At 48.3% G+C, this 69,981-nt stretch overlaps 3 protein-coding genes across 6 annotated transcripts; 1 reads left to right on the forward strand and 2 right to left on the reverse strand.

The window, feature by feature from the left end:
• Positions 1-724: 724 nt before the first annotated feature.
• On the forward strand, positions 725-4,683 carry MED9 (mediator complex subunit 9). The gene is made up of 2 exons (XM_083372470.1): positions 725-1,119; positions 2,686-4,683. Exons 1-2 carry the CDS (start codon positions 833-835, stop codon positions 2,900-2,902), a joined length of 504 nt encoding a protein of 167 aa, XP_083228596.1. The 5' UTR covers positions 725-832; the 3' UTR covers positions 2,903-4,683.
• A 1,394-nt stretch (positions 4,684-6,077) lies between these two features.
• On the reverse strand, positions 6,078-8,553 carry RASD1 (ras related dexamethasone induced 1; the record flags this gene model as incomplete). Its single annotated transcript, XM_083372474.1, has 2 exons — positions 6,078-7,378; positions 8,268-8,553. 2 exons carry the CDS (start codon positions 8,551-8,553, stop codon positions 6,828-6,830), a joined length of 837 nt encoding a protein of 278 aa, XP_083228600.1. The 3' UTR covers positions 6,078-6,827.
• Positions 8,554-25,919: 17,366 nt separating this feature from the next.
• PEMT (phosphatidylethanolamine N-methyltransferase) lies at positions 25,920-53,131 on the reverse strand. Of its 4 annotated transcripts, XR_014493728.1 has the most exons (8): positions 52,978-53,131; positions 51,727-51,834; positions 45,705-45,820; positions 40,865-41,010; positions 35,806-35,917; positions 29,514-29,588; positions 26,392-27,475; positions 25,920-26,110 (listed from the first exon to the last, which is right to left on the reverse strand). XR_014493728.1 is itself a non-coding variant. In XM_083373168.1 (7 exons), exons 1-7 carry the CDS (start codon positions 53,029-53,031, stop codon positions 27,427-27,429), a joined length of 660 nt encoding a protein of 219 aa, XP_083229294.1. In that variant the 5' UTR covers positions 53,032-53,131; the 3' UTR covers positions 25,920-27,426. The 4 variants fall into 4 exon arrangements, 3 of the variants coding, with proteins under 3 accessions (XP_083229294.1, XP_083229295.1, XP_083229296.1); XM_083373168.1 differs by having other exon boundaries at positions 25,920-27,475; XM_083373169.1 differs by lacking the exon at positions 29,514-29,588 and having other exon boundaries at positions 25,920-27,088.
• Between the last annotated feature and the right edge of the window lie 16,850 nt (positions 53,132-69,981).

A 69,981-nucleotide genomic window follows, 5' to 3' on the forward strand; every position in this document is an offset into this window, starting at 1 on the left:
AGGAGGAGGAGGAAAGGAGAAGAAGAAGAGAGGAAGAAGAGAATGAGGAGGAGGGAAGGAGAACAAGAAGAAGGGAAGAGGAGGAGGAGGAAAGGAGAAGAAGAGAGGAAGAAGAGAATGAGGAGGAGGGAAGGAGAAGGGAAGGAGAAGAAAAGAAAAGAAGAAGTGAAGAAGAGAAGAAGGGAAGAGGAGGAGGAGGGGAAAGGAGAAGAAAAGAAGAAGGGAAGAAGAGAAGAAGGGGAGGAGAAGGGAAGAAGGGAAGAAGGAGAAGGAGAAAGGAGAAGAGAGGAAGAAGAGAATGAGGAGGAGGGAAGGAGAAGGGAAGGAGAAAAGAAAAGAAGAAGTGAAGAAGAGAAGGGGAGGAGGAGGAGGAGGAGGAGGAGGAAAGGAGAAGAGAGGAAGAAGAGAATGAGGAGGAGGGAAGGAGAAGAAAAGAAAAGAAGAAGTGAAGAAGTGAAGAAGAGAAGAAGGGGAGGAGGAGGAGAAGGGAAGAAGGAGAAGGAGAAAGGAAAGAGGGAGGAAAGAGGAGGAGAAGAAAGGAAGGAGGAGGAGGAGCAGGAGGAGGAGCGGGCCGTCGGAGCGCTCCCAGTCCGGCCGCTGCAGGGAAGGCGGCGCAGCGGAGCCGGAGGAGGAGCCGCAACCGGCTGACGTGCAAAAGGGCCGCGGAGGCGCCGCAGCCTTGCCCCCTTGCAGCGCGTCCGGCGTGCATTTGCCGCGACCGGTGCGGGCAGGGCCTCCCGCGCAGGGCGATCCCCGGGAGCGAGCGAGCGCGCAGCGGCCCCGGCCAGGCGCAAAGGCGCCAAGGCGCTGGGAGCGCAGCCGGGCGGAGCGCATGGCCACGCCGGGAGCCGCGGCGCCCGGAGGTCCGCGGGCAGCCCTGGAGGACCCCGGCCCGCCGCCCCCGCCGCCCCCCGGCGGAGCCCAGCCCGCGGGGACCCCCCAGCCCCCGGGAGAGCCGCTGGCCGCCGCCCCCGCGCCGCCTCCCGCGCCCCAGCCTTGCGCGGCGCCCGAGCCCAAGTTCCTGCCGCCCCAGGCGCAGCCCGCGCCCCCCGCCGCCCCGCCCGGCCCGGCCCTGGAGGACCATTCGTTCCTGCCCCTGGTGCACGACGTTATCAAATGGTAAAGGCCCCCGCCGAGCCTCCGGGGACAGGGGCAGTCTACCCGGGAGGGCAGGGATGGAGGAAAGGGCCAGTCCCAGGCTAGGAAGTCTCCCAACGCACCCCGGATTTCAAACAGGAGATGAGGGTCTCCAGCGAGATTGGTGCTTCCCCCCCCCCTTAGATTTCTACCCCTTTGGGATTCGAATCCGATGCGCCCCCCGATTTGGCATCTCTGGCCCAGCTGATGGGGAGCGTCCTGGTGCACCGCTGGCGGGGCCCCAGTTCTTGCCACATCTGGGCAACTAGAGGGGTTCAGAGCTAAACTTAGCCCTGTTCTGAGCTTGCAAAAGCTTTCCCTCGCCATCTTTTCTTGTTTTCATTATTACATTTATAATAATGTTTTTATATGCCACCTATTGCACACACTATCCATGCTGGCTGGGGAATTCTGGGAGTCGAAGTCTGCCCATCTTCCAAGTGGCTGAGGCTGAGCCGCTCAGCGGTGGCCCACAGAGGTCGAACATCTCAGTAACCGAGAACATCCCAAACTGTAAATCAGGACATCAGAACAATGCTAAGGCAAGGCTGGAATAATGAGATGGAGGTGGGCCGCTGAATAGCTCCAGGGCCCAAAGCTAGGATGATCTTGAGGTTGCTCCTAACTGCTGGTGGGAGGGGGGCTGTTGCACATCTGGATGAGGAGGGGCCCTTTGGCCAAGGCCTGTTTTGATCCTCTCAGCTGCCCTCAGCAAAAGGAATCTGGAGCCGTTTCCTCCCTGAGACGCAGAATATTGGTTTTTTTCCTGATGCTTGCTTTGCAAAAGCCTATTTATTAGCCTCTTTGGTTGCCAGCCAGCCACTAATGGAAAATCCCAAATAGAATGTTTTCTTCCAACTACGTGGGAGTTCTTTTCAGGGCAGGAACACAATTCTCTGTTTTCAAAACACGAGGTTTATTTCTGCAATTAGCCACTCTTTCTCTCTGCCTTCCTCCCCAAGGTTGGTTGGTTTATTTATATTTCATACTTCTTAACCAACCATCTCTCCGTGATTTCTTGGGCCATCAGCGTAGGGGCGGCGGGGGTGGGTGGGTTTGAGTAGGAATAATGGGCCACCTTGATTCAGAGAACTTTTTTGGGAGGGTGGGAACCGGTTGGAATTTCTAAACATACCCATTTGGAAAATGATTAAAATGAGGTTTTCCGATGAAAGTCATAGAGAGCCCCAAGGATAGCAAAGTTTGCCTTGCAGCAAGATGGGCGGCAAACCAATTTAATCAACGAATAAATAATAAAGTCCTGTTCGAAGTGACTTGCACGGAATAAAAGGGAAATCAAAGCGAAAGAGAATTAAAATCCAGGATGCTAGATATAGGACTTTTATTTTTAAAAATGCAAGCGTGCAGCCAAGAGCTCACTTCTTTTAAAAAAAAAACCAGAAAAGGTATTTTAAAAAGCATTAAAATTATTTTCCAAAGATGGGACCACTGCACGTTTCCCTTGCGCTTCCTTTCTTGTGTATAAATAGCATTGGCTGTTAGCAGAAGGAATTTATTTTTATTCTCCTTCCCATTTCTTTGTTTTAGCATGGATAAGGACAGCCAGGATGTCCACCAGCTGCTGAACGAGCTGAGGACTAAATTTGTGGAGACCCACAAACTGATCAAAAGCATGCAGGGCATCAGCCGGAGCCCCGAACAGCAGCACCAGCAGCTCCAGCAGCTCCGAGAACAAGTGAAAACCAAGAACAAACTACTGCAGAAATATAAAACTCTGTGCATGTTTGAAGTCCCCAAGGAGTAAAGGGGACATCGCTCTGCAAACAGGACAGTTCCTCTGAAGCGGCGTTTGCCAGACATGGGCACTTTAAGAGGCGTGGACTTCAACTCCCCAGCCCGGCTGGGGAATTCTGGGAGTTGAAGTCCACGCCTCTGAAAGTGACCAAGTTTGAAAAATATTGTGCTAATGTAAGTGGATCTGGTGTGCAATTTGTGAGCCCAATAAGGTGTGATTGTGGAAAACTCACTTGGTTTGTGTGTGTGTGTGTGTGTGTGTGTGTGTGTGTGGAGGGGTTATACCTGTGGGCTGTTTTCTGTGCACCTGGGTGGTAAAGCTATGCGAAAGTGTACCACTTCATCAGAAGGGTGGGTGGGTTCATCTTGCCTATTCCCAGAATTAAAAGTGAGAGAAATTAAAATCCTAGATGTTGCAAAGCCTGGGGTGAATTTTCAGGTTAGCTTTCTACTTGCTAATAAATTGATTCCTTGTCTTCCTGGCTGGGCTTTTCACCCCTTCAGCCCCCCCCCCCCTTCTGTGGAATGAAGTGGTACATTCCAGGTGGAATTGTGCCATAGGGTCTTCGTGTATGGTTGATCTCAGAATTGTTAAAGGGGAAGGGTCCGCTTTGATAAGTGGTAGGGACTATCTGAATCCCGTTTTTCAGCCCCCAGGAAATAATTTTTCTTATGCAGTGAAGCAGCAAGGGAGAAAATGGAAGCAGCATTTAAAATCTTCAGCAAATTAAAAAATAGCTTCATGACTTATGTCTGAGTTTTATTAAACTTATGTGACATCAATCATCAGTTTCCATGGAAGATGTCATTGATGGAGAAAGTCTCCATTTATCCATGTGCGAATGTTGTTTCGATTATTTTTAGCTTGCTTGTTGGGAGCAAATACTCCTTACTCCCTTAATAGCTTTGCTAAAAAAAATAAATGGAGGGGGAGAGATGGTGGTGGATTATATTAATATTCTGGGGTTGCCTGTGCACCCCCCCTCCCCCTCTGACATGGCCTGTAATGCTTAACACTCTCGATTTATTTTACTTACGGTACGTCCTTCTTTGTCAGATTTGCCGGCTGTGTAACCTTTTCGCTTCAAAAATAGCCCCCTTTAAACATGCAGCGTGGATATGTGTGTGGTTTCCCCCCCACAAAATCACTGCTTCATCTCAACTTTGATAGGATGAAAAGATAAAAATCTGATCTCTTGTCTGTTTAAGGCTGATCTGGGATTATCTTAATCTTCTTGCTCACCCTTCTTTTCAATCCTGATCCTTAGCCATGTCATTTTTTTTCCTTCTTATTTTTTTCAAATCATGTTATTTTTTCTTCTTTGTTTTTCTTCTTCCTTTATTGTGTGTAAGAATGTTGATTCTTTCCCTCCTGATACATTAGGACAGTTAGTATTAATTAAAGCGACACTGAGTGACGTTATTGCTTCTGTAATTAAAGTTATTTCTGGTCTGTGAAAGTCAATAATAAAATAACTTGCAATTTCAAAGAATTGAACACAGTTTGGGCATTACGTGTTTTTGAAACTTGGCGACTTTAAGATGGGTGATCTTCCTTCCTTCCTTCCTTCCTTCCTTCCTTCCTTCCTTCCTTCCTTCCTTCCTTCCTTCCTTCCTTCCTTCCTTCCTTCCTTTCCTTTCCTTTCCTTTCCTTTCCTTTCCTTTCCTTTCTCTTTCCTGCCCATCTCACTATCCAAAGCCACTCTTTGGAGGGGAATCTTTGCAACTGCCCTCGAAAAGAAATTCTTAAGAGAGCCAAAGGTGGCATCTCTGGAGCTGCTGCTTGCCCGGCTTCAGGTGTGTGAATCAGCGTCTTGGCCTCATTCCAACATCCCGTGAGATGAAAGTTTATTGTTTTTTTTTCTACTCCAGACCACAAGTGCGATAAAAGGCAATGAAGGGGAGGGTTGGGCTGAGCGCACCCAAGGGGTCACCAAGGTCTGGATTCCTGCCGTTCATCTTTGGTTTATTTAATGCTCCCTGGCACAGTAGGGCAGCCTTGTTGACTTTGCAATGCCTGGAAAATTTCCACTGGGCACAGCATGCCCTTGGTATTTACCACCGTGTGGCAGACTGATGCCAGAGGAGACGCATGGAAACTGGGAAGAGGATAATTATCTCACCCCCTTTCATTTAACTTCATGCCATTTTCCATTCTTCCAATGACTTCATCTCTCTTCTCTGAACTGTCTTCCATCAGTTATTTTAAGAGCCCACCAACCTCTACCTTATTATTATTAATAGTTGTAGTAATGGTTATAGTTACTGCACATCATCTCCAATGCCCCTATTAGAAATGCAGACGTTTGTTTATCCCATCAGCATTCACAGCTTGGAAAACTGAGGCCAGGCATTAGGAGGGCAGTTATAATGTCTGGGTTTGTAGACCATCTTTTCTCCAGAGCTCAGCCAGCCCAGCCCGTCTGCTATTTTCTCCCATTGCAAGGGTCTGGGGAGGAAGGCAAGTCTTAAAGATAGAAGGGGGATTTGAACCCTGGTCTCCTGGAAGTTACCTTTGCAGGCGGTCTTAGTTCTTGAGAAGCAGGATCTGAAAGTGATTTAGATGAGGACCAGGATGGGAAAAGAGGGCAGTCAAGAATCAGTCAAGTTCCTCAAGTCTTTTGAGAAGAAACATAAAGACTGGTAGAACTGTGATCTGCTTGGAAAGCGGGTCATTTGTTGAGAAGATGAGTCCTGTGTGGAAAAACGCAGAGGAACCTCTTCATGGGATTCACGCTGGCTGGAAATTCTGTGAATTGAAGCCCACACAACTTCAGGTTGTTAAATTTGGGTGTCGTGGTCTCATATATGTCTTTCAAGAGGTCTCCCTTGGCTTCTGTGAGGACTTCCTTTTACCTCTACAGCTTCGTAAGATTGGCCAGGCTGAATAAAAGGCTGGCTCATAGTCCCCCAGGGGTCTCCAAGGCTAAGGGTGGCTTTGGACATGGGTCTCCACAATCCTAGTTCAGCACTGCTGGTTACACCTTCTTAACATCTCCAGCTTCAGTCGGGCATCTTCAAGACACCAGCCACAGTTGCTGTGGTGGGACCTCAGGAAACCTGCTGCATAGACCTGTCACCCAACCCCGAAAACTCAACACTGTCTAACAGATACCTGTGCCAATATACCCCTCCCAATCTCCCTCACCCCATCAAAGACGTCAGTACCAAAGTTGTTTTTTTTCAAGTTTTATTTCATAGAAAAAACCTCACCCAAATATATCAAAGAACAGTGTCAACCATTGTAAAAACAAGATGTCAATCTTGACAATCAACCTGATAAATCTACATATGTATATAAAGTGCCTGTTGGCTTTAATGCAATGCGGTTGTAGGTTGGTTTGCTTGTTTGTCAACAAACGTCCGTGAAAAAGGAGGAGGGCTGTAAACAGGATCGCTTTCCCAGCAGCTTCCCCACCAGTCTCCCCTCCTTCTGTGCGCCCACACAATGGGGGTGAAAGGAAAGAAGAGGACAAGACGTGGACTATTTTCAGCAGCAGTAGCAGCAAATTAAAACTTTTCAACATGCTCAGAGGCAGCACACCAAAAGCATCACGGACACAGCCATGAGAAAGTTCAGCTACCGGCTGCTTCCCGTGCAACCAAATCCCCCCTCCCATTTCCCCCCAGTCTTTTGACCACAAACATAGTCGGAGGGCCTTCACAGAAGGTCTCCTTCCCACCACTGAGTCTGCAATGTCTTTTCTCCAGTCTCGGGTCCTGGCTGGACGGTCCAGCCTCGCCTCCAACTCCTGCTGAAAGGAAAATAGCCAAGGGGACTTGATGGCAGAAAATTCCCCGTGGAGATTGAGGAGGCCCCATGTTCCACAGCCCGAGGCTTGCGTGCCCCCCAGACGGGCTGGCAGAGTTTGGCTGCCCAAGAGCTTCTTGGTCCCCCTTGGTCAGGAAGGTCCAAAGACCAGAGAGAAGAGCCTTTAGCTGATCACACAGCGTTCTTTGTCCTTAGCCTGTCCGCCACGGATGGCCTTCTCCCGGATGTACATGAGGTCACTGTGGACACTGGGCCTGCGAGCAAAGGGGGCCACGATGCCGTAGGCATCCCCGGTCCCTTCCCCAGAGCTGTCCTTCAGGAGTTTTCTCCCCTTGAGAGTCTTCTTGTGCAACAGGTCACAGTACTGCAAGGAGACTTTGCGGTGCAAATCTGGGCTCATTTCGTTGGGCAGTTTGGCCATGGTGAAGAGCGCCTGGAACATCTGGTCCAAACTGCTGTTCTTCTTGGCAGAGATCTCAAAATAGGGACACTTTTTTGAGTCCTGGCACAAGAGTTGCTCGATTTCTCGGGGTTCCACTTCCCGGTAGAAGTCCCGGTCACCTTTGTTCCCGCAAATAACCAGAGGAACCTCAATGTTCTCCTTGGTCTTATTTTTCAGGCAAGACTTGGTTTCCAGGATCTGCTGCTTCAGACGCTGGACTTCCTCAAAGGAGTCCCTGTTGTCCAGGCTGAAGACAAGGATGAAGACGTCTCCTGCAGGAGAAGGAGAAGAGAGGAAGAGGGTTAGGAGCTAAGGTTCAAAACTTCACTACTGGATGCATGCAGTGCTAGGGAAAGAACAGCAATAAACAAGAGGAATACAATATGTATTCCAGAACTAAATGTAACTTTCCTGGCAATGCTTAAAATAATGGATGCAAGGAGTGGAGAGAGAATCAGAACATATATGTGTGTGTGTGTGTGTGTGTGTTTGTATGTATATGTATGTGTGTATATATATATATATATATGTGTGTGTGTGTGTGTGTGTGTGTGTGTGTGTGTGTTCTACCTATTATAAATATATATTATAAATTAAATCCTAACCTCAATTTTATATAGGTAGAAAAGATTATATATATATATATATATATATATAAGTGCCTTTTGTTTTCCTTCTTTACAACTCCGGAATTACCCGATTGCCAAAGGCGCTTCAGTGAAGCTCCTTATCAATAGGTTGTAAAGCCGAGACTGAAAGCTCAGATTCATAAAGTTTCGACTTGCAAGATTTTGAGGGACTGTGGCTGCCGGAGCGGGGATCTCGACTTATCTCTCCCCCATTAAACTTGCTGCAGCCGTTTCAAAGAGAGACGGAGCACAGAACAGAACCGGGAAATATCCGGTGTAATCTTTTATTTTTATCTGTAGTGAATAGATTTTCCTTCCTCTACTTCCCCTCGTCCCGTCCCTGACTCCAACCAGACTCCCCCTCTTCCATCTCTTTCTCTCTCCCTCTCTCCCTCTCTCCCTCTCTCCCTCCCTCCCTCTCTCTCTCTCTCTCTCTCTCTCTCCCTCTCTCTCCCTCTCCCAAAGGACAGCGCCTTCCCCGGACTGCCTCCGGCCCTCGATCCCCGCGCAGAGACAGAGATGCGCGTCTCACCGGTTAGGATGGAGAGGCGCCGCATGGCCGGGAAGGGGTGGTTGCCGGACGTGTCCAGGATGTCCAGCTGGTAGACCTCCCCGCGGATGCTGTAGAGCTTGCGGTGGAAGTCCTCGATGGTGGGCGTGTACTGGTCCTCGAAGCGGCCGCTGAGGAAGCGCGAGACGATGGCCGTCTTGCCCACCTTGGACGAGCCAAGCACCACCATCCGGTAGCAGTTCTTGGCCGGGATCTTGAACTCCACCTCGCCGGGACCCATCTTCTTGATCATCTCCGCCAGGCGCATCGGAAGGATCGGCGCAGCAGGGCAGGCGCAAGAGCGCGCGCTAAGAGCTGGCGAGGCGGAGGCTGCGGAGGGGATGCGCGCAAGCGAGGCGGGTCAGCTCGACTCTGCCAGTCCCGGGCGCCGCGCCCACCTTTATAGCGGCCGCGGAGCCGCCGCCCCCTCGGAGGCGGCGCAGAACAGCCAGCGGGGGCCGGCTTGCGCCGCTTGCCCGCCCTGCTCGGAGCGCAGAGCTGGCCGACCAGTCGCTCCTTGGGCGCTCGCCGGCGCTGGGGTCTCCGGGGGCGGGCAGGACCTAGCCCGATCCCTTGGGACTCTTTGTGGGGAGCTGGGCCGGCTGCGAGCGCCTCAAAAGTTTGCCATTTTGGGGCGACGCCCCAGAGCGCGCGATCTTTCGGCGCTCAATAAGGCAGCCTCCTCTGCCTCACTCGCCCACCCCCACCCCCCCATGGCCCACGGGCGGCGAGTGGGAGTTGTAGTCCCGCTGTTGGGAGGGCGCCAAGTTGGGGGGGAAAGGTGCTTGGAGAGAAACGGGGTGAGCCTCCGCGGTCTGAATGGAGCGCAAGAGGGGGGTTGGGGAGCGGGAGGGGGGCGAGTGGCTGCAGCCTCGATCCTCTTCCAAAGAAGCGCCTTTTGGTCCTCACTCTCTCACTCATCCGAATCCTTGGTCGAAGCGAGAAGGACTCGATCCGCCGCGCGCTTTCAAGCCAGGAGAGGCGTGGAAACAACAAGAAAGACCACGGAAGAAATGGGACTAGAGGAGGGTCTTCGCTCCGAACTGGGTGGGGGTCTTCCATTTAAAGGGGGGGAGAATGGAGAAAAGGAGACAGTGAGGCAAGCATATCTTTTTCTGAAAGTCGGGTGGCTTGCAGGAAACCGCATCTAAGGTCACTTTCTCCCGCTCCAAGATCCAAACCATCTGGGTTCCTTGGAGGTGGGAGGACGAGTCTCCAGAAGGAAGAAATATAGAGAGGGGGGGGTCTTATCGGGAGAAACCTCAGTCCTTGCAGGAGGAACGTGGTTTCTTTCTCTCTGCAGGAGCCGCAACAGATCCAAGGTTTCATTACCAAGGAATGTTGACTTCCCTCTCCGCAGGATAATAGCTTTTGGGACTCTTGGCCTCTAGAAAGTTCTATTGGGATTTCTTTCCTGGGTTGGGGGGGTGAGAGGGGGAAGGCTGGTCTTGCCACACTCAGAAGAAAAGCAAAGGGTGTCCGGGGCCTGCCTGCAGTGTATGGTCCGAGAGTTTCTGATTTTGAATTCCCAGGAATAGATGATCAATAGACTGTTTATTATAAACTGTCTGCATCAGTGCACAGATAAAATGAAAGCCAGTTTGGTTTAGTGGTTAAGGGGCAGGCTGGAAACTAGGAGATTAAGAGTTCTAGTTCTGCCTTAGGCAATGAAAGCCAGCTGGGTGACCTTGGGCCAGTCCCTCTCTCTCAGCCGAACCCACCTCACAGGGATGTTGTGGGGAAAATAGGAAAGGGAAGGAGTATTAAGTATGTTCGCCAATTTGAGTTACTTACAAAAATAATAAATTGTTAAAAAAATCTTCTAAAAAAATACGCGATTGAATCCTGATCTTTGTCATTTACAGTTAAAGGCACTATTTACAAATGTGTTCACTGAATTCTTAGCAAATCTACCATGCAAATGTCTCTACTCTTATCCCCGGCTAGCTGTTGCTCAATTATCTTATTTTTTGCAAGATAAAGACACCCACATAAGTGCTCCCTGCAAATGCATCACGTGGTCAATTCATTTCCAAATGCACACACTGACGCAACCTTCTGGGGTTCCCTGCCTCATCTCCCCACTGTTTGTGGCCAAGAACTGGCGCCCCCAAACAGCTCAGACTCTCCTGCCTTGGCAAGTTCCAGAGAGCCAGGGTGCCTTGGCACAGTCCTCCTCCTCCTCCTCCTCGCCATAGCAATAAACGGGGTTTCTTGCCTTTGAGGGAGGGAAATAGTGAGCCATGCCTCTGAATTGGCAGCAGTGGAGAATAAAGTTAATTTTTAAGCCGTGATAGAGAGGATCTCTTCCATGCCGCCCTATGAAATGGGATTGCATCAGGAGAGAGCTGGCCAGGAGTGAGATACAGAAAGTGGGGATTTCTTTAAAGCAGGAGTGTCCAACCTTGGTAACTTTAAGCCCTAAACTTAATCTCCAAGGTCCCTCCCAACTCGGTTGTCCTGTTATGCTGTCTACTTGTCTATGTGACTCAAGATGCAAACCTTAAAAATCATTTTTATGCTCATGTGAACGAAAGGCTTGAGAAGCAGTGGTCCAGTATTTGAGGGGATGCCCCAAAGAAGGGGGGGGGGGGTCAGCCCATTCTCCAAAGCACCAGAAGGCCGGACAAGAAGCAACGGGTGGAAAGTAATCAAAGAGAGAATCAACCTAGAACTAAGGAGAAATTTCCTGACGGTGAGAACAATCGATCTGTGGAACCACTTCTCTTCAGAAGTTGTGGGTGGAGGTCTTCAAGAAGAGATTGGACAGACGTTTTTCCAGAATGGTGTAAGGTCACCTGCTTAAGTAGGGGGTTGGACTAGAAGACCTCCAAGGTCTCTTGCAACCCTTGTTATTCTATTAAACCAGATGGCATCGCGGCAGAATGACTCCTCCAGCCATTTTCCTCTCCTGCCACTACGGGGCGCCAGAGCGCCCTGCAGGCTTTCTCCAGAAGTTTTATAAACTTTTTTTTTGCAAGTTTTGGGGAGCAGGGAACTTTGATGCAGCCCTTTCATGACCCTTCCCCAGCTGGAGGTGATTTTACGCATCCCTTGCTGGCCCCAAAGTTTGGGCTTTGCATGCATCTGGGAGAGAAAAAGGACCGAAAATAGCCACACCCTTATCCGGAGAGAAAGAGAGGTATTGATGTGCACCCCGTCCAGCAAATAAGAAACACGGCAGTGTGGGAAATAGGCAGCTGTCTTCGGAACAGCAAAGGCCAGGAATGGAGGAACACGGCAAGGTGCAGAAATGACAGGGGCCCTTTGACCTCGGGTGAAAATTGATGGAAAATTAATTTTCTCCAGCCAGAATTTTAGACCCAGGAGCTTTGTTTTCTTCAGGCAATTCAAACAGGGAAGGTAGTTTATGAGCTAACTATAAAAGCCACCCAGAGGATACCCCCCCCACCCAATCCATAAACAACTTGTGGGTAGCAATTGTTAGCAGCAACAACCATGGAGAACCGTTATTCCTTTAGGCACAAATTAAGCCATTGATTACTATTCTATCCTTAAATGACCTGGACTGTTGATATATCACTATGTTGGTGTGTACGGCTGTGTTTTTGTGCATTTGTGTGTGTTAAAAATAACCAGCTCCTCTGAGAATAGCTGGCATCTGGCAACGTTTGTTCTCGTCCATGAGACTGCTCCATCAATAATTTTAATTTAATTTTAATTTAATAACATTTATATACCGCCCTTCTCCCTGAGGACTCAGGGCGGTTCACAGGGCAGAATAAAATAGTGAATACAAACATTAAAAAAGATTAAACAAGTTGCCCTAATTAAAACAGTATAAATACAACACTAAAAACCCCCAGAAAAGTTAAAAAACAAAAATAAAATAACCCCAACACTCCCCCTCAGGCTAGGCCGGCTTGTACAAACAGAAATGTCTTAAGATCGCGACGAAAGGAGCGAAGATCGGGCGCCATCCGGAGCTCAACCGGTAGCTGATTCCACAGCTCCGGAGCGCCCACAGAGAAGGATCTCCCCCTGGGGGCCACCAATCGACATTCTCTGATCGGTGGCACCCTGAGGAGGCCCTCTCTGTGGGAACGCACAGGGCGCAGGGAGCTTGATGCCGGCAGCAGATGTTCCCTGAGGTACTCCGGCCCCATGCCATGGAGTGCTTTAAATACCGTTACCAGTACCTTGAATCTCACCCGGAAGACAACTGGCAACCAATGCAGCTCACGGAGCAGAGGCGTAACGTGGGAGTATCGGGAGACTCCCAACACCACTCTCGCGGCTGCATTCTGTACCAGTTGGAGCTTCCGAGTAGTCCTCAAGGGCAGCCCCATGTAGAGAGCGTTGCAGTAGTCCAGACGAGAGGACACGAGCGCATGAGTGACCGTGCACAAATCGTCCCGGCTAAGATAGGGCCGCAACTGACGCACCAGGCGAACCTGTGCGAAGGCCCCCCTAGTCACGGCTCCTATATGGTCTTCCAAAGTGAGCCGTGAATCTAGGAGGACCCCCAAGTTGCGAGCCCTATCTACGGGGGGTAATAGTTCACCCCCCATAACTAGAGGTGGAATGTCCGAATAAACCCGGGACGAAGGTATGCAAAGCCACTCAGTCTTGTCGGGGTTGAGCTGGAGTCTGTTCCTCCCCATCCAGACCCGAACCGCCTCCAGGCAACGGGACATCACGTTGAGGGCATCACTGGGGTGGTTTGGGGTCGAAAAGAAAAGTTGGGTATCATCAGCGTACTGATGGTACCCAACTCCAAAGCCACGAATGATCTCACCCAGCGGCTTCATGTAGATGTTGAACAGGAGAGGCGAGAGGACCGACCCCTGAGGAACTCCACAAATGAGAGACCTCGCGGTCGACCTCTGCCCCCCTGCCAACACCGACTGCGAACGTCCCAAGAGATAGGAGGAGAACCACTGTAAAACTGTGCCTCCCACTCCCAATCCCCTGAGACGCCGCAGCAAGATACCATGGTCGATGGTATCGAAAGCCGCCGAGAGGTCTAATAGGACTAGGACAGAGGAATGCCCCCTGTCCCGAGCCCTCCAGAGATCATTCAATAGTCGGAGAAGATTGAGGAGAGGGGAGCTCTGACAAGCTTTGGGGTGCTGAATAAGCAGAAGGGAAGCAGGAGCCACAGAAGGTTCTGGAAGAAACCAGAACAAGCCTTCAAAGAACCTCATGTCCGTAATTATCCATTAAGTTCACCTTGGGGACCCTGAAGGGGGTTGTGTTTGGCACACTCAGGGTAAGGGGTCCCCAAGAAAAGAAGTTCAAGCAGTGGAGATGGAGATGGATGGAGTCCATGGGTCTTCCTAGGCCCTGGACTGATGGGTTAACTTTGCCCCTTGATTACTTGACATGAATTCCAGACCCTCTGAAGGTGCAGTCTCTGATTCCCATAACTCAAACCATTTTTTTTAAAAAAAATTGACTCTCAGATGGCCGGATGGAGTCTTAGAAAATCATCTAGGCTTTCTTTAAAAACTTGGCATCTGCCACAGGGTCACGTTGTGCTGTCCAGGGTCCTGAAGTCCATCCACTTCTGTCCCTCTAAATCAGAGTTGTCCAAGTTTGGCGACTTTAAGACTTGTGGACCTCAATTCCCAGAATTGTGCTGGCTGGGGAATTCTGGGAGTGGAAGTCCATAGGTCTTAAAGTTGTCAAGCTTTGACACCTTTGCTCTAGGTGACCCTGTGAACTTCTAAAATTCAGTTTCCCAGGCTCCCCCTCCCTCCGAAGGCAGCGTGTTTTATTTATTTATTTATTTATTTATTTATTTATTTATTTATTTATTTATTTATTTATTTATTTGATTTGTATACCGCCCTTCTCCCTAAGGACTCAGGGCGGTGAACAGTGACATAAATGTCAAAATGCACAAATACAGAAAATTGAAAATAAATTAAGCCCTACTGCCCAAATGTAGAAGATAAATTAAAACCACAATTAAAATTAAACCCCTCAGACCAGACCGGTTAAATATTGCCTTTTTTCTAACTAGCTGGGGAAGTCATCCTTTCTTCTCAACAGGAGAGAAAGCAATATTTTTCTCACATAGGCCGAAGACTATAACTTCTAAGGTCAATTATCACTTTTCCTGGCTCTGGGGGTTTTAGGAGATTATTCTTTATTGGATCTCTTCCCACCAAGATCACCCCCGCCCCCTTTGCCCGACTTTCTTGTTTCTCCACACCTGCCATGGGAGCCTCTGATTCATTCAGTCCACAATATTTCCATTTCCATTTCCATTTAGCATGTTCAGAATTATGCCTTAGATTGGCATCGAGAATAAAAAGCCTTTCCAGTCAGCTGAGCCCCAGGGGGTCTGCTTTTGTACAAATCAACAATGTATCCTATATTATTTTCTGATGTTCCTGGTGGCGCTTTGTTCTTTCGACACCATCAGGGATTTGCCACAACAAGAAAATAAGCATTTTCTGGCAGTTCAGAAGATATCTTTCTCAGAAATTATCTGGCCGGTTTTCCTGTCTAACTGAAAGATCTTTGTCACTTGTTCCTTTTAAGAAGAGCCCGAAGCGCAGAAATCCAACAGGTAATGTTTTCCCTGGCAATTTCATTTGAAATCCAGTCTGGAATAAAAAGGTATAAATCAGATACAATCTGGTCCCTTGGTTAAACAAAGAAGAGAGTTTCTAAGAATTGCGTATGGTAAAACAGGTGTCATTATTTGGCGTGTTTTGTTCGGAAAATGTGCTTCTCAGAAAGTTAAAAAAATAAAAAACATATATTAAAAAAAGGTAAAGAAAACGTCTCTCTCTGTCTTTTACAGATTGTGTTCCTTCAGCACAATTAACCAGGTTGGTGAAAGACCTAACAGCCAGAATTGCAAAATAAACAAAGGTGGGAAAACACTAATAATCTTGCTTTTAATTTCCTTTTTTTTTTTCCTAGCCTAGCATGTTGTGGCAATCCAGCTCACTGGTTAGGCTGTGACTCAGAGCATTATACAAACCGAGAGAGCGATTAAATCCACCTCGAAAGTGTTGAATGAACCAAGTCCACACCTTAGAATTATATTTTTTCCCCTGCTGAATTAAATAGGTGGTAGCAATCAAATAAGAGAATGGGGTTTCTTTCTGCAGCATCAAGTTAAATTAAGGAATTTGGTGCCATCCTGGCCAGCAGTTTTGAAGGAAACTGGACAAATTCAGTGATGCTGTTCCTGATGGTTTTTGGAGTCCATATCTGAGGAGAATGTTGGTTTATGATGATCCACATCCATGGTAGCTAAAATGGCATTATTTATTTTATTTTTATTTTAATTCCATTTATATCCCGCCCTTCTCCGAAGACTCAGGGCGGCTTACAAGCTTAGCAGTAGCCTTCATTCTATGTATATGCCTGCTTATTAGGGCTTTCACACACACACCCCCAAGCGGCATTATTACAAAGTCAGCATTGAGAATGTCAATGGGTTTCAGTCTTGTGGGGAAGTCTGTGGTGTCTCTTACACGGCTGGGAGTCCTAAGGACACAAAATCTGTAGGTTATTCGTCCATCTTAAAGTCCATATGAATGAACATTTCTCAATGAAATTGAATCTACTCATGTATTTAGCAGACGCATTGAAGATTAATCTTCAATGGCCATTGAAGATTATGATGATGTTGAGCACTGGAACTTGTATCTTCTCATTTCTCCCAGGGATATGACCTTCCAGCCTATTTTCTTTTTGATAGAAATATCTGGAAAAGAATGACCCTCTTCCATCTCATTGTCCAAAAAGGGGCCAGCCAACCTATCAAAGCATCTTGACTTTGGCCTCAAGGGGACTTCAGATGAAATGATCGGTGGTAGCAAATGCATACAGTACAAAGTCAACACAACCACTTTGCTAACACTTCAGATCTAATTCTGGGTCAAGTGTACAGCCTGTGAATTCCTGAACTGCAGTAGCATTTTTCTTTCTTTCTTTCTTTCTTTCTTTCTTTCTTTCTTTCATTCTTTCTTTCTCTCCTCCCAGCCTTGATGAAGTACCTTTGTAGCCTCCTGAAGCTGAAGTCAAGGAAAACTGAGAAAAGAGAGAAACATGACTTGTAAATATTTCTCCTTCACAAGTCACAAACAAAGGCAGCCTTGTCAAATGCTTGCTGACGTTTTCACAGAGCCAGTTGCTACAAGCTGAGGAGTTCACAGCATCTTCTGAAATATGAGTTATTCCTTTGAGGTAGTCAACAAAGTGGACCAAAACAATGACACACCTGCCTTGAAGCTGCTTTTTGACACAAGCACTCTAATGCAGCGGTCTCCAAGCTTGGCAAGTTTAAGACTCTTGGACAAGTTGAAGTCCACAAGTCTTAAACCTGCCCAGGTTTGAGGCTCCTACTTTAATGGTAGGACAACCAGCTCCACCAGTCATTTTAACCCGCTGGGTTGGACAAGAAGAGCAGGGATCATGCAAAAGAGGCAGCATTAGTGTTTCATATAGTGGGCAACCAGGTGGATGAAAACGAGAATTTTCTTCTCTGGGCACTTTCTACTTTATTTCTGCATTCCTCTGAACTGGCATTCAGAGGTAGACTGCCTATGGATATGGAGGATTCATACAGCCCGAACAGTGCTAGCGGTAGGTAAATTTATTGTGCAGTTGCCCTGTTCTGCACAAAGAATTTTACAAGGTTCCAGAGTCCGTGGCATTCTCTCACTTTCTCCTGGGGTTTACCCACAAGCGTTCTCTTCCAACTATTTTTTTTCTTCTACAAATACGGAGACTGGGAGAGCCTTTGGGAAGCTCTCAGAAAGGGCTGGGTTTGCATCTGGCCAAGAAAAGAGCTGAAGAAAGGCAGACAACACCCGATGGGGTTTTTTCCGTGTTTTAACTGCCCAATGAAATTAGCGCCCGATTCTCTTCTCATTAGGCGAGCCATTATGCCCCAGCTCTAACCCGCTCAATCTGCAGAGTTTGGGCGTGTCACATGGGCAGGAATCAATAGCCTTGAGTTTTTCATTTCCTTGCCAAGAAGAGTAAACAGGATGAGGCCCCCTCATTAACACCTGCTGAGCAAGGAGACTGGCAAAGAGTTCAACGTCCTCTTAAACCATTGAGAAGGCCAAACCAGGACACGGGTGTTTCCTCTAACTTGGTCCCTTATGCGGACTTCAACGCCCAGAATTCCCCAGCTGCCAACAGGTAGTCCTCGTTGAGCAGCTGCCTCATTTAGTGACCGCTAACACTGCAACCAGTTCTCACACTTACAACCTCAGCAGGTCTGCAAAGCAAAGGAAAGCCGAAGGAAGATTGTAAGCACAACCGTGGTTTCACTTAGCGACCGCTTTGCTTGATGACAGAATTGCCGCTCCCAGGGGAGGTCACTAAATGAAGACTGCCTGTGAAGAAACAGCCAAGAAAAAGGCAGTGTGTCCAAATGGGTGCCTTTTCTCCCATCTATTCCCCTAATAAATTAATTAAAGCGCAGTAATTTATCTGCTCGCTTCCAGAAGTTCTGGCTGCTCCATGACTGGAGGTTTTGACAAAGAGATTGGACAGCCTTTTGTCTTAAATGGTATACTACTTGAGCAGGGGGTTGGACTAGAAGACCCCCAAGGTCCCTTCCAACTCCCTTATTCTGTTCATCTCCTGCTCTTTTCAATCCTTTGCCTGCAAGAAAAGTGACTTTTGTGGACCCCCGAGACGCAACCGTCTCTTTCCTTGCAAGTGGTTTGCTGAGTCACTGATGCCACCTCCTTCGCCAAAGGGAGACCCCCCCACACACAGAGACCTCTCTCCCCCCCAGGTGTGCACTGGTGGGGAGTGACTCATTGCTTCTGACCTGCCAAAGGCCTTGGGGAAGAGAGCTTCTCGGTCAGGGCAACACGTGGGAACCACCATCGTGTCAAAGAGCTTTGATGTTCACTTCAGGGCAGCTGTTCGGGTCATCCCGTTTCGCCTCCTTTTGTGCAGACCATCCTGCTCGGATCAGGCCATCCCAGCAGGGCCGGGGGGAGCATCTCCTCCACACAGGTTTGCTGCCGGGGGGGGGGAGGGGGGCGAAGGTATCGGAGGCCAACATCAAAATTCAAAGCCGGCAGTGTTGACAAACATTGGCTGTTGATCTCCTAGTGGGAAAACTCCCACACTGACTTTCAAAAGCACACGATGTTTCTAGATAAGGCGAAAGGCACGCTGTTTCCAAGTTAGTGCTCAGAACAGGAACCGGGTAAAATAACAACCTGCGTTGACTATCTAAGAATCTCCCGGCTGTGAAAATGCATGTTTTGCACAACACACTAAGTCATAAATCACGATTTACAGGTAGTTCTTGACTTAGGACTGCAATTGGGACCGGAATTTCCCTTTCCAAGTGGTTATTGAGTCATACTCAATTCTATGACCTTTTTTCCCCACGGAGAAGGGAAGCATGTGGTCGTTAAGCGGATCTGGCTTCCCCCATTGGCTTTGCTTGTCGCGAGCCAGCTCAGAAAGTCGGGAATGGCGATCACGTGACCCTGGGATGCTGCAGCCACCATAAATGTAGACCAGTTGCCAAATGCCCAAATTCTGACCAGGGGACCACGGAGCCAGTCCTAAATGCAAGCACTGGTTGCATCTCATTTTTTTCAGTGCTGTTGCAACTTTGAATGATCGCCAAATTGAACGGTTGTATATCGTGGCCCACCAGTGCACGCCACAAAGTGCTGGGTGCATGCAGTATGCAAGCAGACACACACAAACCAGGTTACGGCCCAATTAAGGTAACAGTGAGAGAGTCAGATGAACGAAGAGAAATATTTCATTGCATCACAGATAACGAAGGAGTGAAATGAGCTTCCTCAAGGCCTCGAAATCAGCTCATCCTGGAAGGTGGCAAGGACAAAAATATGGATCTTCAGATGGCAGGAAGAATGACAAGCAAGCCTCGGCTTGTTAGGAGACCAAAGGATTGGGATGCAGTGTGTGTGTGTGTGTGTGTGGTTAGCAGCCCAGTGCAATGAAGCCCTCCAGGCGGCAAAGCGATGAGGGTCCTTGGGGGTCCCACTGGCCATGGGGCTGGATGAACCGCTGCCCCCTTTTGACTGTGTTTATAGCCCCCCTCCTCCCATGTCACCCTCTCTTTCATCCTCTCTTCTCTGCTTGGTTACATGGGCGACGCACTGGATGTTCCAGGCTGATCCTCGCTTGAAATTATCACCCCCTGGTTAGCTGGCAGAGACACCAGTTCTTCAGAACACAGTGTTTAGAAACAGGACCCCACTGTGTTTCAAAATCCTGGGGGGAGAAAAGCAGGGCTGAGGGTTTTTTTTTTCCTCTGGCGGTGGAGACTGAAGTGTTAGCATGTTGTGCAGCTGTACCCAGAAAGCGAGGGCCATTCTAACACCTCCGGCTGGCTTTAAAAGAGAGAAGGATTAGGAGGAAAATGTCAGCGGTAACCAGAGACAGTCTGAATTCTGCACACATTGCTGTGAAATATAGGTCATGGGGAACAGGGAGCCCAGCTGTTGAGCTCCACAACACCAAAGCAGAAATTCTTGTCTCAGCGTTGGCTTGGTCTTCTTTTTATTGTTGAGGACACCACTCAAGATGTTCTGGTGGGTTTCCAAGCCAGGAAACGTTCTCTGCAAGAGGTTTTGGGTGCTCCATCACTGAACAGTTTCAGGAAGAAGTTAGACAACCATTTGTTCAGAATCATACTGGGTCTCCTGCTTGAGTAGGGGGTTGGACTAGAAGACCTCCAAAGTCCTTCCAACCATATCATTCTACGTTCTGTGTCCCAAACTCCTTCCCTTCCAACATGAAGTCTCTTAGAAGGAGACACTCCCCAGAAAATTTTAATTTGTGACCATATCTGGAGAATTGTTCCTTGCAGCATCTTCTACCGGTAGAGCTCCGGATGGCGCCCGATCTTCGCTCCTTTCGTCGCGATCTTAAGACATTTCTGTTTGTACAAGCTGGCCTAGCCTGATGGGGATTGCTGGGGTTGTTTTATCTTTAGTCTTTTAATTTTTCTTGGGGTTTTTAGCGCTGTATTTCTATTGTTTTTAACTAGGGCAATTGTTTAATCTTTTTTTAATGTTTGTATTTGCTATTTTATTCTGCCCTGTGAACCGCCCTGAGTCCTCAGGGAGAAGGGCGGTATATAAATGTTATTAAATTAAATTAAATTAAAAATCTTCTAAGATCATACGGTGGCTAGGCTGAAAATTATCCAGCCTGTTTCACCCTTCATGGTAAACCTTAGCGTGCTTAAACCACCATGGTTTATGGTGCAACCAACTTGCTGGTCACCCAAGGTACCAAGACACCAACAATGTTTGCATATCCTAAAGCCTAACAAACCACGTTATGAATGATGCATGAATCCAAGCATAAAAGATAACACCAAGAGTTGAAATCCTGGGAATGTGGATAGGTTTCTCCCCCACCCCAGAAAAGGAATTATAAACTCTTAATAGCAGCAAGGTTTTTATTTTGGTTTTAAACCCCAACGGGAGCTCCTTCAAATCATTCTCAGCCTAAGAGAAGGAATTCACACTTTGTAAGAAATGGCACTTTGTTTAGAAAATGAGTTAAGCCAAATTGTTTGGTCTCTTTTCTAAAGAGTGGCTTCAACAGCCAGATGGGTAGCACATAAATTTAATGAATATTTTTTTATTTTTATTTAAAAAAGCACCAAGTTGGATTTTGTTGCAAAGGAAGCTCTAACTAAATCAAGCCAAAATGTCTGCAAGAAAATCACCAAGCTCAGAGAACATCAAAGACCTCACAGTCCCCCTCCTCCTCCTCCCCCTTCTGGCACTGATGATGTAACCTAGTTGGGTCATGAAACGTCTGCAAGAAAACCACCCAGCTCAGAGAGCACCCAGGACCCCTCAGTTCAACCCTGAGCTACAAACACTCTCCTTTATTGAAACCAAATCACAATTTAGCCGGGGGGGGGGGGCGGATCCAACGTTCACCGATTGGGATTGGAAACGGTTTCCTTGTCCTTCCAGGCATTTTGCTATTTGTTTATTTCCTATGAGGCGGATCACACCCTCTCTCCCCACGTGGATTCGTTTATTTGCTTTGTGTGAGGAATGTTTGCTCGTCCTGAACTGAAACAGGCATGCGGGGGTGGGGGGGGGGTGGGAAGGACTCCGAAGGGTGAGCATTTCCAGGCAACTCTTAGTTTATATGGAAAAGCAAACACGGCCCAGTTCTGAAAGGGCCAGGCAAATATTAACGCTGATTGGACCAAATGGATGGGGAGGGGGAAAAAAGACAAAAAAAAAAGAGATGGGGGGACCAGAGGCCTTTCCGCCAATGGCGGGGGCTGCTTTGTAATGTCTGCAAAACAGGAAGAAAACATCGACTAGCAAAACACTTAGCGATGCCTGGAGCGGAAAAGGGTTTTATTCTGCAAACAAATGAGGCAATCAAGTCTCTGTGAGCAACACAGGCAGTCCCTGACTTACAGCAGTCCTCATTTAGTGACTACTCAAAGTTGCGACGGCACTGAAAAGGGGACTTACGACCGCTTTCCGCAGTTACAACCCTTGCAGCATCCCCCGTGATCAGCATCCCCCGTGGCAATTGATCCGTATTTGTGATGGCCTCAGCCTCCCGGGGTCATGTGATTTCCCCCTTTTGCGACCTTCTGACAAGCCAAGTCCACGGGAGGGGCCAGATCCACTTAACAACCGTGTTACTGAACCACTGCAGTGATTCACTTGACAGCTGTGGCAAGGAAGGCTGCAAAATGGGGCAAAATACACTTAACAACCGTCTCCCTTAGCAACAGAAATTTTGGGCTCAATTGTGGTCGTAAGTCGAGAACTACCTGCATTTACAATGGTGCCTGGTCAATTCACAAGCCTTGTCCCCAGACGGCCAGACACAATCGGTGTGCAGAGGGCCTTCCTTCCGTTTGGCCACAGGTGTGTTTTTCCAGCTGACCATTTCACGCTCTCCCCAACCCACAATCCTCCTGAAGCAGCCGGTGAATCCTGATCCAGGGCCTGCAGCTCCGAATGAACCAGGGAAAAACCAGCCTCTCCATCTGCTGATTAGCCAAAGCAGGTCGGATCTGACCCCCGCCTACCTGGCCCCCAATTAATCGGCATCCCACCAGGCAGAATTTCAAACACAGCCATCTCTTAAATCAACAGCAAACAGGACTCAACCCGGCTTTTGCTCCAGGGCATTTAGCCTGCTGCTCTTCCCTCCCGCGGAGCCTTCATTCATAAATGTCATCAGGCGGCTTAATTAAGTCCCCGGAGAATTTTATGTTGTTACACACTCTGTCTCTCTCTCTCTCTCTCTTTAAAAAAAGGGGTTATTTGCAAGGGATGCGCTCTGGAAAAAGACATGCATTGAGAAGACCACAGAAGGGGCAACGGGGGACCAGAAGTTGGAGGCAGAGGCAGACACCTGTAAGATATTTTAATGGAAAGAGGGCACCCCCTGCGTTGGGTAGAGTCAGAGCATGCATATTCGATTCAGCCAGCAAACAGATTGCAACCGATGCTTTACAGGCCAAAAGTTTGCTTTCTAGTCCTTAGCATCCCAGAACGTGGGTGGGTTTGCATTCCCAAGTTCTGGGGGGGGGGGGTTGCAATTGTTATCTGCTTTCCCTCTTTTGGTGTGTGTGTGTGTGTGAAAAAACAACCCACAAATACTGTAACTGCCTTAAGACTAATGGCCCTCTTTTATTTACCTACAAAAAACAGGCAGAAAAAGACACAGGCATTATATATGCTGCAAAGGCTGGCAATGCCATCTCGGGGGTCTCTGGAAGCTGTTGGAAAAAAGGGGCCTGGGGAACGCTCTGGGTCCAGCCTGCTCAACCCCCCTACTTTGCAAAACACATGTAAGGCAAGAATTAATAGACTTTACAGCAGTCAGTCTCAACCAAAGCAATCAAGTAAACAATATCCCAATCAAGAAACTGCCCAAGAAGTCAATAAAGCCCAACCAAAGAATCTCTAACACACACACACACACACACACCAACACTTACAGGCCATGCCACTGGTATGTAAACAAACTGAGAACAAACCCAACTCCTTACTAGCACTGATGATGTTAGCTAGTTTGGGTCATGAAACATCTGCAAGAAAACAAGCCAGCTCAGAGAGCATCAGGAAGCCCTCAAAGGAGACTTTCATTTGCACAAACACAACTTAGTAGGTGTGAAGGCGTGTAGGTGTGAAGGCACTGAGTTTAAAGACATCAGACTTCGGTGGGTTTTGAGTTCTTCTAAGAACGGTGAAGAGAAGATCGGCAAGGACATAGTCCAGTAGAATTTTCTTTCTGTTGGAAAACCCATGCTGAAAAAAGAAGAATTAAGAGTTGCACGGCAAAAGTATTGAGTGGTCAAGCTGGACGGATCAACCTTCCTTTGGGCAACCTAGTGGACATTAAGATTTCCTCTGCCAAGGAGCACAAAACTATATGCTGGAGCTCTCAAGGGAAGGCTGAGCAAGAGTTTTCAGCAAAGATTTAGGTTTGGCCAAGAGCAATGTGGTTGAAACTAGTCTTGTCTGCTTCGCTTGGTAGAGCAATTATCAACCAATTATTATTATTTTTTAGCACCTAAGCAACATTAAGCAAACTTGGGACAAGCTTCTAGCCTCTTCTGGTTATGCAGATCCCTGTGAACAGCTTGAAACGGATGTTAATTAGAGACATCTACCCTCTTCGTTTTTTTTAAATGAAGCCTCCTTTATGGCTTATCTCCTCCACCTTACAATGTTTATCTTGCCCTCCAGAGGATCGCCTGCACTGAGTCATAGCTACCCTATGCAAAACTATTAACCGAGTAGAGCTGTTCACACATTATACTTCTCCCCAATAACCAGGTTTATTCAATTAACCCAGTGTTACAGGTTCACACAGTACAGTGAACTGAAGGAGCCAGATTTCTAGAACATTTCTGTACTAATCTACCATAAAATAGTCTGTCCTGTGCTTTTACCAAGTGCCGGTTAGCATCTCTAATTCTTAGAAACAGATTTTGGTCTGTGCTGAAGCAACGGCAGTCACAATTCCATCATGTTAATATGCCCTATTTGTTCAATTTTAGGCTTCGGCATATCCAGACTCCAAGCATTAAAACTGGCACAGCCGACAGTACAGTGGGATCATATAACCAATAAAATACCTCTGCCATCCACATTTAGAGGAAAGGATTGCATTAGTTGGAAACAATCCTCTTGAAAACTAATTAGAACAGCTGCTGTTATGTCTTTTTCCTAGAAAAAAGGAGAAAAACCTCCCCCCCCCCTTTTGCTTCTGGCAATTGTCCTGTACACAAAACATGCAGCCACACGATTGGTTTTGGAGATGTGGTTTCGTCCTTACAGGTAGGATGGGATTGGCTGGGGCAGATCAGCTGATCGGAGCTCCAGGTGACCCAAATGAAAGGTGACTCTGCTCGACTTACCTGTCTTGGGTTTATGAAATGCAGAGAGGAGGGGATGAGTCCACTTTAGCCATCACTTAGATCAGGAGTCTCCCATCTTGGCAACTTTCAACACTTCTGGACTTCAACTCCCAGGATTCCTCAGCAAGTCTTACAATTGCCAAGGCTGGAGACCCCTGGTTGAGACAGACATTTGAGCTGCCCCCTAGTTTTGATGGAGACAAGTGGACGTGAAACTCTGCAAAAGTTGATCCCAAATTTTATGTATTTTATACATGAACGGAGAGGAGTCGGGTCATTTTCGTTTCACCGAAAGGCACAGGACATCTCTTTTAATTTTATTTTAATTGCAGGGTGGGCCATGTTAGCAAGGTAGAAACCGAGTTCTCTCCAATTGATTCAAAATAGGATTTATTTGGGGTTTAAGGATGAGCATACCATGGTAGGTTTGAGAATTGTTCTTCGTCCATCCCAAACAGGTGAATTGCATCAGGTTAGGGATGGCTTCCTTTTATAAAACAGAGTTTATAAAGCTTCCCCATTTTGTAATACTAGTGGGTTGGCATTTATATCAGACATGGGCAACATACTTTGTTCTGCGCAGTAGGGTGCCTTTTGCCTGTGGCAGGAGGAAAATTATGAGAGATGCCACGCGCCTGTAAATGAAATGAAAACAACCCGATTCCTCTCCATCCACGCATAAAATGCAGTATAATTCTGGATCAACTTTTGGAGAGTTTCAAGGGCACTCTGAAATTGCAAATTGCCAGTTTACAAGCCGCAGACCGAAGAAATAGGTTAGATTGTACAATTGTACAATTAGATTGTACAAAGAGCAAGGACAATGTTTAAAAATGGAGCAGCCATTCTTGCAAACAAATCTGAATCATGTTTCTTTTAAAGCAGAGGCAAAGACAGATAAAGCGGGGTGGGGGGGAGAATAGAGATAAAACTCAGAAAACTGGGACTGTCTTTATAGACAGTTCAAGAAAGAAAACAGGTTTCTTTTTTCCTTCCAGAAAATTCCTCTTCGTGGTAAAAAAAGAAATTTAAACATGTTACTATAGCTCAGATTGACAGTCTGGTAACGGTCGCCTGAATAATGCAGTGTATTTCTGCTTGTTCGGTTGTTATGGGTACAGCATACATGAGAAGTGGCCACAGAAAAGGCCTCTAAGTATAAATATTCTTTTGGAAGAAAGAGCGTTGTGACTAATAGGCATCAGAAAGTAAGACAAGGCAGCAGAAAATATGTAACTAGCCGAAAGAAGGAATGCATACCAATAAACTTTGAGATTTTTGTGCTTCTCTTTTAAAATTTATTTTGAAATGGTATTTTGTCTGCAGGCACTTCAGTTGCAACTATTATGGACACAGTGAAAAATAAAGACATAAATTCCGCACAATGTATCGCCCAAATGTATTTTGTCTCCTAGCAATTCTGAAGATAAGGGTTAAACTGCCTCTTCTGGAGCTCCTGTTGAGTCAGATAAATCAAGCTTAGGAAGGACAGGGCATAAAGGCTGTGTATGCGAGAGGGATAGGGAAGGAATTTATGTAATTCTCAGAAGCTGGTGTCTGGAGATTGTTTGGAAAAAATTGAAAACAATGGGAGGCGAAAGGAACTTACAATGTTCTCATGGGAGCTGGGGGAAGCAAAAAGTGATAGTAACAGAGAACAAAGAGGGAGAAGAAAGAGAAAGGAATTTATGGCACCCTAGATCGCAAAAAGAAACTTTATGAAAATGCCTAGTTCACCTGACGACTTTCCATTCTTTGATCTTCAAAGGATTTCCGAGCGGTCCCCAGTTTCTCAGATGAAGGTACAAGGTCTTTAGACCAACCCAAATGGGGCACCTTTCATGGGCGAAGGATCCAGGCCATCACGGAAGTGACCTACCTCTCTCAGAATCCACTCATGAGATGGTCCCTTCTTTGAAGAACAACTGGAGAAGTTTGGGGAAATGAAAATCAGGGTGAAAAATCTGTGACAAAACTCTTGCACTGTTCAAGCGATGGAAAAACACAGGTGGTCCTCAACTTCCAACAGCTCATTTAGTGGCCGTTCAAAGTTACGACGGCACTGGGGGAAAAAGTGACATGACTTTTTCACGCTTACGACCTCTGCAGCATCCCCACAGGGTCACGTGATCCAAATTCAGACGCTCGTATTCGGTTCCCAGGCTGTGTGTGTTGTGTGAATATAGGGATGCTGCATGCGCACAGGTAGTCCATCCTGCCTCTCCGCTGAAGCATCCTTTTCCCCACAAACACTGGCAAGCAACATTAGCACATGTGCACCCTTGTGGCTTCGTTCTCCTGTCAAGGAATGTGCACACTCTGTGCTTTTTTGCACTGTTTAAACCTCTCTCTTTCTACGTGTCCTGCACATGGTTCCAGTTATATAAACCTCTCAGGGTCCCCTTCCTGGGCCACCATTCTGATGCTCTGCAGCCTATAATCAAAACATTCAAAATTACGTAGCTAATGGAAACGACAGAAAGCCAGGGCGAAGCAAACATTGGCATTCAAAAGAACCCTGGCTGTGCCTGGCTTGGCCTAGGTGTTTGTGAAGACTTTCCTTTTGGAATTAAGCTTTCCCGTAACACGAAAACAGGGGGGGGGAAAGGGGGGGGGAGGCCTGTGTATGTGTGTTCATTGAGGAGTTAGAGGAATGCAACGGAAGTTCTCTTATCCTATCCAATTGTCCCATCTTGGAGTCACAAGCAGGCCAGCTCTCTGTGTCCGAGCAATGCCAAAGTGGGGGAGATCTTTGCAACTGATATTGCGGCCTTATTTACATTTCACTGCTTTGTTGCGGTAGATTTCTTCGGTGAAGGGCCTAGGGGAGGGAAACGGGAGATGGGGTGAGGGAACAGGCAGCAGGGTTTGGTGGGAAGGGAAACAAGAAAAGAGTGGTGAATATTCAGAGGTCCCACCGCCACGACCATCTCTCTCTCATCCCATCTAGATCAATGTTCTCAAACCTCGGCAACTTTTAAGCTGTGTGCACTTCAACTCCCGGAATTCCCAGCTGAAATCCAGATAGCTTAAAGATGCTGAAGTTGAGAAACACTGGCCTAGATCCCTCCCTTGGTCCATGGGCAAAGAGTTATTCCTAACTGTAAACGAACAACTGGTGAGGTAGGGAGATCTCCACCTCCTTCGGTCTCTTTCATGCCCTATGAGAAAACCTGGCAAGAAAAAACATAAGCAGATAAAAAGTTCCATTTGTCCGTGGAGGGAACTCATAAGTAGCAACTCATTGAACATCTGACCTCATTTTATCATGCTGAGAGTGGGGTGGTGGGTCTCCAGGTATAAAGTAGATCTCTTTCTCCATTCTCTACTGAGGTCCCTTTGAGGGAATGCTCGGGCCCTTCTTCCATAAAAAAAAATCACACAAAACCACCCTTTGTTCTTTAAATATCTATGGAGATTCCCAGTCATCCAGGTCATGGCTGTCCCAAAGGTGCTTTTTGGGAAGGCCACTGGACTTCCTTTTTCCTTGAAGACATTTCGCTTCTTGGGTGAGAAGCAAAAGGTCTTCAAGGAGAAACAAAGTCCAGTGGCCTTTAAAAAAAAAAGCCCCTTTGGGATTTGTCCTTTAAGCAACTGCTTTCTAGGAGAACCTGCTTCCTGTCCAAAACTATCTCTTTTGATGAACCAGGTGTTCCTGGGAAGTTAGAAGGACTATCAGCTGGAAACAGTATGCAATGGGTTGTTTTGGCATACTAGACTAGTGTTCCGCTATTGAGCAATGTCAGTGAATCTCTTTGGCCTTTGATCAGTGAGACAGACGTTACTGATCAATTGAGCTTGATCAAAGGACAGAACCCATAGTGGAACTAAACCCAAGTTCAGGGTTGAACAGGGTTGAACATCATCTACAGCATCCTAGAACATACACAGTAAATGGCACAACTGACACAGCCCTTGAAGATGCTTGTTCCACTCTTCAGGTTGATTGGCAATTAGCCGGCATGCAAGGAAATGCACAGAGTGTGGCCATCTCAAGGCCCTGCATGTGCCTCAGAAGAACCCAAGGTAAACCTCCCCTTCCTTTTGTGAATCACTTTTGAATGAATGACCTGGAAATATTCATAACTGCTAACATACAATTAACACAGCTGGAGAGGCTTATTCTACATATGTGTGGGTACTGGAAATTTCATCAACACGTCAATTAAACTTGCAAAACACAAGGTTTCTTGGAAAAGTTGGACCACACATTGTTATGTACATTATATATGTTCTCAGTGGTGGGTTATTCCCATCAGGAGTTTCAACTGACCGAATGAAACATCAGCCCCAAGTTGGTCCAACCCAAGTCCACCTGTTGGTCCAACTCTGAAAAATAATCTCAGGTGTAAGCATTGGAATGGCCTTGATTCTCCAAACGTCTAGGATTCCTCAGCCTCGTTGACCCAAAACAAGTTTATCATTTCAAAGGAGAAAATCAAAAAATGGGTCTGAACCTATACTGAGTTGGAGGGTCTGAAATGGCAAATTAAGAATGACTTTCTTCTCAGCTAGATTCCGAAAGCAGAAGACGACAATCTCTTTTCTAAGTAAGATGTTCCCCACTACAATTTGTATCAACCCCAACCTGCATGTCCAAGGCTGAATATTATGGAAAAATGCCAGTGAAAACATCTGGAGAGCAATCCTAGATTTGATGACCAGGGTAGACAATACCAAACTGCCGCTCTGAATCACAGCCCATATTAAGTCTGCTGGGAAAACACAGCAAGTAGGTTAACTGAAGGCAGGGAGGATGGCGGGGGGGGGGGAAACAACACAATCCCCTTTCTCAGCACAATTCCCTGAAATGAAATCATGCCTCATTATTTTTTTCATCCCGCATAAAGGCAACTCACCCTTCGTAGAGCAGAGCAATTGTGTAGCAGAGAGCCACCACCAGGGTCAGGACGAGACCCACTGGGCTGGCGTTCCTGATTTGAAAAGGCAGAAGAAGAGAAGAAAAGTTGGGAAGACAAGAGAAGGCTGAGTCAGCAAGAGAGAAACTCAGGTCCCTCTCCCCCCAATACCTGGGAACTTGCCCATCTGCAGGCAAACTAGGTTACTTGGTCAAATGTTGCTGGCTTTTTTGAACAATGTAAACAAAAAATTACCCTGACCTAACTGGGTAATAGCTCCAGCAAGTCTTGGAGGCTAGGTGGGCATCGGCTGCTTTGGCTGTATTGAATAATGTGATTTGGCTCACTGGAGAGAGCGTTACAAGGGAGCCCTGGGAGATTATGTCAGCTCCTTAAGAGCTAAAGAAGTTGGTTATACAAGATGGGGAGGGGGCAGAGAGTGGCTACAAATGAGCAGAAATCTTCCCAAATCCAGGGCAAAAATGTAGGCCAAGGTTGGAACAGGCATGAGAAACTGCCAAAAACTCAACAGGTTGAGATGAGTCTCTGAATGAAGATCACAGCCCAATGGAATGGGTCAAGAATTTTTTTTCTTCATAATAATTAGCCCTACTGGCAACATTCTGCCAAGACTGTTTTATAATCCAACTTCCGAAGCTTTATAGACCTCTGTCCCTCTATGGTGGAAAATGATGAAAAGATGATAATCAGTCTGTGGAACGATGGGTTGACTGATCCTTTAGCAAAGACCAGTGGAACGGAATATTTGTAGCTCAGGGTTGAACTGTGGGGTGCCTGGTGTTCTCTGAGCTTGCCTGCTTTCTTGCAGGCATTTCATGACCCAACTAGGTAGCATCATCAGTACTAAAAGGGGGTGGGATATGCAGAGCAGCGGAGGAGAAGGAGGAAGACCGTGGGGTCCTTGGTGCTCCCTGAACTTGGTTGCTTTCTTGTAGATGTGAAACATCTGCAAGAGAACAACCAAGCTTGGAGAGCACCAAGGACCCCACATTTAGGAGGTAATTGGATGGTCTTCCTGATGTTGCTTGACTGAACCTCTGGCAGTGCTGAGACAATCCAGACAGTGGTGAAGGACTTCTAGAGGGCCACCACATCCTCCAGATTCAACTTCAAACGTGTAAACTGCTCAGGTCTGGCTTTCAAATTGTATAATCCTTGTCACAGTGTGAGCTGGCAGGGGCCTGGCCTCCTTCCCTCCTCTTCAGATCTCCTTTCCAAGCTCACTTAGCAATTTGGAAGAAGAGCAGACACATCTCTTCAATTTGGCCTTCTAAATGCCCAGCAATGATTTTTTTTCCATCCGATGTTTAATAGGTAGCATTGATTTAATTATTTATGCTTTAAGGGACTGCATTGCTGTTCTGGAACTCTTCTACATGGCCTTGGTGTTTTTCAGAAAGTTGGCCCCAAAATATCTTAAGTTAGGTTACTGTTTTCTGTGCAAAGGCCAAATCTCAAGTGAAAACTTTTGAACCAATTCTAGGACAATGGCCAATGGATCAGAAGTAAATACATTCAATCCATCTAACCTCCAAAGAGACCATTGCTCAGAGGCAGGGCACTCAACAAATCCCTTCATCTTTAATTCCCCAAATTGCTACTTGTGTAGGATTTGTAGAACCTTGTGGGAAAGTGGTGCAGCTTTGTGAGGCGTTCTTATGGAGCTAACATCTTGAGGGGAAAGATGGAAGGAAAGCAAGGGGAAGAGAGATTAAAATAGCCTCAATTAAACTTCTGGAATATGGCTCTGTAATAGATTTGAGTCATTAGCCCTTAATCATGCTTCTCCCCATATGCGAGCTCATTTTCAGACCCCTTAATAAACATGGATTTTCTTCTTCATGGGCAAAGAATTAGTCGTCAACAGGAAGGCCGCGTAAAAGAGGACACTCATACTTTCCTATGAGGCTAAGAAGAAGAACGCAAAGCTTCTCCATTTTTCTTGCTCCAGTTTTTTCCTCCTCCTCCTCCTCCTCCTCCTCCTCCTCCTCCTCCTCCTCCTCCTCCTCCTCCTCCTCCTCCTTGTCCTGCTACAGCAAACTTTTGGACAACCAGCAAATAAGCAAAATGCAGAAGGGGGTCAAACATGACCAATGGGACGTCCAGCACCTGGAGTTTGGACCTGTCCTGAAGGCTGAGGGCCTCTACAATTTTTGGAGGTCCTTGGCTCGGCCTGCCCCATCCGTAGGTCCTTCAGATATATGATCCAGATTTCTGCCGGTTGTATAGTGAGCCTGTAGGGAGCTCTAATCCCACCCCAACCCATCTGGGGTTCCCGGTCTGGAGGAGCAACCTCCAGGTGTGAGTGTGCCACCAGGTCTTCTTGGGGGAGATGGAATTACAGAAGTCCAGTTAGTTTTTTATTGCTCCAAATCTAAAACTCACTCAATCCAACATTTGCATATAATGTTTCCATATCTTCATCTGTTCCAATCCACATGAAAATCTAAGCATTTTGGAACCCATTTTTCCTCAGTTTTCACTTCTTTTGGGATTTTTCTTGTATGACTTCTTTTGTCTGCAGGTTTGTTTGTTTTTTCTGCACTTTTTCATTGCAGAACTTTTAACTTGTCTTTTAAAGAATTACATTTGGATTTGCAGATTTATTTGGCCAATAAATTTATTTGGCTTCAGCTGGTGCAGAATGCAGCCGCACGAGTTGTGATGGGGGTTTCCCGATACTCCCGTGTAACACCTCTACTCCGCGAGCTGCATTGGCTTCCGGTTGCCCTCCGGGTGAGATTCAAGGTGCTGGTGATGACCTATAAAGCCCTATATGGCTTGGGTCCGGGATATTTGAGGGAACACCTGCTGCCAGCATCAAGCTTCCTTTGTCCAGTGCGCTCCCACAGGGAGGGTCTCCTCAGGGTCCCGCCGGTAAGAGATTGCCGGTGGATAACACCCAGGGGGAGGGCCTTCTCAGTGGGTGCGCCTGCCCTCTGGAACCAGCTGCCCGTGGAGTTGAGGACTGCCCCCGACCTCCGTTCATTCCGCCGGGACCTGAAGACCTGGCTCTTCGAGCTCTCCGGCCCAGGCTGAGAATTTTAATTTTAATTTTAATTTTGGTTTTTACTCTTTCAGGGACTGTTATAATCTTTTTAATTGTTTTTAATTTTTGTATTTCTTGTTTTAATTCCCTGTAAACCGCCCTGAGTCCTTCGGGAAAGGGCGGTATACAAATCCAATTAAATAAATAAATAAATATAAATTAGAATGCCAGCCAAATAAGTCTATGCATCTTACCCTCAGTTTCCAGGATCTAGAGTTAAAATGCTGTATATTTAGGAACGTTTGACCAGGAACAAACAAATTTTAAAATATTTGTTTGACTATATTTTCCAAAAACATGCAGGTGGATTCAGAAAACAGCTGCTGTTTTTTAAGTTTTTAAATTTTTCCTGGTCTCATACATTGTTTTGTGTAACAGCCCCTAAAATAACACACAACCAGTAGCATTAACCCTCCACCCCCCCCCCCCGAAGTGTTGTGTTTCTCAAATACATTTATTTTTTCACCGTGCTAGAGCTATTTCAAACTGGAAGACAGTCGATGCAAATAATCCCATTGTCAGTTCTAGTTCGGTCCTAAGTTTGCAACGTTTATGAGGGGGGAAATGTTTATTGCTGGGCCTTTAAATATTAGCTCGGGTGCCGTTTAGTTTAAGGCCAGGAAATTTGATCTGTTCCCTCGGTCCCTTTCATGAGGTCATAGCAAAAAATGTTCTCGTGAAGTGGAAGGAAATAGCCTTGGTGTTCGGATGTCATGGAGACAGCGATGAGGTAGCCACTCAGAGGAGTGTGTGGCTCGACAGCCCTCTTTTATAACACAATCACAGCACTTCACTCGCTCTGAATCAGCAGAGGGAAGGGCTAGGGATAGAAAGCCATCCGTTTAGCTGCTATCATATAAATGTGAGCTGCTTTAATTTCTTTTTTTCTTTTTTTTTGCAAACAATCCACACACCAGGCTTAAGTTCACTACGAAAACTCCACAAGTTCTCCCGACGTGACGGCCTATGTCTTTTTCATTGGAAAAAGAAGCAGCTCACAAGAAGCCCGGTGGAAAGGGCACAGCACTGGGGAAAGAATGCGCAAAAATGTCACAGGCTGTGGGAAAATGTTTGCAAAGACTGACTTTGGGATGACAGCTTAAAGGGGGCGGGTTTAATCCTGAGGAAGATTAAACAAGGGTGTCGGCTCATGCGTCCCTTGTGACAACCAGGGTGAGCTTTTCTGCAGGAAGAGGGGAAAAGCTGGTTCCAGAAATATATATTTTGCCCTTTCTAAGTCTGGATTCAAACCAAGATACGCTACTGCAGAGTTGATTGGATTTTGCCTGGTGGTGCTGGAATAACAGGGTTCATATCTCTTCTGAGGCCCCTTCAAGTCTGCCCTACTGTGTGTTTGTGTATATTTGTGTATGCGTGTGTGTGTGTGTGAAAGAAAGAGAGAGAGAGAAGAGTTGGCCATATTTTCATCTGCAAGAGGGTTGGGACAACTGAGGGGAAACCGAATGGCTTCACTCTAGCAGTTCCTCCACAAGACCATTCCATCTCCCCAAACTTCCCTGAAAAGCTCTCTCAAAAATTGGGGGTGGGGAGGGTGGTGCAGTGGCCTGTTCACTTTTCCACCACCACCCCATCCATGCCAAGCCTGATGGGCATCTCGAGGTAACAGGATTTGCAGACTCCTCTCCTAGCAGCCTAGCGTACTTGTGCATGTGCACAGTTGCCTTTTTTTTAATTGGAAGAACCATCTTGGAACAGGGACGATTGTCCTTCAAATGGCCACCTACGGACAGGTAGGAGAATGCCGTTGCCATAGAACACAAGGGTCAGACCAGGAAAAAGAAAAAGATGAGCCTGAAGAACTGGATGCCAGTTCCTTAGGAGACCTGCCGGCTTGCAGACTGTGGTGTGGTCCTCCTGGACCATTTCTGGCCCTCGTTCAACTTCAGTGGCTGTTAAGAGCGCCTTTTGCATCATCACATAAATGTCTCTCCTTGAGGAGCTGAGAGAGAGCTCTCCGCCTTCCTCTCTGATGCTTCTTTGGCTCAAGGATTGTTCTTCATCCCCACTTTATGGAGAGCCATTCGGCAGCGTTGCCAGCTCATAGCCCCCACTCACTTAGTGGCTAATTAAAACGGCAGAGATGTGTCTGAGCAAAAGTCAGTGCGTCATTCAGTCTGGGGCTTTGAAGCTCCACCACTATCCTGACTTACTCTCTCTGAGACCTCTGAGGAACACACGGCCTCACCGGAGCCTGGCTGGACAAGGGGTGCGGACCCACGCTCCACTGAAGTCGGGCGGATCTCTAGTGATCTCCTTCCCAATCTAAGACCTCATCCTATCAGTGCACAGATTCCAACGTTCATATGTAGCCGAGTTACTCCTTCAAAGGGTGGGTGGCTTTGTGCTCATGTCTGCAGCACCTATTTCCATCCAGGGGACAAAGCTTGGGTGTTAGGGAAGGAGAAAGGGATAACAACAGAGGGAAAGGATCAAGATCACATGAAGTATTAGGACCTCTTTATAAGGCCTTGGTAAGGCCACACTTGGAATGCTGCATCCGGTTTTGGTCACCACGATATTAAAATAGATGCTGAGACTCTAGAAAGAGTGCAAAGAAGAGCAACAAAGATGATTAGGGGGGTGGAGGCTAAAACATATAAATAAAGGTTGCTGGGTATGTCTATTTAATGAAAAGAAGGACTAGGGGTGACGTGATAGCAGCCTTCCAGTATCTCAGGGGCTGCCCCAAAGAAGAGGGAGTCAAGCTGTTCTCCAAAGCGCCCGAAGGCAGGACAAGAAGCAACGGATGGAAACTCATCAAGGAGAGAAGCAACCTGGAATTGAGGAGGAATTTTCTGATGGTGAGAACAATTAATCAGTGGAACGGCTTCCCTCCAGAAGTTGTAGATGCTGCAATACTGGAGGTTTTTAAGAAGAGACTGGACAGTAACTTGTCTGAAACAGTATAGGCCCTCCTGCTTGAGCAGGGGGCTGGACTAGAAGACCTCCAAGGTCCCTTTCAACTCTGTTATTCTGTTAAGGCAAACACCTACGTTGTGGTTTGGGGTGTTTTATGGGGAAAGCCATCATCTCCTCAAAGCAAGAAAACCAAGTATTTTACGTCAACACAGGGAGAAGCCAATGACCATTTCTTTAGGGCTCTGGGGCTGCAAATCAATGAAAGGAAAAACGACTCTTTTGCACCAGGCTGCAAAACCCTCGCCTGGTAAAGAAGCCAGAGAAGAAGAAGGCAGGACTTACATGAGGGACCATCCGAAATAGTTGAAGGTGCTACCCCAGTACATAGGATTATCGATGACGTTGAACGGGAAGGAGGTCACCTTCGCCTCCATCAGGATGCCAAAATAGTCACCTGGAAAGGAAAGACGACAAGCGGTTGAGTCAACCAAGGAATCGCTTTGCTGGATCAGATCGGAGGCCTTTTCCTGCAGCAGTTGGGTTGGCATTGACGATTCCCACAAGCCCAAAGATCTGGAGAAGGTTGACCACGGAAGCCTACCAATGCAGGGGAACTGCAGAGGTCCTTTCCCATCCCTGCTGTTTGGGCCATTTGTAGGTTGTTCACAACCAAGACTTCTGTCTACAGATGAGGAATGGTAAAGGAAACTGCTTAGAAGTAACTTTGCATGTCTCCCTTTTTTGTTTGGGGTTTTTTTTGGGGGGGGGGACTCTTAACACAAACCTACAAATCCCAAAGGTGCTTTTTCACGAGGCCACTGGACTTGCTTTGTTTTTCTCTGAAAACATTTCGCTTCTCATCCAAGAAGCTTCTTCAGCCGAAGAAGCTTCAGAGTGAAAGGTCTTCAAAGAAAAACAAGGAAGCCCATTTGCCTCGTGAAAAAGCAGCTTTGGGACAACCTGGAGGACTGAGAACCTCCATACACAAACCTACACACCACACAAAGCTCAGAGTGACTCAACCGGCTGCAGAAATTGTCAGGCAACGGTGAACAATCACACCGGTGGATATTTTTTTTTTGTGCCATCTCATTATCCCACGAAGCTGCCTCTGGCAATCATCTGGAGGGCAGGAGGGGAGAAAGAAAGGAAAAAAAAATTACCAGGTGGGGTATTTTCATTCGTGAGAGCTCCAAAATGGCTTTTCGACATGGTAGGAAGCTGTGGAAATTGCCCATCTGACCCAGGGACCGATTAATAATAAATTTTTGCACTCTGCTCACTGGTGCTTGAAACATGTCGTTACTATCAATTAAGGGCCTGCTTTTGTAAAGAAGTGTCAACCGTAGTTCAAGGAGGGGCCAGGAGTGAAATAAATTGGTTTGTATTTCACATGACTCATGCTGAGAGTCATAAATTTTAAAAAAACATTTTTTTTTAAAAAAAAAGCAATTTAGAAGCCGCAAAGCTCCCTTTGTCCTGAAAAGTAATTCAGTTGCATTCCTGTATGTTTATTTTGCTCAAAATGTTTTTCAGGGCCCCAGCTTTCTGGAAAAGATGGATTGACAGGACTCTCGGACTCTCCCCTCGCCCTTCCCTGCCGGCCCCAAAAGGGGGTCAGGACTTCCTTCATCTCCCAAATTTTATTTATTTATTTATTTTAATTCCATTTATATCCCGCCCTTCTCCGAAGACTCAGGGCGGCTTACAAGCTTAGCAATAGCCTTCATTCTATGCATATGCCTGCTTATTAGGGCTTTCACACACCCCCAAGCGGCATTATTACAAAGTCAGCTTAATTGCCCCCAACAATCTGGGTCCTCATTTGACCTACCTCGGAAGGATGGAAGGCTGAGTCAACCTTGAGCCTGGTGGGACTCGAACCTGCACTGATTGCAGGCAGCTGGTGTTACTTAAGGAGGCATTAGCCCACTGCTCCACCAAGGCGGGAGGAAACAAAACTTGGACCTAATGCTTGCTAGTGCAGGAAGTCCTCTACTTACCACAGTTCATTTAGCGACCGTTCAATTGTTACAACAGCACTGAAGAAAGGGACTTGGGACCGTTTTTCACACTTAATGACCGTTGCTGGTCACATGTTCAAAATTCAGACGCCTGGTAACTGGCTCTGTGATACATCGCAGCTGAGGGACATGGACTCTCTCTCTTCTGTCTCCTCTGCTGTGTTGGATGACAGAGGATCTGTGAACTCACGATCCCATCGTGAACCATTATAGTTTGGCTGGCTTCTAAAAGGGTTGGATCAATTCATGAAGTCCTGGAGATCAACGGTCGTTGGCTCTGAGGGCCACAGTGGTGGCCTCTGAAGGCCCTCTGCTGAGAGACTGGTGGGCTTCCTTGAGCAGCTGGTTGGTCAACTGTTGGAGAAAGGTCTACTGGACCGGTGGTTCTCAGTGGTGCTGGCTACCAGCTTGGCTGGCTTCAAAAGAAGAGTTGGACCGATTCATGGAGGTCCCAGGGATCAACCGGGCTTAGCCTTGATGAGAGAAGGATCGCTCCCAAAGACTATCTGCCGAGAGTTCGGTGGGCTTCTTAGGCAGCTAGTTGACCCCTGTGAGAATGGGCTGCTAGACAAGATGGGCCAGACATCCAATCCAGCAGGGCACTGCTTACATTCTTCTATTTTCAGCATGACATCCAACTGAGGAGAAGTCTTCAGGTCTTCTTCCTCCAAATTTACAATCCTTCTGGACAGAAGAATTGAGACAGTGGACTGAGGCAGAAGGCAAATCTCCTTCCCAACTGGACTCCTCTTCACACACAAAGCCATGGGTCATGCTGTAAAATGGGGGGCAGAATTTGTTTTTGTTTTTTCCCCTGAATGGAATCGATTGAAGTCTCCAGCCGTTTCAAACTAGTCCTAAAGAATGTTGGAAGATCATCTGGTCTGAATGGTGGAAAAACCGAAACAGCGAGGGTCATCTTTTTTTTTTTTTAAAGTAGTAGGAACTTTCTAGTTTCTGAAGAGATGCAATCCACTGAGCCAAAGGCAATTTGCTCTCCAGGGAGTCAACATCATTCCTGTTTATCATGGGAAAATGGTTCTCTTCTCCTTACAATATTATGACTTTCTACACAAACATGCTTTGGGAATGGCTCCTTCACCCCGAACGAACTGCAATTCTTGCATCTCTCCTTTCCTCCTCCCAACTCCAGTAAAACCTAGCAATAGATGGCTCTTCTGAAGTTATATTGAGGCATACAAAAAAGCCAAGAAAATAAAGCGAGTATGGATTTGTGTTTGTGTGTATGTGCCGGGGGGTTGTTCTTTTGTAGCTCTGTTGTCTCTGCCCACCCACCCCCACTCCCTCAATTCCAAATTGCACACAGCTGTGTTGGTCCATCTGGAGGAAGAGACAGATGGAAAATTACTTTCCCCTTTTATGGGAGGGCAAATTAAAAAGCCGCAGAGGAAGCTGGTGAATTTGTCGAAATTCATCGCCAATCAACAAGATAAAACGGGGAAGAGGTAGAGATATCTGGGTGGGATAAAAAAAGGGGGAGATCCTTGCAATTAGAAGCAAACGGGCAAGTGAGAGGGCATGGCAGAGAGAGAAGAATCAAGAGAGAAATCATTTCTGCTGAGGAAAATAATTTTATTTCCCACCACTAGGATGTCAGTATGGGGCCATTTCACCCCCTAGGAGTTTGGGTCAACAGTAAATCCATACCAAATAACAGGTTGATTCCTTCTTGGTGGTGAGATCCTGATCCAGAATGCACCAAAAATGGTCCAGGGTTGGGAAAGGGAAGCAGTGGTTGACAATTCTGAGGCACACAGTCAGATGGCCTCAAGTGTTCCCAAGTAAGCTTTGCCACACTGGAACTTCCTGTCACGGAATGTCATGGCGGACATCACTTGGATGCCTTAGCAGAAGACAAGCCAGATGCAGAGCAGTTAGCCCTTAACGGACACTCCTGGAGACAAGGTCCAGGTCCAAGAGCTTCTGGTGTGGTCCAGGTTAAGGCATCCTAGAACAGAGGTCCCCAACCTTGGCAACTTTAAGACTTGTGGAATTCAACTCCCAGAATTCCTCAGCCAGCAAGTTGTCTGGGAATTCTGGGAGTTGAAGTTCAGGCATGCCGGCTGAGGAATTCTGGAAACTGAAGCCCGCGCAACTTAAAGTTGCCAAGGTTGAGAAACCCTGAAATCGCCCATAGTCTGAGGCAGCCATTACGATCCCTCAAGAGGAAATGTGGGGCACTGTACAAAGCAGTCTCCTCCTCTGTTCAGTCCCCTCCAGGGGATGAACCTTCTCTTCCTTCTCTATCTCATACCGGAAGTTAGTTAAGTCACTGTGACATAAATCTTACTGGACTGAATTCATAAGCGATGAAGAACAACACAACTTGAAGAGAACTGCATCCACACAAGAGACATGTTCCTTTCTCACCACGTTAAAGAATACAACCCCATGGGAAATCAAGAAATTAACTGTCCCCCCAAAAAGTGAGGTGCTGAACACTACGATTCGAGGGATGGCTATAGCCCCCCTGTCCACTATGGCCCGGATTTTGGATTAAAATGTCGGTCAAGCAGTCCTCTGGCTGCTTACATGCTCATAAGCACAGACACAAAGGAAGTAAATGGGCCAGCCAAGTATGAGTCCTCGACTATGGAAAAACTGCCCCCTACTGTGCAGGAAATGGGAAAGCCACCGAGCCGTTGTTCAGCAAATGTGAATCACTCTGTGCCAATCTAAACCCGTAGCCTACATTGGAGGGGCCAGGAAAATAACCATCTGATTATTTAAACACACTGTCCCGAATTGCAGATTTAAACAGAGCCAACTCTTTGTCTAGCAATTGCAAAGCAAAATGGGGAGGGGGATACTTTTGTGGCCAGAATGTGGTGTACTCCCCACTTGCAGAACACCAGACAGACCTGGGTGGATCCTGAAAAGCTAAGCAATAGCACTTACATACTTATATACTGCTTCACAGTGCTTTACAGCCCGCTCTGAGCAGTTTACAGAGTCAGCATTTTGCCCCCCACCCTCACCCCCAACAATCTGGGTCCTCATTTCACCGACCTCAGAAGGATGGAAGGCTGAGTCAACCTTCAACCGGTCAGGATCGAACTGCTGGCCGTGAGCAGAATTAGGCTGCAATACGGCCTTCTAACCACCGTGCCATATATTGCAGCAGAAACAGGAATAAGAAAGAGGGAGAAATTGTGGTGTATCCAATCTATGGGCGCACAGCCATCCGGGACAAAGGAGCTGCCATTTTGATATCTTGGACCTGCCCTATAGAGGCCCCCATTGTTAACCAGCTTTAACTTGGGGCAACTTGGAGAATGTTGTCTGTCTGTTTGTAACCATCTAGGAGAACCTTGTTGGAGAAAGTTGGCATCAAGCTATGATCAAGTTGACCTTACCTAAAAATGTCCCGATAAACCCCAGGGCGAGGAAGCTGGAGATCACCAAGAGGACACCCACTGCCACGAGAGTGACACTGGCATAGTACACCCAAAGACAATCCAGCAGTGGCAGCTTGGGCTGACTCTTCATCGCTTCTCCAAAGCTGCAAGAGATGAAAAAGAAAGATTGGTGAAGCTTTCCTAAGGTGGTGCAGGCCGAAGGAAAGGAGACTCTGCTAATTACAAACACTTTGTGTGCCTAAAATTTTCATTGAAAGACTTTTTAACAAGATAAAAACAATAGAAATATTAGAAAGGAAACAAAGAAAGTTAGAAGAGTCAATAAGTAAGAAAGGAAATAGAACTAGAAGAAAGAAAGAAAGAAAGAAAGAAAGAAAGAAAGAAAGAAAGAAAGAAAGAAGGAAGGAAGGAAGGAAGGAAGGAAGGAAGGAAGGAAGGAAGGAAGGAAGGAAGGAAGGAAGGAAGGAAGGAAGTCTTCCAATCTTTTTGATAGTGGTTATAAAAGCACTCAAATGTTACCCTTTCTCTCTACGATGTAAACTTACATCGTAATTTCCATCTTTCCATAAGCAGTCCCATAAATTGTTCATTTTTCTCTTTTTTTTCAGCAAAAAGTCCAGAAGAAGCTTTTTTTTTTAAGAAGGAGCATCTTTGCTCTGGCAAACAGAAAACTCAATTTCCTGCCCTGTTTTAGTTTGCTGAGGTGCAAATGGCTTGTTTTCTTTCTGTCTCTCCCTCTCCAAGTGCAACAGACTGGCACTAACACCAAACTCAGGTGTTCGTGCTGCACTTATCCCATCCCTGGACTGGAAGGAAAACAAATATTGGATGAAAGGACACGTGAGGTGGGGTTTTTTTGTGGCTGGGGGATGAGAAGCAAACAGCCCCAAACCCATCCCTTGGTGGAGCAGTGGGCTGATGCCTCCTTAAGTAACACCAGCTGCCTGCAATTAGTGCAGGTTCGCGTCCCACCAGGCTCAAGGTTGACTCAGCCTTCCATCCTTCCGAGGTAGGTAAAATGAGGACCCAGATTGTTGGGGGCAATAAGCTGACTTTGTAAAAATGCCGCTTGGGGTGTGTGTGAAAGCCCTAATAAGCAGGCATATACATAGAATGAAGGCTACTGCTAAGCTTGTAAGCCGCCCTGAGTCTTCGGAGAAGGGCAGGATATAAATGGAATTAAAATAATAAAAAAAAAATCCCAAGAAACAGGCAGAAACCGCCTCTGGCGGTTTCCCTCTCTGAAAAACTTCCAGTCCGGGAAGAAACGGTGCAGAATTGAATTTGATCTCACTATAAACGGGTCTTGCATTTAATACACAGCAGTCAGCAGAATTCTTTCATAATGACTTTCCTATTTCTGATTTTGGGTTTTGCTGATTAGACAGGTCTGCTGTTACGGAAATGGCTAGTATATATTATTATATAAAAGTAAAAAGTTTTCATGTTACTGCCTTATTTTACTGCAGCAAAAGGAGTCGGAAATCAATGTTCATTTTTTGCTTTTTCTCCTCTACCCTACATTTTTCTCTCTTCCCCTTTTCCTCCCTTATTTTCCCATAATTTTCATTTTTCTTGGTTCCCTATTTCTTTCACTAAAGGTATGTATCAGAGCTACGGACTGCCACTTAATTTTTCTCGGACTCCAACCTATTTCGCTTGGCGTATGAAACAAATGTATGACAGAAGAGAAAGGAGGAACATGATACTACGAAATCACTTGGGCTTCTACTGGGAAAGCTACAATGCGGCATTTGGAGAGAAGGCATCGTTTCTAGTGCCCCAATTCTGCCAACACACCGGCTTCGCGAGGTGCCCGCTGCTTTTCTTTTCCTTCCCACGCTTTCGAATCGGCCCCTGGGCTGATTAATCAACTGTGACAGAGTGGATTAAATGACCACTTGAAAACCTGCTGCACTGCTGAAAACAGCCATGGAGCTTTGGCCCCCCTGGCCAAGTCTGGCTAGGCGCACACCGTCTTCCTTCCACTCTGGGTCCCGTGCTTGCTCGTGGTTGGCGTCTTCTGCAAACAAGGATGCGGTTTCCATTAGCGACCCTAGTTGATCTACCTCTGTTTTCATGCCTGCCAAAAGTGTTTGTTCATGCTAATGGACCATCTTGTCCTGGAGCCAAGATTGATGGTTTCCTAAACAGAGTTTTGTTTGCCTAACACGTGAACTGGGAGGTCCGCCCTGTTACCTGGTCGCCCTCACTATTAATAAATAAATCTTTCAAGCATTCATATTTCTGGCCAATGATGATTTCTTAAGTTAATGTCATAGGCTTGGCATCTGGAGTCAATCAGGTTCAGGGCATCTGTTAGAATCCTACTCGGAGAGATAGATCAATCAACCTTGGTTCGCACTTAATATAAACCTGGTTTACAGACGGCTGTCTCCCTCTGCTGACTTCATGCACCGTTAAATCAGAGGGATGGAAGGAGGGCTGCTTGGAAGCAACACTTGTGCCTAGCATTAGTACAAAGGCATGCAATTTTAAGTGTACCCATTTTGGTAAGAGGATGAAGAGAACCCCAACCAGACAACCACGCTTAAAATCCTGTAAGTTACATTCCTCTTTTACCACTCAAGTCAACCAAACTCCTGCCGAGTAGAGATCTAAGAATTCCTATTATCTGTGGCCAGACTACTGTACTGTACTGTGGGGCTGCCCTTGAACACTGTTCGGAATCTACTTTTGGGAGAAAGAACCACTGTTCTTAGACACAACTCACAGTCAGTTAAATACTGTGTGGTCTGAGTGACCCTTTGGAGCTAATAATTGAGTTTGGGAGTTTGGCTGAGCTCTGCCTTAAGGCGAGGGACATCGTTCCTGAAGAGCTTTACTGGAAAATTCACCATCTTCACTTCCAGGAACTCCCACTAAAGAGCTGCTGGGCTAAATAGATGGATTCTTTGCGCCATGCACTTGGATATCTGCTTTTTGAAGTTCAAAGAAAGCATACTTGTCTTCAACTTATGAGCACAATGCAGCCTGCCCATTAGGGTCATAAAGTGAGTCACCCATGTGAGCGGCATGATTTTACAATGTTTTTTGTAGCTATCATTGATGCAGACACGGTAGTCATCAGCAGACTGATTGTAGGGGGAGGGCAGAAAGGTTGCAATTTGTTTTCAACTTTTATAGAAGTTTTTTAAAAATGTCTTCTCGTACATCATTTATTCTGGCTCGTGAATGTTGCCCAAGGAAGATTGTAAAACCTTCAAACACACAAAAACAGTTTAATTCTGAGATTCCCATTGCCGTCACCAAGCTCAAGTCTTAAAAGCAGGATTTTGTGCCCTCTTCCTTGCTCCCATGGAGTATTCATGGTCCCAGAGGGTTGAGGGGGGATTGAGAATCAGCTGGCCCACACTCTGGATTTAATTCTGTATCCCCCTCAGCCTTGAATCCAGGGCAGAGTGATCAAACCTTTGGAGCTGTTGTGGATATGGAGAAAGCTTTCGGAAAGTCAACCCGCCTGCTTAGGTTACCTTCCTTGCAACGAGAACATCTAAGGACACATTATCATAATGTACAGTACATCATTCAAACTGGATTACCGAGCAGATCTGAGTAGAGAGAGAGAGCATTATCTTGCCTTATCCGAGATAAGAGAGTTGAAATGACCTGAGAGTTAAATGCACAGATAATCCGTGGTGCTTCTGTAAACATGAAGATTCGCTAACCCTGAAAACGAAACTGGGCAGCCACCGTGTTTTTATTTCCTTCTTAAAAATGGAGGAAAGATGCTGGACTGAGACACCTCCTTGCAGTACCTAGCGATCAGGTAAACCCACAAGGGATAGGAAGAATAGGGAGTGATTTACCTCAGCCTGGTGCCATTCTGTCGAGTTTGATTACAATCCCATGGTGATTTGGAGAGCATCAAGCTGAGGATGCTGCCTCAAATGAGACCAGAGCCTTGAGTCCCCAAACAAGTCTTAATCCAGCTGACATTTGGAGACCTCCTTCAACAGATGAAGGTGGACTAGAATGGTGATTTTTAGCTGGAGATGGTTTCTGATTGATTCTTCAAGAGGAGGGCCTCCAGCATCATCCATCTCCTCACCTTTGTGGCCATCAAAAGCTGTAAAGCCAAGTGAGGACCAATCTACTCATGCCCATAGGTAGAAAGGCACTAACCCAATGGGCTTCAGTTCCGACAGATACGGCATGACCCTATGTTGGTGTTGGCCTAGGAGAGACCAGGTTAAAATCCACCCTCAGTGATGGAAGCTCACTGGGGGACTTGGGGCAGGTCACATTCAACCCAACCTACATCACAAGCCTGTAGATGGGACAAACTGGAGGATGGATGTTTTGTAGGCACTTTGAGCTTCAGAATACAAATCTACTCAAAACCGAAGGTAGAAGACAGGAGAATTTTCTTAGAGCTGTCCAAGGTCCTGCTGACAAATGCCTTGACTTTTATATCGATTTTTGAAATTTTTACTTGAGCTATTTGGTGTTTCTTCCTTAGATGAACTTCTCTTCCTACAGTTGGACTCCATCAGACGCTACAGTTTCCCCCTTCAGACCGAAATCCCAGATCATGCGTAAACTTCTTACAGTCATCTCGACAAGGAGCTCCCCACAGCTCAGGAAAGGCAATTCTTTTCCTCCAGCAAAGAGGCCAAGCAACTGGCTTCAAGAAACATTAAACCATCTCAATTTCTCTGTCGCTTTCCAAACAGACATCTGCACATGAGCATGGAACTCTCCTTCAATCTTTACAAGTTTTGGGGAGGAAGCCACACAACCGTTTGAAGGAGATGCTTTGACACCCCCAACTTTGGCCAAAGGCCCATCAAACACCCCGAAAGGTGAGACTCACCAGTGACTCCGCAGAAAGTTGAGCAAGATGATGACAACTCCCAGGATGTAACAGGCTGTGTAAGGAGAACGGAAGATGCGTGTGAGTGACCGGGTTGTGTACTCCCATCTTGCAACCTGAACAGACAAAATTTTTAAAAAGGTCAAAGAACCAGCTGGCCAAATGACCACATAACGAAGCCCTTTTGCAGCATCCAAGGTCTCTGCAAGGAAAGAGATGCTGGGAAAGATCCCAAATTACTAATGTCATCGTCTGACAGGAAATAACAGCCTCATCGGTGGATTAGTAATTCTGTTAATCAATAGCATCTCTCTTCGGCCTGGAGTTTAATTTTGATTGATAGACCTCCCTTCAACTGACTCTAAACACTGATTCAGAATTTCCACAGCCTTTCCCAAAAATGCTGGACAAGAGACGAACAACCGCGTATTGTTAGATGACAAACATCGGCGGATCAGTTCGTCTCCTTAATTTCATAAAGATTTTGGAGAAAAAAGAGGCAGGAAATCAAATTCAGTGGGATGCAGGCAGACCTTGACTTACTACCGTTCTTTTAGGGACCGTTTGAAGTCACAACAGTACTGAAAAAAGAGACTTAGGACCGTTTTTCACACTTATGACCGTTGCAGCATCCCCGTGATCAGAATTCGGATGCTTGGCAACTAGCTCACATTTATGACGCTTGCAGTGTCCCCCGGGGGGGGTCACGGGACCCCCTTTTGCGACCTTCTGACAAGCAAAGTCAATAGGGAAGCCAGACTCACCTAACAACTGTGTGACTAACTTAACAGCTGCAGGGATTCACTTACTGACGGTGATAAGAAAGGTTGGAAAATGGGGCAAAACACACTTAACTCCCTGGCTTAGCAACAGAAACGTTGGACTCATCTGTGTTCGTAAGTCAAGGGCTGTACTGGCCAGAGGAGAGGGTCAAGTCTTGTCCCTTTGACCTGTCCTGGGCACTTCTCATTTATAACAGTGCGAAGGCTGCGATGCATTTTTGCTCAGTCAAACCACGATGCTCCCCACTGTCATTCTTGGCCAATCTGCCTACCGGTATCATTCTGAACAGGCTGGAGATGGCACCCACCAGCCTGGCCATTCATCCATATGGAGTGTTTGTTCCCAGGCAGAGATATACAGTTTCTGCTCATCCAGCTGGATGGATTTTTTTTTTCAAAGGCATTGCATTTTAATGGGGACCAACCTCCGTTTGAAACCCGGCTTCGCTTCTATTTTATGCTGTTCCATTTTTATCTCCAGCTTACCGCAAATATACAGCAGGGAGGAGGGTATTTCTTTCTGATAAGAGTCCTCAGGTGCCCCCAGGTACCACTCCTATCGGGGACAATGTGATCCCTGCAACCGTGATGCTTCTGTAGATGCTTGCATGTGATTTCCTGATGGCCGAGTCCAGAGAAAGAAAGAAAGAAAGAAAGAAAGAAAGAAAGAAAGAAAGAAAGAAAGAAAGAAAGAAAGAAAGAAAGAAAGAAAAACAGAGACAGAAAAAATGAAATGAATGAAAGAGAAAGGAAGGAAGGAAGGAAGGAAGGAAGGAAGGAAGGAAGGACAGAGAAGGGAAAGAAGAGAAGGGGGGGGAAGGGAGGTGGAGAGATGACTTTAATCCTAGCAGAAATTGCAAGCAAGGGTAGAGAAGGACGGCAGAAGCAGCGCAAAGCAGGAGAACAGAACAAAAGAGAGGGGAGGGAGAACACCCTGCTAATTACTTTGTGCAAGCCAGCAATTAAGAGAAGCCTATTTGCATGCAAAATCTAATGAGCGTCTTTAGGAGCTGCCCTACGTGTGGCTGGATGGCGCTGGAACATTCAAGGTGTCTCCACAGTGAGGGAACGCTGGGCGATTGTCCATGAAACAACCCCCCCATTAGCCCCACATTAATTAGACAGCTTAAACAAGATTCAGACTTGCTGCTAACTGCTAGCCAAGTTCATGCCATGACTTGCTGCATGGCGTGAACTTTCTCTGGGGAGAAAGTGCAGCTGCGGGAGTTTTCCCCAGAATTTTGCTAGAATTATCCCCCAAAAGATGCTGCAGGATTGGCAAAGGGGCAATTGGGGTCTTGTGAAGATGATGATGCTTGCCAAAAGAGCAGCTCAGCTCCCAAAGGGAGCACAGAGGCAGGATTCTGCTTCCAAACAGTATCAAGGTTTTAACTTTAAAAAAAAAGAAAGAGAAAGAAAGAAAGGAAGGAAGGAAGGAAGGAAGGAAGGAAGGAAGGAAGGAAGGAAGGAAGGAAGGAAGGGTCAAGTCCTCGCTCTTCTTGGTACGGATTTACACTTGAGGGCTCTTAAACTTTGCGCCACTCCTGGAAACTCACCGAAACAGCCTAGCCCTGGGCGCAGTGGGAGGGGCTAACACCGAGAGGGTTCCCTGCCCTTAAGGCAGCAGGTATGGAATACTTTTTTTAAAAAAAACAGAGCTGAAATTGTGTACTTTAAGAGAAAAACCAGGCTTGATTTTCATCCATTTTGGACACAACACGCTTTAGTGCGTTCTAAAGAACACAGCCTTCTGAACAAAACTCTCAGTTGGAGGGCAGAGGCGGTGCCTTATTTTATCATGGCTTGTAGAATCGACCACAAATGGCTGAATTTCCTACATTGTTAGATTGTCTGCCTCAGGACACAGAGAAGGGCTCCTGCCCCTTCAGATGAGATTTTTCAGTTCTTGAGCAGAAAAGGACTGCAAGGCCTTCCTTCAATGCTTAAATGAGCTTTTATTTTCCTAGTAGTTTTGAAATCTGATAAACAGAAATTAAAAATAGTTCTCATTTGGCGCCTGCCTCCTTTAGTGGCGGTTCAAAGGGACAACAGGGATGAAAAAGTCGTCTTGCATTGGTGCTCTTTGTAAAGCTAAAGAAAGTTGAAGGAAGATGATAAGCACTGTCAAAGTTCCATTTAGGCTTTGCTTAACGACCAAGTCCCCATTGTGGTCGCTAAACAGGGACCGTCCGTAATGTCTGCTGTGCAGAGCAGGTTAGATCCCCAAGGCTCTTCTTGGATTAAAAAAAGAAAATAAACGAAGGCTGGATAGCGAGATGGGATTTCTGCCAAGTTAGGTCAACGCTATTAAAGAGATGAAATCCTTATCGAGAGATTTGATCGGGCGAGGCTTTAAAACAGGAGACATAATCTTCGGAGCCAGGTGGAAGGGCAAAAGGCGGCAAGAAGCTCCTCAGCCTCATGAAACCCAGGACGATGTATTGACTGCAGGATTTAAACTCTCCTTTCCTCTATAACAAGGAAGCAATTTCACCTAATTGGTTTCCTCTGGCAGAGGAAGGTGTTATGAATTTAGAAGCTGATAAGGTAAGCACCTCGGCTGCCAAACAGAGCTGGGTTGCAGCTGGGCCAACCGCTCGCCTGCTTTCCTTCCGCAAGGCAGGGGAGGCCCAAGGTGACCCCTGATCTCACCAGAGTCACTTCCATCCTCTCTGCCCCCACAAGCCCACTCCCCAATGCTGGTTCACAAACCTGTGGAGATTCTCCATCATCCAGGTCATGGTGCGTCCCCAAGACGCTCTTCCAAAAGGCAACTAGATTTTTTGGGGTGTTTTTTTCCCCTTGAAGATGTTTCGCTTCTCGTCCAAGAAGCTTCTTCCGTTCTGCGCCCTGATTACCTGATTCAAGCAGAATGGAAGAAGCTTCTTGGATGAGAAGCAAAACGTTTTCAAACAATAACCAAGAACGTTCAGCTGCCTTTTTGGAAAAAAAGCATCTTTGGATGTCCTCTGGATGGTTAAACCAGGAACTAAGGTCCTACCTCTTTGAGTTCTCTTCTTGGAAGAGGTTCTCAAGCAAAAAGGATTTTTTTAAGGGATATGGGCTGGGATGGATGAATGGATTCTAGGTGCCACGCAGAGGAATTACCTTGCTCCTTTAGTGCCCCCTGCTGAGGATTTGTAGAAAGGAGAGACCAACAACGGTGGTGACTGGACAGGAAGGGAAGGGAAGAAGACAATTTTTGATGGATCGAACCGAAAGCCCACTGAACCCAGCAACGTTTCTCCAAGGAGGTCCACCAATTGCCTGCCTACAAGGAATTCACCAGAAATGCCCAAAGCTAACCTCTCTCACACATGTTCTCATGGAATGGAATGGAATGGAATGGAATAGAATAGAATAGAATAGAATAGAATAGAATAGAATAGAATAGAATAGAATAGAATAGAATAGAATAGAATAGAATAGAATAGAATAGAATAGAATAGAATAGAATAGAATAGAATAGAATAGAATAGAATAATAGAATAGGAATAGGAATAGAATAAGAACAGAGTGGGGCAGTCCCTTTTTTGCTTGTTATTGAGGTTTTACAATCTTTAAGGCTGAGGGCTCATTTTCAACTGTCCTCATTTTTCTCCAAAATGCTCTGGAAACAATCAGATATCCACAGTGGGAAACTGGGTCAGAGGCAAGAGAGGAAGATTTAAAACAAACAAACAAGCGGGGGCTGCACAATTGCACAGAGCAGAAGCAGAAATCCCTCCCTGGGTAAAACTTGCAAATATTTCCTCCGTGTTGAAATCAAACAATGAATTTCTGCATGTGTACGTACCTACATATACATGCACACACACACACACACATGTACAATTAACTCCTTGCAAATAGGACTCCAAACCTGGGAGGGGGTGTTTCCGTTGAGCCCCCCAAATGACGCATTGTTCTTGGTGCAGCCACACATAAGGTTCTCTGACCCAGTTCCCGGCGCCTTTGTGCAACACAGTCCTAGGGAGTCATTAGATACCTAATTTTAGCCATTCCTACCGATTTTTGTCCCGCTTTGCCGGGTGTGTGAACTTCTGTCGGTCCACTCACCCCCTTTGTCACTTTGCAACTGGCAAGACGGCCCAGCATGGACCATCAATGCTTTCTGGCCTCGAAAGAAAAATATCCATGACCACCGTTCCCCTCGCTCTGTTTCGATCCTCGATTCTCCACGGTCGATGGTCATTAAAAGCAACACTTAGAGAACACTACCACGGATGACAAAAACTCAACAAACCAGGCTCAGTATGGTGGACAGTGCCTCAAGCAGAAGAAGGTATTGTCTGAACAGGGGACTGTCCTAAATGGTCTCTCGGCACACAGGGACAGAAAGAGGGAACAATAGTTATCCAAGAGAAAGGAGAAGAAAAAAGGCCAATGCCCTAAAGTCAGATTAAAGCCAGGAGGAAGAAAGACACAGGTTCGAATTACAGTTACACACTTTTTTTTAAGGCTGGAGAATGTACCCACAATGGAGGAAATAAACCTAACAAAATGGGGGCTGCATCCTTTTCTCTCCTGTCTTTTAGGTACAAACAGGGTCAAAATCTAGTTCATCTCTTTGCCTGGTTCCACCAGATTTAACTGACAGTCTGGTTTAATGAAAAGAAGGACTAGGAGTGATATGAAAGCAGCCATCCAATATTTGAGGGGCTCCCACAGAGAGGAGGGGGGGGTCAACCTGTTCCCCAAAGTGCCTGAAGGAAGGACAAGAAACAATGGACGGAGACAAATCAAGGAGAGAAGCAACCTAGAACAAAGGGTTGAAGTGACCACAGGGATGCTGCAATGGTCATAAGGGTGAAAAACGGTCATAAGTCACTTTCTTCAGGGCCGTTGTAACTTTGAATGATCACTAAATGAATGGTAGTAAGTCAAGGGCTACCTGTGTACTAAATACGAAGGAGTGAGGACAATGCAGGTTCAGACTATCTGAAATGTTGGCCAAACAACTGCTAGTTTTTTGACTTCAGAGAATGTCTGACTCCTGAGGGAGCTTTCCATGGTCCTGAAAGTTGCCTTAACCACTTGGGCAGCATCAGTTCGGAAGCACCTCTCAACCTGCAGCCCTCCAGATGGGCAGGAATTGTTCCTTTTTTGACCCATCTGAGGGGATGCAGGTGGACTCCAAAACATGTAAGAAGCCACAAGACCCATATTTCTATTGGGAGGCCAATCTAAAGTCTGGCTTGGGTTTTGCAGGTTGAAAACTACAGGACTTTGGTACTTACCAGATTCCAGAACAATGGGTTGAAAGCGATGCAGAGGACAGCCACGATAAAGTTGGGATCAGTCACATCCACGTAGTCAGAAAGTAGACTCATAGCCGAGAGGTCGACCTGTGAGAGACACTGAGTGAGAGTTGGCTCTCAGCCAGGAGAAGAAGCCCCTCAACTGGGCTGGGGGTCCAAAGGAGATTCCAAACCAACATTTGCATTCGCAGTACTTGGAAATCCTAAATCCCAATCTGCATTCAGACATGCATGTAGCCTTGCTCTGTGCAGTTCTCTCTTTCCCCAGTGTCGTTAAACATCTTAAACTTCAAGCCAGGAACAGCCAATGAAAATGAAATGGCGAAAAACCAGGGCTTAAAACCCACTTTTAACCTGGGTTAGTAACTCCAGAGGCTGATTCTGTACTGCACGTCTTCCTGCAAGACTTGTTTTGGATTGCCCAGTTCATGCTAATAATTAAGTGCATTGCTTGCTTGCTTTTTACTCTGCCAGTTCCAAACTGATCCAGACTATTGAACAAATAACCAGAATCCAAAAAAAAACCCACCAAAAACCCCAACCCCACATGGTCATTTGATCGTGGTCAGAGATTCTGTAATGTCACTGAACATTTGTCCTATTTCTCAATGCTTCTCTATTTACTTTTCTCCATTAATGACCCTCTCCTTTGTGTCATGCCCCAGGGTTTCTGAACCTCGGCCACTTTGAAGCGGCCTGAGGCTGGAAGGCCTCGGGGTTTTCTTGCAGGGGGGGAGTAGTTTTTTTTTCCTTGGGTCCCAAAATTTTTGGGAATTTTGAACGTCAGCGAACGAGGGAGGGCCGACCTTCCTCGCCCAGCCACGGGGGGGGGGGGGTGGTGGTGGTGAGAGTAACCGGAGTGGGGGGGGGGCTCCGAGGCCCAGGAAGAGCTTTTACATTGTTGCAAGGAAAAAAATAACTTGGTTTCCAGAAAATCGGATAAACAAAGGCCGGGCAGTGCAAATGGAGTCATTGCCTCCGTCCCGTTCTTTTCTTTGCAGCCCTCCCACCCCACCCCCCAGGAACACCCCCACCCCCCCACCCCGGCCTCGCTTCCACTCCCACAGACCCCTTGCTCATCCTGGGAGTAGCGCAAACGCAAGGCTGGCCTTCTTTAAGGCTCGGCTTGGGCTCTGCCCAGCCCCCGGACTTGCGAGGCAGGGACCCCCCCCCCCCGCCCGGTCTTTCATCTTCAGAGCTCCCTTGCGAAGAAGGGGAGCCTGCCTCTACCTTGCTATAATCCACATTATTGAGTCCTCCGCAGCAGTCCAGGGAGAAGGGCATGCAACCCCCTTTAGGATCCGGCTTGGCAAGGCCTGGTTCCTCTGCCCCCCCCTCCCTCCCTCCCTCCCTCCACCCCGTGGAAGCAATGCCCCTCGGCGAAAAGCTGCTCTGACTTCCGGACTACTCAGCTGCCAAAAAAAAAATGTCCCGCAAAGAAGGCTGGGAAATTGAGTCCGTATTTCCCCCCCCCCCCGCCCCATTGAAGCGTTGCGCTCGGTGCGGAGTCGAGCTGGAACTACAACCCCTGGAAGGTTGCGCCAGGCAGGCTGTCCGAACCCGGGGGCTGGGGGAGAGCACCCCCTTCTCGAAGCACCCCTCTCCATTTGAAGGTTTGCAGTCGTTTTTGCTTCCATTCCAGCTTCCTGCACGCGCTAAAGAGGCTTCACACGTTGCTCCGGCGCCAAAGAGTGAAGCTCTGCGCCCCAGGCCGGTTTGCCTGTACTGTATAAAATGAAGTAGTTGCTGGAAAAGCCTTGCAATCAGATTTTCTCTGGTTATTTTTCACGCTTAGCTCTTCAGCCACGCTCAATTAGTGCTGTTTGCCAAGGTCACCTGCCTGACACGTGTATCTGGTAACTTGCAGGTACCGTTTCCTGTATCCACTCGGTTACAGCCGAAAACAGCATCTGACCTGCAAGAGGACCGCTATCACCATCCGGACAAGTCCAGCTTACCGAAAGGCCGAATGGCTGCATTCATACAACCTTGATTGGCTGAAATGTTTGCTTGGTATTTTCAGGGTTTAGCATGTTGTGCAAACCCAGACCTTCTGAACCCTAGTTTCTGATTGCAGGTAATCCTGACCCAGAAGATGAGTTAGTAACCTAGTTAAGGGGCAAACAGTGTCAAGGACTTGATGAATGTCAGAGGGTGAAGCCCTTCAGGCTGTTTGAGAAAGCCTGAAAGGATCCCTGGGACGGGACATTCTGTTAAACCGCCGTTTTAATTGGCTGAGCACCAACCCTGGTTTGCAAACACGCAGCTCGTGACATGTGGAAGCTCAAACCAAAGGACAACGTGGGATAATAATAATAAGTTGGAAGGGACCTTGGAGGTCATCTAGTCCAACCCCCTGCTCAGGCAGGAAACCCTATACCATTTCAGGCAAATGGCTGTCCAGTCTCTTCTTAAAAACTTCCAGTGTTGGAGCATTCACCGCCTCTGGAGGCAGGTGGTTCCACTGGTTAATTGTTCTCACTGTCAGGAAGTTTCTCCTTAGTTCTAGGATTCTTCATTAAATGCGTGAATCAGGTGGGTGAGACACATCCGTGGCAATGTGGCAACCATACAGCTTCCATTCCTGAATTCATCCATGTTTCTGCCTCCCCACAAAATTCTGAGCTGGATTCCTCCAGCTAAGCTACTTTTCTCCCCCTTCCTCAAAACCCAAAGTTAAAATGAAGTATGATTAGTTTGGGGACTGCACAGAGGAGAGAGACAAGAAAAACCGGCAACGTGAATCGTGAATCACCTTAGTTTCTATAATGTGGAAGAGCGAAAAAACAAAAAAAAAACCAACAGAGTTGCTACGAAAACTGCTGGAGAAGTCAGGCCCCCCAAAAAAGGTGTGAAGGAAAGCAGAAACGGCAGCAGAAGAAAAGCGAGGAGGGGGGGCAAAGGAAATCCCACTGCCGGCACTGACCTTCCTAGGATTATTCCGTCGTGGGGATGTGGCAGTTCAGGAGGGAGAGAAAGGCCGGAGATTCCGTCCAGCTACTTCAAAGGCGGGATTGGACTTTGCCCCACAGGCTTCCAAATTGGGAAACAGGCTGGTGCCTGGCACCTTTTCCTTGCCAGGCACGGGAGGGGCTGTGCCAATGGACAGTCTGGGGAAGAAAGAGCCCAGGGGGGGCTTCTCTTGGCAACTGGGCAGTTGCTAAAAAGGGAGCCGCTGGACGTTCCTAGCTCAGTTGCTTTCTCTTGACCAGGCGCAGCTCACCGGACGGTTGCAAAGATAAATTGAAGGACGGTCCTGGCTTTTGTTGCCCGGGATGGCGTGGGAGGAAGTGGACACGTTGCAAAAGCATTGAAATGCTGCACAATGAAGCAGCAGAGCAGACTGGGGGGCAGGCATGAGATTCCTTGAAAAAAGTTTCTCCTGGCTGCTAAAGTGGGATCTTTGTTATTCCGTTCCGTTCCGTATTCCATCCCACCCCAAGCCACCCTACATATCCCACTTTTCTTGCTTTTACAAATAACTCAAGATGGTGAACATATAGAGCACACATTCCTTCCCTGATTTTCCTCCCAACAACAATGCGGTGAGGTGGGTTGGGCTGAGAGAGAGTGGCTGGTCACCCACGTTCATGGCTAAAGCAGGACTCGAACTCAGGGCCTCCTGCTTTCTAATCTGATGCCTTAACCACTAGACCAAACTGGCTCTTGCAGGTGTCTTGTGTAGACAAAACCTGTTTCCAAAAAAAAGCTTGTCTAAAGTTCAAAATGGACTTCTAAACAGGTCTACATAGGGACGTCCAGAATAGAATAGAGTGTAGAGTAGAGTAGAGTAGAGTAGAGTAGAGTAGAATAGAATAGAATAGAATAGAATAGAATAGAATAGAATAGAATAGAATAGAATAGAATAGAATAGAATAGAATAGAATAGAATAGAATAATAGAATAGAATAGAACAGAACAGAGTAGAGTAGAGTAGAGTAGAATAGAATAGAATAGAATAGAATAGAATAGAATAGAATAGAATAGAATAGAATAGAATAGAATAGAATAGAATAGAATAGAATAGAATAGAATAGTTGGAAGGGACCTTGGAGGTCTTCTAGTCCAACCCCCTGATCAGGAGGAAGTCCTAGACCATTTCAGACAAATATCAACAAAGCAAGTCTGGAAGAGAGGCACCAAGAAGCAGGACACCATCTTCTTCGGTTACAACCCTGGGATTAGCACCCAGGAGGACCCAGAAAATTGGGTTGGCTGTGGCTCACTTCTGGGTGTGCCCAGCCTGTGCCAGGCGAGTCCTTCTCCTCCAGCGCCGCAGCTTCTCCAGTCGGTGGGCCGCAAGCTTGGGTGCGCGAGAGGCTTATTTTTAGCCTGCACCTGTTCCTCCATATAGACAGACGCTCGTTTAAAAATAGCCTCATTGATGGAGGCGGGAAGCTGCGCCGACAGTCTCCAGACAGCGCACGGTGCCTTCGGGCGCCCGGTTTAATTTATGCGCCATAAATCTGCCCTGGACAGAACGGTGCTTTTGGCCACAGGTGCTGCATCAGGCAAAATGGAGGCTTCTACTTGAAAGGGCAGCAGTTGGGGAGGGGGGCAAAGGGCCCATCAGTGATTTTTCAGCCTGGCTACCTAACAAAGGTGGCGGGAGGAGTAAGGAGGAGAGATTGTGCAAAGGGTGTTTAGTCTGGTTTTGCGCTGGGAGCTCGGCCAGCAGGACTGGCCAGGCAAGGTTTATAGCAAGAATCCAGCCGTTTTCAGGCTTACTCAACAAACCACAGTTTCAGCAATCCAGGGTTGATAGGGTGCATGAACCCAGAATGTGTGATTGTATAGATAGTTCTCGATTTACCACCACAATTGAAACCGGAATGTTGGTCGCTAGGCAATGTGGTCATAAAGTGAGTCATTGCATGACCAGACCCAATTTTACAACCGTTTTTATCACAGTTGTTAAGTGAATCACACACCCACACCCCTAGATAATCTGCAGATGCCCATCAACTCCAATCTCTGCTTCTTTGCCTTAATCATTCAGGAAAGGGCTTCGATCCTCTGCATGGCCACCTCTGGCCAGCTGTGGAAGGAGGACCCGCCTGGTTTTGGCTCTGACTGTGGCCCTTTCCCTCCTCCCATTTCCTGTTCTTTGGGGCTAAAGCCTCTGAACGTCCAGCCCCCTTTTTTCTCTGCTCTCCCCCCCCTGCCCCCGGCTCGGATTTTGCTCCAAAGCCTAACCTCGGCTGCCCTCTAGCGCTCCAGGAATATATTCCAGTCCAGAGCCTGAAGCACACCAGGGCAGGAATAACAGAATGACAAGAGTTGGAAGGGGCCTTGGAGGTCTTCTAGTCCAACCCCCTGCTCAAGCAGGAGATATTATCCCACTCTGCACAAATGGCTGCTCAGTCTCTTCTTGAAAACCTCCACTGATGGAGCACCCACGACTTCTGGAGGCATGTCGTTCCACCGATTAATTGTTCTCACTGTCAGGAAATTCCTCCTTAGTTCCAGGTTGCTCCTCTCCTTGATGAGTTTCCATCCGTTGCTTCTTCTCCTGCCTTCAGGTGCTTTGGAGAATAGGTGGACCGCCCTCTTCTTTGGGGCAGCCCCAGAGATATTGGAAGACCGCTATCATGTCCCCCCTCGTCCTTCTTTTCATTAAAGTAGACATACCCAATTCCAGCAACTGTTCTTTATATGTTTTAGCCTCCAGCCCCCTAATCACCTTCGTTGCTCTAGGTTTGACTTCACCATTGAGTCATTTGTGGTGAGGGCCAGCCCATCTATTAACTCAGCTGTGGGTCATCTTCGAACTGCTGAGACTACAACTCCCAGCACCCCCAAACTGCAAGGGCACCAGACTGGCAAAGCCGGGCTAAAGTTCTACTGACCCATTAACAGTTAACTCGGCAGCCTGTTGCCTTCCTCCCCTCCCCCTCTAATCCATTAAGGTTCTTAAGTGACGGGCTAATAAAATGTAATTGTGCTTTAAAATAATTCAATACATTACACTAATTTATCCCAATTAAGCTGCAGCAACTTGGTGCAGATCGACTTAATGCAGGGGTGGGTGACTCTCCGGGTTTGATTGCTCCCACTATTTTTCCCCAAATGATTGATGGAGGGAGGGAGCAAGGGCCACCGCCCCCTTTTAATGGCCCCCTTAGCTATTATTCTTAAAGGAATCTAGGAGGCCAGAAGGTCAGCTGAGGAATCCAAAAATGAGATCTTTAGCTTTGGCAAAGAGCTGCTGCTCTGCTGGCTGGGGAATTCTGGGAGTTGAAGTCCACCAGTCTTAAAGTTGCCAAGGCTGGACACCCCTGTCCTAAAGGCAGACCCTGGTTGGGCTCATGTAGGGCCTCATCCCTGGAAGATTGGAGAAGGATCTCACCGGCTGGCTGGACGTGGGCTATCTATGACGGCATAAAGCCCGCGGCTTTCTATGTTGCATGAATGTGAAACTTCATGACTGCTCCTGTTCGGAGTAACGACCTCCTCTTCTCATTTCTTTCTCAGCAGATCTGATCCACGGCCTTGGGTGGAGAAAGTGTGCCGGCGCTGGCCGACACAGGGCTCTGGGGGCCACGAAGCAGCCTCCAAGCATTTTCCTGAGTCCCAGTGTAGTAGTGGCGTCCTGAGCATGATGCAGCCCAAGAGATGCCCTTCCTGTCCGGTTCTGAGGCCCATCCACACACAGCCTCTTTCTCAGCCCTATGGCCGGCTTTTGGGGGGGGCAGTTGAAGAGATGGGAGAGGAGATCCAGAGGAGACATCGGCCTCTGCGGCTTGGCGCAAGACAAGCCCTCCCTTTTCCTTGCTTCACTTATCAGCCGTGGCTTAGCCGACCGACAGCATGGGGCGGAAAGTGTTTTATCTCCTCGGCCAAGCCACAGCATCCCTAAAGCGGTTCTGATTTGCTGTTACTATGGCAACACGGCTGGGTTTATCAGGGCTGAATTTGTAGCTGTTTAAGTGCTGAGCAAAAGGGATGTAGGAGGGTCTGGCTCCCAGCAGTTACTGGGGGAAGAAAGCCAAGCTGCTTTTCTCACAAAGCGCTGCGCTGCGCCTTGGCCCTGAAGGATGCCTGGAAAGCCCCCCCCCAAGTTGCAGCGCAGCACTCAGTCCCCAAAAGAAGAACAAAGGGGGCTAGGAATGGGGGCGCTTCAGAGCATCTGAGGGCTGCAGATTTCCCCCCCCCCTCAATTGCAACTGAGGTCCACAGGCAGTTGTTCTCCAAGGCGGTTGGGCACAGCAGAGGCCCCAATATCTGGGGGAGGGGGATCAGTACTAATGAGATACTCCAGCCCCAGGATACTTTGCCCAACTGGCAAAGGACCATATTGGTTGGAAACAGGCGGAAGTAGCCTTCATTTTGCAGTGGATAGACAATGGCTAGGATGATGGCGACGGGGATCACAAAGCTCAAAAAAATCTCTTCAGGCAGTTTTCAATTGGCTGAGTGACAGTGATGTCACATAATGTTAGGGAAAACAAAACTCTGGCAGCCAAAGTAAAATAGTTTACTAAAGGGCTGATGACCGAATCCTCCTTCATTCAAAGGAGCTCTTTTTTCTGCTATTTAAAATCTGCCGGAAAAGTTTTATCTGCCTTCCCCTCCAGCCTCTTGCAGAGAGGCTGGGGCATTATCGTCTCCACAGAATTTGGCAGCAGCTCAAATTCCCACAAAAGCTGCTAAATGTGCAGAAAGTGGGCCAGTGAGACTGTCATAAATTTCTCCTCCTCCCAGGAACATCTGGCTTGGAGAATCAGGATGACCTCTGAAATCGGCCAATAAATATGTGCTTGGCCTTTGCAAAGGCCAGCAAGGCAGAGTGTCGATACTGATATAGGATACGTCTCAGCAGAAGAATTACTGCCTTCAACAGACTAAAACAGAAAAGTCAAGGAGTTTGGAATGTGATAGAAAGGAAATGAAAATAAAACTTGGGCAGTTCAAGGTACTTTTGTCATTTCATTCTGATGCAAAAAGAGCAGAGATCTGGAAAGTGGATGGAGGGGTCCTCGGTGCCCTCTGAGCGGGGTGGTTTCCTTGCAGACGTTTCATGACCCAACTAGGTGACATCATCAGTGCTAGAAGGGAGGGGGTTTTGTGGAGTGGAGGAGGAAGAGGAAGAGGAGAAAGGAAGAGGAGGGGGAGGACTGTGGGGTCCTTGGTGTTCTCTCAACCTGGCTGTTTTCTTGCAGATGTTTCACGACCCAAATAGTCATGTCATGAGTGCTAGAAGGGAGAGGGGTTGTGGAGAGGAGGAGGACGACTGTGGGACCCTTGGTGCTCTTTGAACTTAATTTTTTTCTTACAGACATTCCATTATCCAAGAAGGTAACATCGCCCGTGCTAGGGCACTGAAGGAATTTCCATTGTCCCACCATCCCCTTATCCGTGTGGTGCTTGCACAGATGTTACTTTGAGGGATTGCCAGAAGCCAGAGAACTAACCCCGAGACACCTTGAGGTAGAACTTCAAGGACGCCAGAGGAACAAGTCTTAAGGTACCTTGAGTTCACGGAGATCTGCGTGCCCAGCAAGTCTGGACTACACTTGCTTGTCTTGGCTCCTAGCCCGGTGCCCACCTTTCTCAACTTCCTCTCCCGATTCACATGGCCAGGAGACCCAGATACTGCCACTTGTGGGTGCAAGACACACCGGGGGGGGAGCAGGTGTGTTCCGGCCCTCTTCTCTGAAGGGCAGCTTAAGCAGGGAGGAAGCGCTCGGCGCCGCGACTCTCTCGGGGCTCCGGGGGGGGGGGGGCAGCGGGATTCCGTCTCTGCCCCCCCCCTTCCACGCCGCGGGGGCAGCTCCCGACCCAGCCTCTTTTCTGCTAGCTTGCCCGGGGGTGGGCGCCTCGGGGAGGGTGGGGTGATCGGCGCGGCGGCGCCCCCGAAAGAGCAGCTCCGAGGCGGGTTCTGGCCGAGCGGGGCGGAGGAGGAGGGCGCCCAGTCCCCACCTCCTGGGGTCGGGGCGGGGAGTAGACCCCCCACCCCGCCCCCACCCGCTCCGTGGCGCTCGCGCTCCAGCAGGGGGCGCTGTTGGGCTTGGCAGCGGCGCAGCTCTCCCGGGGGAAGCCCGAGCGCGCCTCTCCTCCTCCTCCTCCTCCTCCTCCTCCGCCGCCGCCGCCGCCTCCCGCGATGCCCCTGAACTTTCCCGCCGGCCCCCTCCCGCCCTAGCTCCGGGGGGCTTTGCTGGCGCGGGGGGCTCCGGCCGCCGGGCAGGCGATGGGCAGGCAGGGCCGAGCCGGAGGCCGAGCCGCGGGGGCGGAGGGCGCGGGGCGGGGGCGCCAGCGCCGCTGCTGCTGCTAACCCGCCGCTCAGCCGCCGCGTCTCCCGCGCTCCTCCGCCCTCGGCCCGCATCCCGCCGCGCCGGACAGCGCCCCGAGGCCGCCCCGAGCCAGCCGAGCGCGCGCCCGCTGGATGGGCACGGCGGGCCGGCGGGCGGGAGGCTCCGGGCTCCCGGTGCTCGCTGAGCGGCGCGTCGGCCAGGCGCGGACGGCGAAGGCGAAGCCAGGTAAGGCAGGCGCGGAGCCGCCGGGGAAGGGGGAGGCTCGGTGGGGGCGCGGGTTGCCGGAGAACAAAGGAGGCGAAGCGCCCGCGGGCGGCGGTCCGAAACGGGGCGGATTAGCGGAGGGGCGGGCTTGGAGGAGGACTCGAGCCCCATCATCCTCGGCCAGCCAAACCGCGATTGAATTGGGGAAAGCGGGAGACGCACCGAGCCCGGCCCGGGGTCGGGTGGACAGGCGGTCCCTCCTGGCTGCCACCCCCGGCAGCCTCCACTTGTTCCCCCGACTCCCCGGCCGGGTTTGGGCCACTGGCCGAGACAGCCCCCCGCGCGCCCCCTCCCCCGCCCCCTCTGGGTGCCTCGGCGGGGTCTTCCCGTCCGGCTCCACCCGCCGGGCGAGCCAGGCAGTCCCGGAGGCTTTGGGGTCTCCGAACAGCAAGGAAGCCCGGGCATCTCCGGCACGGCCGTGCGGGGTCCGGGAAGGCGCTGCTTCCTCCGGGAGGACTCCGGCCGGCTGTGGCTGCTCGGCCGAGCGAGGTGGGATCAAAGGCTCTTCCGCTGGGGCGCCGCCCCCGCGCTGCTCCAGACAAGCCCGCGGAGCCGGAGGGCAGCCAAAGCCGCGGCTGGTTCCTGCCCGGCCCCGGGCTGGCCTCGCTCCCTGGGCAGTGGCGCTGCTTTGCATCCTCCCTGGCGGGGCCGAGGCCGGAGGGAGGCGCAGGGAGGGTCTCGCCTGCACTGGGGGAGGGGAGGGCGGCACTGTTTCCTTCCTCGGCAGAGCCGCCTTTGTAGGTAGCTGTTCCTTCGCTTCCCAAAGGATCTGCGCCAGGAATGGGGAAGCTCTCCGTCCGGGAGGGGGGGTCCGAATCTTGTTTAAAGGGCTTGAGGTCGAAGGGAGGGAGGGGGCGGGCAAGGACCCCACAGCTGGATATGTAATTCGTCCAGAGCCTCCCTCTGCGTTATGGCTTTACTCAGAGATCTCTCCAAACCCCTCACCACAGCCCTGCGGTGCAGACCAGTTAAGCCCCATGCTGCAGAGGGCAAGTCTGCTTGCCAGAAATACATTGCCTGGATGAAGATAGTCAGATCAGATCCTAGGTAGGTTGAGACCCTTTGAGAAACGTTGAAAGTTTTGCATTTTCTAGGGCAACAGTGATGGTTTGTAATCCTGGCTCTTGAGCTCTTAAACATCTTTCTTTGTGGGTTTAGCACACGGTGTATATCTTCCCGGATATAAGTAGCATCAAACCCTGATTATTTCCCTGCAAGTCTGTGTTCCAAACCCACTTGGCATGGAGACAGACGGACGATGGGCTTGAACCTCAAAATACCGATGTGGAACGTTGCTCTTCTATGGAACAGACCAGCCTGCTATAGATGGCCTCAGGATTTGATTTGGGATAAAAACGGCGACAAAATCTGCTAGAGGAGAACGGCAGAAAAAGCTTTTGGGGAAGTGTCTATCTATGATGCTGAGATGCTTCTTTTGAGATCCTGTCCCCGGTTTTTCACTTGGAGTCCAGGTCTTCAAATGGTCCCCAAAGAACAGGGTGTTTTCATGTGTTCGAAAGGGGAAATTCTTATCCGTGGGGTAAGGAGTCGGGATAACTGCATTTAATTCATTGTTGTTCCTCTTAGATTCAATTTAACTCCTATTTTTCTCCTAACCCAGTCCATTTCTTGCTCTTCCGCTCCTTTGCCTCCTGGCTTACCTGTGTGAGGCAGCACTTTGTCTTCACCCCATCTGTAAACCACACAGAGATGAAATCATAGAATTGTGGGGCTGCAAGGGGTCTTGGAGGTCTGGTGGTCCAACTCCCTATGCAAGGCAGGAAAAAATGAGTTTCTTGGTTTGAAAAAGGCTATACATTTCCATGTTGGATGTGTGTGTGTTTATACCTTTTTAACACTCCTCTACTGGTCTGCAAAGCCAAACTATTCTGAATTACTGCAGAATAACCCAGGGTTGGACGTCCACTCGCCTAAGGGGGCCTCAGAATCTTCCTTTCCCAGTGTTGCCATCTTACAGTTCTCTCTGTTGTTGATTTCTGGTATTAATCTGACTCCAAGTCCCAGCTTGCAGAGAGGGAAGCGTCTTCCTAACTTTATCCGTAAAGTTTTAAGACAGGCAAGGCAAGACAAAGAGTAGCTCGCACCTGGACACAAAGTTGTTTGTGAGAAAGATCTGCTTTTAGCCAGTAAAACCAAGTGAAACATTTGTGAAGTGAATTTTGCCTCATTTTGCCACAGTTGTTAACGGAATCACTGTAGCTGTTAAGCCAGTAACACGGTTGTTAAGCGGATCTGGCTTCTCCCATTGACTTCACTTGTCAGAAGGCCGCAAAAGGGGAGCACGTGACACATACCCCTCCCAGACACTGCAACCGTTGTAAATGTGAGTCAGTTGCCAGGCATCTAAATTTCGATCACGTGACCACGGGGGATGCTGGAACGGTTGTAAGTGTGAAAAATGATCATAAGTCACATTTGTCAGTCCGTTGTAACTTTGAATGGCCACTAAATGAACTGTTGTAAATCAAGGATTACCTGTAATGGGTTTGTGGTCTTTAGATCAGCAGCCATAGTTCCTTGGTGGAATTATCACAGAAATTCATCTAGGGAAGTTGGATTACTTTTGTCTCTTTGTTTCTTTTGTGGTGGCGGTTGTGTTGTGTTTTATGATAGGATCCTGGATGGTTTGTGCTTCCGGTCCAATGCATTGAAGGATTTGCAGCCCGATTAAGCAGACTTTTGAGTGACAGCCTCGCGCACGATGGGTTTCAGGGTAGCAAATCTGGCTTCGTCTTAAACATGTGTGCATTTTTATTGTGGATGGTTTTCTGTTCTACGATTAGGCAAAATTGTGGTGGACATGGTTAAAATACTGTGAAGGAGGACTCTGATCCCCAAATGCTGCAAAAGTATTGAAAACGTGAGAATGCCGTATTGAGGTTTGTATGACGCTGGTGAAAATCTCTTGGTCCGCTCTAAAATTCTTTTAAACAGCCTTGCAAAAATCAGATTTTCCTCTGGCAGAGGGGCAGGAAATTGGTTGCGATTGTCCAGCTGCTTGAGGTAGTAGGATTGTTGTGTGCTGTTGGCAAGGATCTGTTTTCAAGACATTTCAAAGTCCCTGAAACAGAAGTTTTTAGAAAGATTAGTCTGAAAACTTCTGGACTCGCCTAAGATATTTTATTCCCCAAGTGAAGGGCAAGTAATACCCTTTTCCTAGTTTTGAGTGAAAGCAGCTAAACGTTTCTTCCAGACTAGGAACCGGGCAATGGTTTCCTCTCCAAATCTGACAAGCATTTGCTTTCTTTTTTTCGTCAAAGGTTGGGTAGCGTGCTTTTTTTTAAAAAAAAACAAAAACTGGCATCCTTCAGCAAAGTGACGAATCGCTGTCTCCTGCTGAAATTCAGTGGTAGCTTTCAAAATGGGTGACCCTCCTCTTCCAGTCAATCTCTCTCCTTTTTTTAGTTAGTTTTTTTAGAGGTTTCTTAGATGGAGGCTATTTTGAGAATCCAGATAGCCACCACCCAAGGACTAAGGTGGAGAGACCTGAATGGCAAAGACTACAAGTTCCAGCAGGCAGTGTGGGCTCTAGAGTCCAACAGTTGCCCCCCACCCACCCACCCCCGTGCTGAAATCAAAATGACCTGGTGCCTCCTGGGAATTGTAGTCTTCTCCCTTTGGGGCCTCCTTGTGAAGGTGATACGGGTTTCTTGAAGAGCCGGTCTGGGGGTGTTGGAAGAGCCAGGCCTGGTTTACTTAAAGGGCAGCCTTCTTCCCCATTGGCCAGGTGACTCACTCCCCAGAGACCCATCCGCTCAGAAGATGCTCTCCATCATCTCCCTCAGCTTTGGAGGTCTGAGGACCTGCTTGTGACAGAGTCACGCTCTCCTCTCTCTTCTGAAATCCTGGGAAAGGACAACGCGGAGAGGGAGCAGGAGCAGAGAAGCTTTCTCTCTCTTTTTCAATAATTAAAAGGAAGTGGAGGAGGAGGATGGCTTTATTATCCCTTGGAGATGAGCAAAGAAGCTCTGAAACCAGCGCCATGGAAGGGCGCGAAAGGAAGACTTCTGTTGCTTTTCTTTTTCTTCCATCCACCCCCCCCCCACCCCACCCCTGGCAAAATTAATGGAATATATTGTCTTTTTATGCCAGACATCTGGAGGGGCTCAAAGGGGAGCAGAAGAGAAGGCCATCCGTTGTTCTCCAGGTGGGGTTCTCCAGAGAGAGGAGGGATTTCTCAGGGGGGGGGCTTTCAATGAAAGACCAGGCGAGGGCTCTGCTCAGAGTCGGGTGTAGAGAAGGGTCGGACCTCAAGAACCGGGGTGGGGGGAGGAAGGTGGGCTGCCTGCTTGGAATCACAGCAAAACATTTTGCCCTCCCGAGATTCCCTTGGAGACCAAACCCTTCGTAGCCTGAGCAGGCTGGAGAAGCGTGTACAGGCTGTCCTCAAGTTACGACCACACTTGAGCCCAAGATTTCTGCTGTTAAATGAGGCATTTGTTAAGTGAGCATTGCCCCGTTTTACAACCTTTCTTGTCCCGGTCGTTAAGTGAACCCCTTAACACGGCTGTTAAGCGAATCCGCATTCCCCAGGGACTTGGGTGGTCACAACGACCCGGGACGCTACAGCCGTCGTAAGTGTGAACCAGCTGCCAAGCCTCTGGATTCTGATCAGGTGACCACGGGGATGCTGCAGATGTTACAAGGGTTGGAAAGGCATAACTCCCTTTTTTCAGCATCGTTGCAACTCTGAGCGCTCACTATATGAAGTGTCGTAAACCGAGGACCGCTGGCAATGGAACCACCCCCGGTGTAATTTCTTTTGCTTTCTATAGACTGAAGGGTGAGCTAATGTTCAATCTCAAAGGCAAACAGAAGAGAGACTTGCATGTTCAGCCGTAGAAAATGGCTGCCGCGGAAACGTTCTCCTCAAATCAACCCCCAGTCCCTTCACCTTCTTCTGGTGGGTGACAGAACTCTCCGGATGGCTCTCGAGGGGCAAACACCTTTGCACAGGTATTGGGAGGTCCTGAAATTGCATACGTATCGTATTCCTCTTCCTCGAACATGGACCAAAGGAAGGCAATCTGGAGGAGCCACGGTGTGTACCTTATGGTAGTCGCAAGTCAGTAGGAAAGTCTCCCTTCAGTCCAGGTCAAGACTCTGGCTGACTTCATGGGCGTCATGACTATCATTTTCTTGGCCAGACGTGGCTTTGTCACCATCCTCTTCCCAGGAAAGACAACAACCTTCATGTGCAGGGTTTCAGTTGCGCCCTCCGTAATGGACACCCTCTTGACTTCTTCTGGCCATATTCGGTAGACCTCCCCAAGAGGCTGCAAGTAGGCAGCCCACCTCTGACGTGGCCAGAGGTCTTTCTTGACGTCTTCTATGGTTTGAGTTCTCCAAGCTGAATGGGTTCCACGGTTACTCCTTGCTCTGCAAGGCCAGGACTACTTCGGTCTTGAGGGAGCTGCACTGTGTAGTTCCTTCCCTGGGGCGAGCAAGAAGGAGAGGAAGGAATGTGATTTGGGAGCTTGGCAGGACATTCTGCCTTTAACCCCTTGCCTGGGATGGCAGCCTCCAGGCTTCCCTTTGACTGTGAACAGCAGATCAGAAGGGAAGAGGGGAGGTCTTTAGAGGGGTGGGTGTGCCAGGAGCATGTTGTCCTCTAAGTAGCTGGGGGGGAAGAGGAGCAGGAGCCCTCCTGGGTTCAGAGATGGAGATGAACTCTAGCAGGAGCTCTGAGCTGGCTCCAGGCTAAGAGCAGGGTGGAGAGGAGAAGAGGGAAGGAAGGGAGAGAGAGAGAAAAACCACGGTGTGTGTGTGTGTGTGTGTGTGTGTGTGTGTGTGTGTGTGTGTGTGTGTGGAGGTGGAAGCCACCAAGGCCCTTCGCCATCTCCACAAAGCCAACATGGTCCACCTCTCTCGCCAGCCCGAGGCCTTATCTTGCAAAACCAGAGCCAATCCGCCTGCAGGAAGACGGCGGAGGAGAGGGGAGGGGGGAGCCATCCGCTTCGACTCACAAAGAGACAACAACAAAAAAAACCTTTCGTTTTTTTAAATGCACAAAATGCACACACAAAAATTAAAAGGCAGCAACTGCCTGGCTGGCACTTGGCGCTCGATGCCTCCGTTCCCCCCCCCTTGCACGGAGGGTGTCTCTGGCGTGCCACCCCGGCTCCTGCCGCCAGTCAGAAGTTTGGGGGGACCAGATAATGCTCCCGACGCCCCAAGTCACACACACCCCAAGCCGTTGGACGTAAAACACCGCCCTTGGGGTGAATGTTGTGGGCTGAGATGCCCTCCCTCTCCCTTCCGGTCCTCGTCAAAGCTCTGGATAGCTTCCACGCTTCCTTTCCGATTCAGAGGACTGCACGGTTCTGGCAAATCGGAGGAGTGTGCGCTGCCGGTTCCCTTGCCGTCCAAATATATGTTCTGTCAGCTGGCAGCCAAAGTGGGAAGAAGGCTTTGCTTTTTCTTTTGTTTTCCGATGCCAAGCTGCTGGATTGCATTCCACATGATCCTCTCTGCTCCTTTTTCTTCTGAGAAGCTTCCATTCTTCTTTCGGATCCTGAAGAGCCAGGCAGAACCACGGGGCTCCATCCCCTCTCTCCAGCCTCGCCTTTTCCGGCCACTTTCCATGTGCCGCCCTTCTTCCACCTGGAGGGTAGCACCTGCCCGATTCCTGCAAGCGGACTCAGATCGTTGCTTTTCACTGGCACGTTCAGGATGTTTCTCCGGCTGCTGCAGCGTATCAACTAGTAACAAGTGGGTAACAGCAGGGTGCCTTGATGCTCAGGCGGTGTGTGTGTGTGTGTGTGTGTGCGCGCGTGCCATCCTGAGACAGCTGGATTTGGGCTGCTGGTTCTAGCTTGCACTTCTGGATGCCAGGCCCTGTTCTTGGTATCCACCACCAGCGTTCCCGTAGGTTTAGCCCAGTGTTTCTCAACCTGGGCCATTTTAAGATGTAGGAACTTCAACTCCCAGAATTCCCCAGCCAGCTTGTAGTGGGTAAGCAAATAAAGAACTGAATTCTGGCCGAATTATTCCATGTTGTGCTTGGGCTCAGCCAGACAGGAGCCTCCAGACACGGGGTCAAGACATTGACAGCTTCACCTGTGTCATTTGGGGCTGACCTGTAGAGCTGGGTATCAACAGCATACAAGAGTTGACCAAATCCATGCCTGCTGGCTGGGGAATTCTGGGAGCTGAAGTCCACACCACTTAAAACAGCCGAGGTTGAGAAACACTGGAACAGGCACATGGTTCTTGACCCGGGGTTCATTTCAGGGGGTTCCCCCCCTCCCCTGCTCCTCAACCTCTCAGAAACACCACCTCTCTCTCCTTCCAGTGGGACCCTTCCCTGAAGATGACGACCCAGGCTGAAAGACGGAAAAAAAGATTTCTTCAACCATTGTGCTGGTGGCTCCTCCCCCTTCTCCAAGCCACGCCTCCCCACCAGCCTTCTGATCTGCAGCTGAGTCTGCAAGTCTTTATTATTCTTTACTGGTTATTTTCCAACACACACACACACACACACACACGCAGAAGCGCCAAAGCTGGTCCCAAGAACGAGTCACGCCTGAGTGTATCAACAGAGCTTTTCCGCGGTGAGCGAAGGACGGTGCCGAACCTTCCAGCTGCCCATCGACAGCTTGAGGCGGCTTCTCATTTGCCCGGTTCCTTCTCGGAGCTGTTCGGCTGCCAGCCCCTTGGCTGCAGCTCAGGGGCTCCAGCTAGGCCTGTGCAGGCAGCTTCCACGGGGGCATTGGCACGGACCCTGGCAGTCGACGGGCGCCGAAGGCAGGGAAGCAGCAGGCATCCTGGCCAAGCCGATGGGGCATTTGGGCAACTGTCCTGGAACGTGGGTGGTCAGCTAGGTTTGCACCTGGCCGCTGGCAAAGCCTGCCAGATCCGCCCCTTCCTTTGGCCACTGGACCTTTGCCAGCTTCATTCCTCAGCAGCTGGCCCCTCCCATCAGGGCGATATGGTGACCTCATCCCATCCACTCCCTTCTCTTGAGACACCCCCTTCGAAAAGCCCCTCCCTACCTCTGCATCCCCCCCCCCCCCGCATCTCCTCCTGCTCCCTTCCCTAACCTCGGAGAGGTCCTTTGACAGCCAGCGCTGGCATCAAACGGCCACCTTGCCCTCCTTGCAAAGGTGCGGCCCAGGTGCACCTGGGACACTCTTCCTCCCCCTGTCTGCGCCCCCCCCTAAGTAAGCCGACTCCCTCTGCCCCCCGCCCCCCCATTGGGAAGGTGCGGCCAGGGTGCCTTGAAATGCGAGCTGCGGCAGGCGGTTAATCATCTCCCTTAACAGGTTTATTTGCTCGTTAAACATTTAAGACTTGTTTCGCTTTATCAATTGCGGGGAGGACCCTGTGCAGAGATTTATGTGGCGGGCCACAGCAGGGGATGGTGGTCTTCTGGCTGCCCTGGTTTTGGCTTCCCTGCAAATGGGGAGGAGGGGGGCTTTAGCCAGACCCCTCCTGTCCAGCCTCGCTGGTTCCTTTGCATCAAGGAAGTGGCCTGTTCAAAGCCTTGAGATTGGCGAGCACCTGCTGTTCCTCCCCCCCCTTTGCAAACAGTTCTTCTTCCTGCAGGAAGCCCACCCCTGCCAATGCAGGGTGGAGATGGGTGGGCTTCTTCCTCTGAGTGGCTTGCTGGAGTCCAGGAAGAGGGGCAAGCCGCAGCCTGTCTAAAAGAGCCCCCTTTTGTTTCCATCGGCATGCCTGCTGGGGAATTCTGGGA

The sequence above is a fragment of the Vipera ursinii genome (assembly GCF_947247035.1).
Source record: "Vipera ursinii genome assembly, chromosome: 13".
Taxonomy (NCBI): Eukaryota; Metazoa; Chordata; class Lepidosauria; order Squamata; family Viperidae; genus Vipera; species Vipera ursinii.

Bases quoted from the DNA above. Each gene is read 5' to 3' on its own strand.
- MED9 (XM_083372470.1), top strand. From the start codon at position 833: ATGGCCACGCCGGGAGCCGCGGCGCCCGGAGGTCCGCGGGCAGCCCTG. The intron at 1,120-2,685 runs GTAAAGGCCCCC...TCTTTGTTTTAG, and splicing joins GTGCACGACGTTATCAAATG to CATGGATAAGGACAGCCAGG.
- PEMT (XM_083373168.1), bottom strand. From the start codon at position 53,031: ATGCCCTTCTCCCTGGACTGCTGCGGAGGACTCAATAATGTGGATTAT. The intron at 51,835-52,977 runs GTAGAGGCAGGC...TGTCTCTCACAG, and splicing joins ATAATGTGGATTATAGCAAG to GTCGACCTCTCGGCTATGAG. The intron at 35,918-40,864 runs GTAAGGTCAACT...TTTCCTTTCCAG, and splicing joins GTTTATCGGGACATTTTTAG to GTGACTATTTTGGCATCCTG.